The following is a 67,580-nucleotide window of genomic DNA, read 5'->3' on the forward strand; positions in this document are numbered from 1 at the left end:
TCTTGCGGGTTTCCCCTCTACCTTGTGGCCATTCCCCCTTTCCATGTGTCCTTTTCTTTTGTCGTTTGTTATATAAGGGTGGGGGGTGGCGTTTTTCTTTGGTCCCCGGATCGTCTTGCAACTTGATTCAATTAAGTTGCCTGATTATTTTAGCAACCAACAACAACAACATTAAGAAAGGAGCAAAAAAGGCGGCAGCAAATATCCACCTTTTTGTCGGTTTTTTGTTCCTTTTTTTCCGTTGGTTAGCAATTTTAATTTTTTAATAAAAGGCATGTGTAAAGACTCTACAAGTGTTCCCCCAGCCACCATCGCTATTTTGCGGTTACTTTGCGGGCTTCCCCCTGCTCAGGCTCTTGAGGCCCTGAAAGTCAACAGCTGCTGCTGGTGGGGGGGTTAACAACAAAAAGGTCAAGCAGCTGAGCCTTTCAGGGTTCACCTTTCAACGGAAATACTAGAGAATGAATCGGGGAGAACTCTTACGCTAAAATTGGTTGAACAACAAAGAAATGAGCTAAGAGGAAGTCAAACGGGACTCCTCCGCAGCAGCTAAAGATTATTTTAAAGCTTAATTAACAATGAAATTAAAGTAAAAATAAAGCTTAAAATATCATTTATACTTATAAAATATTTTAATTGAAATAAATGTCCAAATGTTCAAAATTAGCCAAAGGAAAAAGGTCATTTAATAATCATTCTCACCCAAATATTGCTCTGATTAGTGCATTAATTAAAGCAAATAACTGTGTAGCACTAAGAACATTAAATTAAACAAACAAAAAACTTAATTTCCAGAGTGAAAACTCCAACTTATAGCTACAGACTTCTCCACTTTTCTGCGTCATGCTATTAATCAGAGGCTTTGCCTTTATGGTTTATGCTTCATCAGTTGCTGGGAACGCAGCAGCTGCCCCACATTGGACATTGCTGCAAGTGCAAATGCAATTTAGTTGCAACAAGCATTTGTGCCAGAATTGGCAGTGGAGTACACCTGTAAGTCTCTCTCTCTCTGTGTGTGTGTGTGGAACAATTTGCTCTCCCATAAGTAAAAATCATTTTTCATTTGTTTTCATTTCCGTTTTTATGAAGCATTTTCTGATTTCTGCATAGCAGCAGCCCCCAGCCCAACCCACTTTTAACTCTTATCTGGCTATCTCTTTCGGCTATGCACCCTAGTCCGTCTCTCTCGCACTGTGTAGCTTTTGGACATTGGAGAAAAATGTTAAGTGACAGGCGGAGGCAAAGGCAGAAAGTAGCAGGAGGAGCAGGAGCAAGCAGCAGCAGAAGAGTTTGGCCAAATACCTGCAAATCTTTCGTCCAGTACCCCATTCGGATTTCCTTCTCGCTCCCACAAACACACACACATATACCTCTCTCTCTCTCTCACACACATCGAGCTGCAAAGAATGCCAGTCAAAGTTGACAATTGACTTTTATTGCTGTTGACAGGAGCAGCAGCAGCAGCAGGAAAAACCAGCAGAAGAGAAAAGAAAATGCTAAAGGGAAATCAGTGTTGGAAAAAAAAGCTGTATAGAAAGTGTGGAAACTCTGAACGCATTGGGGTAACATTGTCAACTCTTTTTGCAGTTATTACGTTTTGCTTAACATTTCAACTGCAAATTACACTGCCATTGTCTAGAGTTCAGATTCAGCTTCAACAGCTTCCAGTGTGCAGTTCTTCTCTCTCTCTTTCTCTCCACTCTGTACTTTTTTCGACAAGTTTTTGACATCATCTTCTCTTTTTTGTCGAAGCACTCTTCCGGTTATGGCAGGGGGTGTGCAATTGCATAAGCACAATTTCCGGTTGAAGCTACTCCTTCTAAGCACAAAAATATCTGCAGCGGCAGCTGGAAAAGTACGTAGGAAGTTTGTGTACTTCTCGCTGGGAAATGAATATATAATAAGCGCACATTTATGGACAAACTAAATGATGATTTTTCTTTTAAAGAAAATCTTTGTTTAAGTTGGAGAGAGGTGAGCAAGGGGGCTTAAGAGCGGGGAGTCTTTAGAGAATGGTCTTCGATGGTGTTGGAGGAACTAAAAGCAGATTGCCGCAAAGAAATTATATAAAATAAACAACGAATTAATTTTTGAATAATTATTGTGACCAGTGACTTAAATGTGCCATAAATCGAAGTAAATCCTTAAGCATTATCATTAGCAAATAATGAAAAATAAATACACATTCAAATCATTTTTTGGTACACCTCTTCATATATTTAATTCCCTCTTGTTGCTAATGGAACAGAACTATCCATCAATTCCACGATTAAAATTGATCATCCTGTAAGCACATTTATTCCTTATTTTTTCTAGGCGTCTTCCTAAGTATTCTATAATCTTCTTGTAGCTTTTTTAAGCCTTAATATATCTCAAAATAGTTGGAAATAAAAGGCTGAATATATTACATGAAATTACGCCTAAAATAATCGACCATTAAAAATAATTCCTCAGAAAATTCCTAGAAACGTAAAGTGTAAAATGTAAAATGTAAAATGTACAAACTTCACGTTAATTAAGTGCGTGTGTTGCATTTGCCACACTCTAGGTGGCAGCCACACAATGGTCTGGTCTCGCCGCTCTGTCGGACAGCCAGACCTTACCCTGCGGGGAGTTCAGAGTTCAACAGATTTTTTTCCTGTTTCCGTTTTACATTTTTCCGCTGGGGGTTTGCTCTTGCGTCAAGTTCATATTGTAATCCATCCGGGGAATAATTATTGTGTACATATTATTATAGGGCGGAGCAGCAAGTAGAAGCCAAGGGACAGAGCAAGGAGCGAGCAAAAAGGGAACCCCAGAGGTTGCATAAAGCAACCCGCGAAATGGAAGCGAAGCAAAAGTAAATGGCGGCACGAATGGATGGATGAATGGAATGGTCTATAAATTCTCGCTGCGTTAAAAAAAAAAAAGAAAAGTTTAAGTAAAAAGCAGAGAAACGAAACGCAGGATTGGGTAAGTAAAGTAAAAAGAAAGGAGCAAAAGATGTCGAAACGCAGGAGGATGGCCATTGGAATTGGATGTTTGAAGTGGGTTTTTCAGGAGGGATATTCACTGATTTATGCACCTGCCAGAGTGCCTTTCCTTATACCAAAAGGAGTTGTTTTTTTGCCGCAACAAATACAACAATTCCTGCACCAAATAGCAAAGTTAAAGCCCACAAGTTTAAGTCTCAAATCGAGCTGCAGGAACGGTCATCCACTGTCCTTCTTGAAACTATTATGAACTCATGGACTCATTAACCAATTCTGGGCTATAAAACAGGACTCAAACTTTATCCATGCCACACACAGAGAGAGAGAGACTGAGAGAGAGGGAGAGCCCCTAAGCTGGCTGCCACTAAATTAAGTCGTTCTAGGGCATAATTTATGCATTAAAAACATTGCATGCACCGCTTCGAGGCTGCAGCAAATTAAATCTAATTATGTGATGTCCCCCCAAACAACACAAAAAGGTGGGTGCGGGGTTGGTCTGGAGTTGCTGGCCTTTCTTTTTGCCAAACTGACCCGCACAAATGCGTCTATTGACTGAAACAATGCGACGGGACAAAAGCGGACGGCAGTAACTGAACTGGGGACCCGCCTGCTGGAGCTGCAAGTGGAGCCAGTAGCTGGACCAGCACCACGACCAGGTGCACTAGTCGTGCCTTAATGGAGAACGTCATCGGCATTGAGCGACGACGACGAGCGCACCGCACCGCACCGCACAGCGCGTGTAGTAAGTGAGAAACAAAAGAGCTTAGGGAAAATATATACATATGTAAGTAAGTATATAAGGGTAAGGGCAAACATACAGAAAAGGAGAGCAGAGGATGGAGAGACGAAGCGGAGAATACACTAAAAGCAGTAAAATTCCAGTACAAAGTTAGAAGTTTATGGGAGCTGTGGCTGTTCTATGGAACTTAGAATTAATTAAAAATTCATCTGGAATAATATTGTATTGAGAAAAAATAATATTGAAATAATAGCGAATTATTATGGAATTCATACAGAATTATTATGCAATTAATTGGAATAAATATAGAAATTATTTGGAACAATACAGAATTAAGACTAAATTAAGAGCGAATTAAAATACAATTAAATATGAAAATTTACACAAAATGAATATTTATTTACAGAATATATTCATCTACATTTTGATGCATTTTTTGTGGCATTTTCCTCATAAAGAAAACAAAGAAAGAGCTGAAATATCTTACAGAAAATAATTTTGCAGTCTGATTTTGACTTCTATCAAAGTAATTCCCCTTGCAGTTCGACTTTCAGATGGAATTTTGTATCCAAAAAAATGACTTCTGTATAAAGAGATATTTTACCTACACCAACACCTTTGCCCTATCAGTATACCCTTCCCAAAAAGAGTATTTATGTACTCGCCATTGCGAAATGTGCAAGCCCTGAGCTCGACTCCAAGTCTTGCGCCTGAATTGAGCTCATGAATGGTTGGTCCACAAGTGCGCGGGGTGCTGGCGCTCAAGAGGAGACGAAAGAGGGCCTAGTGGCTGGCACTGCTGGGGGGAAGTAGTGCAGAAGAGAGAGGGAGTTAGGGAGCGCGGAAACAGGGCTAAAGAGCGGTCAACTTATGGCTTAGACGCACGGCAAAAATCCATATTTATACATACATATGTATGTACCGGGGCACTGAAATGTACGAGTGGAACTGGTGACTGCAACAGGGCTCGGTGGGGGTACTGCAAACGGCGGCAGGGGACTGGGCAGCCCACCGGGAAACGGTGGTCCCAGCTCTGTCGACAGTTCTGTCCCCTGTCCCAGGGGGTGCGGGGTGGCGCTGGTTACTTATGCTTCAATGGGCGCCGCGCTGAAGCTCCCACTCTCCGGCCCCGACCGCCCGTTATATGTGCCGCAATTGCGGTAAAATATGTTTGCACAAAAGGAAAGGAAATCGCCAAAGCCACGTGTGCAGGAAATAGAGAATTTGTCTGCTTGGCGCTTGGCGCTTGGCTAGAAACAAAAGCCCCGGTGGCAACGGCTGCTGTCCCCGGCTCTCCCCGGTCGTTGCACAAAAAGGTTGTTCCAGGAAACCAATTCGTCAAGAGGTGAAAGGTTATGGCTTTTGTGCATGGAAAGCATTCGAAAAGCAGGGAAAAATATTACAGAATATTGAAATTTTATGCATTTTTCGTTTGTATCAAATTTTCATCGAAATTTAGCTAATTTTTGGCAGAGACAAATAAGAGAATAAATTATAGTCTTAATATTTATTGTCACTTAAGAAAGAATCATTTAAAATCATTCAAATAAATCAATTTCAAATGTATCCCAATTTTCTTGGACATATCTCGCTCTTCTTTCCTACAGATCTCAATTTTTCGTTGATTTTTCCTCTAAAATTAAAGTATTTTTCCCAGCGAAATCTACGCCTGGAACACTGCGCCCAAAAAAAATATATGTACATACATTTTTTTGTCGTATGGGGTATTATTGCAATATTGCTGCTGGTGCGCCAAAAACTATGCTATACTTTTGTTAGACGCCAAACTATGGCGGCACTTCCGCTCGCCACACTGCCACTCGGCAGTGTCTCCTGTCTCCCGAGCCCCGTCTACTGCTTCTTCCTCCAGTCATCGTCGTCTGGCTCTATGCTTCTGCTGCCTGGACTGGACTTTTGGGAATATTATTGAAAAGTTTTACCGCAAGCTGTGCTGAGGCAGAGGCTGAGCGGCCGAGAGGCAAAGGCAGAGCCAACGAGCCGTCCCAGCACACCAAAAACAACGAACGTATTGTTTCCACTTTCCACACACAAAAAAAACTGCTGGGGAATAATAAAAAAAGGAGCAGAAGAGAGTGGAGAGGGAGAAGAAAGCGAGCGAGGATTAAAAATTTTGTGCCAGAGTCCAAAAGTTTCAGTTTTGTTGCAACTTTTTTGGCCACCGACACCACAGCAGCGGCAAAGGCAAAGGCAGCAGCAGCAGCCACACCTACTATTTCCAGTAGGAACTTCGTGCACTCCTTTACTCCCATGCCCACTCCTAGTCCTACTCCTACTCCTACTGCAGTTTCTACATCTGTTTCTGCTCCCTCTTCTACTCCCACTATTCCTTTTACTCCTACTCTCTGTCGATCCCCACTTCCCCTATCTATGGCTCTTCTACATACGGCCATAGTTCGCCTCACACTTTGGCTCTCTCTCCCTCTCTTTGTCCCTCTGCGGGCAGTACATAAATTTTCACAGCAATTTTCGGTGCATGCGCTGCCCAATCAGACAACAAGTCACTAAAGAGCCGCATAAGGAGGCAGCAGCCGAGAAAGTTAGGCGACAAATCGGAACATATTTAGTGAGAAATCTGGGGAACACATTGAGCAAATAATCGTTTTGATATTAGAGTAAAGAGATTAAGGATTAAGATTGAAAAGGTAAATTGAAACTCATATTTACCATTTTAAATGACTTATTAATCACCTTATCCAAGATTTAGGTTTACTTATCTATCGGTTACATTTAATTATTGTTTAAGTAACTAAAAAATATCTACAGAAATAATTGGATGCCTGAAAATTCTCGTTTTCAATGGTTTTCACTTTATTCCAGGAAAAAACTATCAGCAAACTCTCAAAAAATGTTGCTTATGTTGGTGGAAATGTGGAAACTATTTCAGCATTCAAAAAAGGAATCCATTCGGTCTTGCTGCTACCAATTAAGGTTGCTTCGACCTCTTGTCCAGTATTTGTGAGCCCATGAAAATCCCACTAATAATTCTATATTCTTTTATTTGCCCTTGGAACTTCTTTAAAATTGCAAATTTCCATGCATAAAAAAGTAGAAAAAAGCAAATCAAAAGCGATCAAATCTCCTGCTAATTTATTGAAGTGGATTTCTAATAGAACTTCCAGAGACAGCTGCAAATATTTAACATATAAATAAAATTTTCAATTAATTTGATTCGATTTCAGAGATACTTTTGAGACAGTAGGGATAATCCAAGTAAACGCTCGATTTCCACATAGATTCTAGTGTTTTCCCAATCAGGTTTTCCCCTGCCCAAGTAATAGCCAGGTGCTTGGGTGCTTACACTTTTTACACGTAATTCGAATTTGTGCCGCTGGCTGGAGGGAGTCGTTTTGGCTGGCTGTGGCAATAAGTTTTCCATTATTTATGGGAAAAGTTCTATGAGAGTGTGGGGTGGCCAGCGCCAGCAGGAGCTCAGCTAACGCAATAATTTAAGCGCCAAAGCGAATGGCAATCCGATACGGGACTCGAGCTCAAGGCCATGCCATCATGGCTGCAGAAAAACGCAAATATATTTAAGCTAATTGCATTTTTTCCCCACTTTGAGATAGAGATTGGGATGACCCAATCGAGTATTCCAATGGCAAATGACAGCGCACAAAATGTGTGTGTGCCGGTTTTTGGGTGCTGAAATTGGCACAGAACCTTGACATATTCCGGCATCAAATCCATCAATTATAGAGCATCATAATCAACGTTTGCTTATGGCAAGGAAAAATGTGCTAGAGCACTCCATGGGCAAAGTGTGGGAAAAGTTGTGTGTGGTTTTACTGGGGCACCGCCGCCCCAAGTAGTTGCCAATCAATTTTCGGCCTCCAAAGAGCACAGCAGATCACAGAGATAGCAAGAGGGAGGGTGGGGAAGAGACCAACTGCCATCAACCATCGGCCATCAGCAGAGCCCCTGGTACGGGATGGTTGCATCGTCAATGGCATTGTGGCAAACAGGCACGTCGATTTCAATTGAATGTGGTGTGCGGCGGGCCAACTACCGTTTGGTGCCATGTCCGTTTGTCCATTGTCCTGTCCAGCATTGTTCTGTGTGGGGTGGGGTTGCCTGCACATGCAGCACCTCATCTTCAGCCTCAACGCTGGTATATCGTCGTCCATTATGACACGCTGCCAGCGCTGGCAAACACAATCACAGGATGCAGGGTAGTCCTTTTCGCCTTTTGCCTCACTTGCAGCAGTTGACACTTTTGTAGCCGCTGCACCAACGCACACCCCCTCCATCCTGCGAAGTGAACGACGCGTTGTCCTTCTGTTTGTCACTTGCCCAGTTTGCTGCTAGTCCGTCAGGTTGGCCGTTGGCCTATGCCCATCGATGGCTCCACCAGGTCTCGGTCTCTGATTCAGTTGCAACATCAATTCCGTTGACATGTCTCTGTGTGTGTGTGGCTGCCATGAACCCTGCTAACACTGCAACTCACTCACTCCCTCTCTCAAATACTCATGGCAAGCAGCATGTCCTGGCCAAAAGGATTTGAGGTTATTCCAATTAATGGCATAGATTAAGGCTGTAATGGCAGGGGAAGTGTTACAAGTAAATGTATCTCAATGCAATTATTGGCAGCTACTCCTAACACTCTCACTTTAATTTAGTGCCGTTTGCTGTAGGTTAAGATGCAGCGAGAAATGGCCTAGATATTGGTAGGAATGTACATCCGTGTGTGTGGGAATAGATATAAAAAAAATAGTAGTAGTAGTAAATAAAAAAGTAGAGGAAAAATTGATTGCTAATACATATTTAACCCAGAAAATTTATGAGAAAAAGATGAATTAGTGAACCAATTAGAATTACCCAATACAAATTCTGGAAATATTCGCAATTATCTGAATTTATATAATAATATAATAATATAATAATATAATATAATAATAATGAATAAATTACATTATTAGTTGCTTAGTTCATCATACAAATGTTTGGTCTTATGAAAATGCATTTCTTTAAATAAATAATAAATAAGCTCCACAGCAAAGCAAAGTAAAGTTCCGTTATGCGTTCACTTTCAACTGAGAGCGCGAGGCTTGAGAGCGAGTGTCAGCTCTGCACATGCAAAGCTTGTTGTTGTTGTTGCTGCTGAGCGCGAGGGTAATTTCGGCACAGCTAACGCTTGTTGTTGCTGCTGAGAGAGTTAGAGAGTGACCAATGCAAGAGTGCATGTGAGTGCAGTGCAATGCGTGTGCTTTGAAATGACGACACGCTCGATCATGTCCATCGGTAGATAGAAAACAACAACAAGAAGTCGGTCGCGAAGCGCTTACATGCGCTTACATTGTGGTTGCTGTTGCTGCTGAGAGAGCGCAGCAGCACTTGCAGTAAATTAAGAGAGAGAGAGTGAGGGAGCAAGAGCTTGGAATTCAATGGGAGAGATGAAGGCGAAATACGACAACGGCACTGCAAAGCGGAAGAACGGGAAAGAAAGGGAATAATTATTATTTATTCCACATAACAAAAAGACTTTAATTCAAATGAACTTCTGATTATGTTTTTGCATGATTTGTATTTCAAAATGTGAATCTAGTTTGCATTTCTTCTCCACGCCTTTCCCTTCAACCAACATTCCATTCATTCAATCGACAAAGTTCCCTTAGTATTTACCACTAGTTTTCCAGCAAGGCTTACAATGCCCTAAAATTCAGTTATTCCAAAGCCACAAGCACACAAACAGTAATACACTTCCAACAGCTCCAAATACTTTCCAACAAAATTGTGAAAAATGATGAAAAGACCGCAACTATGCCGCCAACTGGTGGCCAGGCGATTCCATTTGACCAGAAATCCCCTTTGGCAGAAGGTGCCCATGTCCAATTTCGAGAAGAATGACTTTTTGCCCTACCAGAAGCTGACGGAGACTTTGCGGTGTGTCAAGTCACGACTCAAGCGACCGCTGACGCTGTCCGAGAAGGTCCTCTACTCCCACTTGGATGAGCCAGAGACGCAGGACATTAAGCGCGGTGAGTCATATCTGCGGCTGCGTCCCGATCGTGTGGCCATGCAGGATGCCACCGCACAGATGGCCCTGCTGCAGTTCATATCCTCGGGCCTGAAGAAGGTGGCCGTGCCCTCAACGGTGCACTGCGATCACTTGATTGAGGCACAGGTCTGCGGCACGGAGGATCTGGCACGCGCCAAGGATATGCACAAGGAGGTGTACGACTTTCTGGGCAGCGCTTGCGCCAAGTATGGCCTGGGCTTCTGGAAGCCCGGCAGCGGCATTATCCATCAAATCATCTTGGAGAACTATGCCTTCCCGGGTCTGCTGATGATCGGAACCGACTCGCACACACCCAATGGCGGGGGCTTGGGTGGCCTGTGCATTGGCGTGGGCGGTGCCGATGCCGTCGATGTGATGGCCAACATTCCGTGGGAGCTGAAGTGCCCCAAGGTCATTGGCTGCCATCTCACGGGCAAAATCAGTGGCTGGACATCGCCCAAGGATGTCATCCTGAAGATGGCTGAAATTCTGACAGTCAAGGGCGGCACTGGGGCCATCATCGAGTACCATGGCAGTGGCGTGGAGTCCATTTCCTGCACAGGCATGGCCACCATATGCAACATGGGCGCTGAGATTGGCGCCACCACATCGCTGTTTCCCTTCAATCAGCGAATGATCAAATATCTGTGTGCCACGGGCCGCGGCGAGATGGCGGGCTTGGCACAAAAGTTCCAAAAGGAACTGCTGACAGCAGACAAGAACTGCAAGTACGATCAGCTGATTGAAATCAATTTGGATACGCTGGAGCCGCTGATCAATGGCCCCTTTACGCCGGATCTGGCACATCCCATAAGCAAGTTTGGGGAGAACTCCAAAAAGAATGGCTACCCGATGGACATTAAGGTGGGGATTAGATATTTTCAGTAATTTTTTATAACATTTCCCATACCCAAAGGTTGGTTTAATTGGCTCCTGCACCAACTCCTCGTACGAGGACATGGGCCGCTGTGCCAACATCGCCAAGGATGCGCTCAGTCATGGCCTCAAATCGAATATACCCTTCAATGTGACGCCAGGATCCGAGCAGATTCGTGCCACCATCGAACGGGATGGCATGTTTGAGGTTTTCGAACAATTCGGCGGCACTGTGCTGGCCAATGCCTGTGGCCCGTGCATCGGGCAGTGGGATCGCAAGGATGTGAAGATGGGCGAGAAGAACACCATTGTCACGTCGTACAATCGCAACTTTACGGGCCGCAACGATGCGAATCCTGCCACCCATTGCTTTGTGACCAGCCCCGAGATGGTCACCGCTCTGTCCATTTGCGGACGCCTCGACTTTAATCCACTCAAAGACGAACTGGAAGGCGCTGATGGCAAGAAATTCAAGCTGAAGCCACCACACGGTGAGGAGCTGCCTGCCAATGGCTTTGATCCCGGACAGAACACATATACGGCGCCCCCGGCCAGCGGCGATGATGTCAAGGTTGCCGTCGATCCCAAGTCTGAGCGTTTGCAGGTGCTCGCACCCTTCGAGAAGTGGGATGGCAAGGACTATGTGGATCTGACGGTACTCATTAAAATCAAGGGGAAATGCACCACCGATCACATTTCGGCAGCGGGGCCGTGGCTCAAGTATCGCGGGCACTTGGACAACATTTCCAATAATCTGTTCATTGGCGCCGTCAATGCGGAGAACAATGAGATGAACAAGCTCAAGAATCAACGCTCGGGCGCGTATGCCGCCGTTCCTGATGTGGCACGCGACTACAAGGCCAACAAATTGAAGTGGGTGGCGGTGGGCGAGGAGAACTACGGCGAGGGCTCGTCGCGGGAGCATGCCGCATTGGAGCCACGCCATCTGGGCGGAGTGGCCATCATTGTCAAGTCGTTTGCACGCATCCACGAGACGAATCTCAAGAAGCAGGGCATGCTGGCCCTGACCTTTGCCAATGCCAGCGACTACGACAAGGTGAAGCCCGACAGCAAGATTTCGCTGCTGAATCTCAAGGAACTGGCCGCCGGCAAGCCCGTCGACTGTGAGATCAAGAATGGTGGCAGCTCCGACAAGATTCAGTTGAATCATTCGTTCAACGAATTGCAGATCAGGTGGTTCCAGGCTGGCAGCGCTTTGAATATGATGAAGGAGCTGGCCTCCGGTGGTGGTGGTGGCCAGGGCGCTGCTAAGCCCAAGCACACCAAGAAGTAATTTTACCAAATCGTTTTGTTAGTTATTTTATCAATAGACCAGTTTTAATAAACAGACATTGTTCCAAAAAACAAACGAAAAATGTTCATAAACAAAAGAAAAACCGAGCTCAAATGGTAAAAAAAAGAGTACATCATATATGTACATATAAATATAAATCACTAGTTTTTGCACATTTTAAATATTTTAGCACATCACCACACAACAACACCAATAAACAGTCATTCAATGCTCTCTTCACGCTGCTTGCTTGCACTTGTTGCGCTCTCTTTTGCTGATCGCTCCGAATTGCTTGCTCTTCTGCTCATCCACCTGCTCGCTCTTTGCAATTGCTCGCTTTGCTCCTCTTCATCTCCCGCTCTTACAGCATAACGAAATCGAAACTGTGTGGTTTTGTCAGCTGTAGTTGCTTGGTGCGTGTTAGTGCGGGGGTGGAAGTGACTCACTTATTAAAGGCTCTCTCCTCTCTCTTTTCTGGGCCTCTCTGGTAGTAACTCGCGCTGTTGCTCTCCTGTTCTTATTGCTCTGTTAGTTCAAAATAAATGCGAAAGTTGCGGTACCTAATGAGACGTGATCTTACTTGAAATGAAAGTACGAAAGTGCGTGGCTGTGGGAGTGAGATGGAGATTGTTAAAGTCCAATGTTACGGCAGCCAAGTAACCAGAACATGCAATGGAACTCTAAATTCAGGAAAAAGGAAATACAAATTCTTTTCCATTGCTATCTGTGAAAGCTTAACCAACTCCGATCCAATAAGATTAATTACGTTCCCCATCCAAGCCTCAAATTTAAGTCATTTTGATATATGTACATATGTGAAAGTTAAACCAACTATCCCCGAAATATACCATTGCTTTTCCACGCATAAAAACCAACTACAACAACTACAGCAAAAACATTTAAATGGGGGTAAAAACTTTAATGCCAGAATGGGGAAAACGAAATGCCGAAAAACTAAAACCGAAATAATTCAAAACTAATTAAAATCCATTTAAAATGGCACACAGCCTGCAATGCAGAAAAATAATAATAAATTTTCCGACTTAAGCCAACTTTACCCTGGCAATGGTAGAGGGGAGAGGCACAGAACCAGGGAGAGGGTGAGAGAGAGACAATAAGCGACGCTTATCAACGGTGCCAACCGAAAACTGTCACATGCATTGTCATTGTCACTGGGAGCAGCAGCGTGGAGCAGGGCGCAGGGATTTCTGAAGAGGCAGAGGCTTGTGCCAAATTTGCATCTCTCTCTCTCTCTCTCTCTCTCTGTTTCTCTTTTCTGCTATCTCTTTCCAGCTGCATATGTGGAGGCGTATGTGAGTTGGTATAGAAAATTATTTGCTACTTTTAATTAGTGCCAAAAAGTCATTCACAAAATCCAGAGAGAGCACAAGAGAGATTCAGAGAGGGCATGCCAACACCGTAGGAGAAAGAAAGAGAGTGTGTGCAAGAGGGAGAGAGTGTGAGAGAGACAGATAGGTGGAGCCGGCAGAGGCACAAGTTCAACGAGCAAATACAAAAATTTCCATATGTCTCCCTCTATCTCTCTCTCTGGCTCTGTTTCGGTTTGTGCCACTGCTTTTTGCGGTCATGTTTGCACAGAGCCTCCGAAAATCAACTACAGTGCGTTTCAGCGCTATAAGGTGGGTAACAATCAGTGGAGACAGGAAAGTGTTTGTGAATTTTAAACTTTTGTGATGGCATTAAGAAATGAGATTAAAGAATGTTGGGAATTCTGAATGGTACCCTTTACTTGGACGTTGACGTATTTTAAAGATTCAAATTATGAAGAGAAAACACTTATAATGTAAGTTAAAATAAACGGAAATAACCCCTAAGGATAATTATTTGTGAAAGACTGCCACAAATGAGAGCTCTTTCTGTCTCTAAATAAATATTTAATAAGTCTTCTATCCAAAAAAGGGGGTATTAAATATCTATAGAGGCATTTCTACACAATATATGCTCCATAGCTATAAAATGTTTAAAGTTTACCATTTGGCGTCATGCAGCAGCGCACCTCGGTCATTACCTACTTTCGTCGTGGGTTGAGCGCATAAACAGCTTTACGTAAAATACAGTTTGCTTTCCTTGCACATATCTGATATTGTATTTATTCCTAATTAATTTTCAGCACAATCCTTACACGAATAAGCCGCACTATAACTAGAGCCACAGCCACAGCCCCAATCAAAAGAGGCATAGCAAAAAAATTATAGCAATTTTGCTCTGACTAAAACCGAAAATGTTCAATTATTAACTCGTAATGGTAGGATGTAGCAGAATGTAGGCTGTCGGCTGTCGGCTGTCGGTTGTCGGTTGTCTGTGTGCCCAAGACCAAGAAGATGTTGCACAAGGGGCAGGACACCATAGAAGCATAGAAGCCATTGGGTAGGTCCAAAAGTCAGGCCTAAGCCTTTCGTTGCTGGAAATTATAGACTATGATTTTTGTCAAATTGCATTCAATTTTGTCAGAGCCAAGCAGCAGAGTCTTGGCTCCCTATGCCAAAAGCATTTGTATCTGTATCTGCTGGATCTCTATTCAATTCCTTCCTCTCTCTCGCTCTCTATCCATGTGTCACACATGCATTTCAATTTGAATTTACAATATTTCTCTGGCTTCGGCATAGGATGGAGAGCCGAGTCCTGTAGCATGCCAGGCACTTCATATATGTCTTTGGGTCCTGGCCCTGCTTCACTCGACTCCTCCTTGCCACAGTTTGTCATTTGCATACTTTGCACTTAAGTGAATTTAATCTTTTCTCCATGCTTTTTCCCTCTTCGATATTTGTCAGGCTTTTCCCCTCCGTCTGCATGTGTGTGTGTGTGTGTGAGTATCTGTGTGTTTGCATTGCCCTTAGCAAGCAGAAAAATGTGTGTTTATCTTTTGTATGGATTTTTAATGTCATCTATTGTGTAGCAGATACCAAACGCTACCGCCCCCAAAGACCTTTTTGTCAGCTACTCCACCTCTCTTTTTCTTAGTTTATTTTATTAAAATTTTAATTGCTTTTTGGGTGAAATATTTTGTCAATGCGTCGACGTAGACATTACATCATTTTCATTGATGGCCAAGATGGGAAAAACATTCATCTTTTGCTTCGTTGGATAACAATGGAATTTTTGCATTGAAATTGTAGGGGAAATATTTTGCAAAAGATAATTGCAGGCAGCAGGCGAAAGCCTAACATTTGCTTGATTGCTTTTATTAGTTTGCATTAAAATTGTTTTTACATTAAAGTTTTTCCATTAAATAAAGGAACATTCTGTAGTTATTCTGTTGCTACTTTAATTCCAATTGAAAGTTGAATTTGCTGCCACACACAGAAAGCTAATCTGCAGCCAATAAGAAAATTACACGCTCGAATCGAAACGATAAACGTAAATCACACACCAAAATGACAACTGCCAATAACCCAAGCACGATGAACCGCAACAGAAAAATTGGGAAAAAATAAAATGAAAGAAAAATCGAAAGAAGAATCAAGAGAAAAATAAAGAGAAAAAATCGAAGCAAAACGAAACGAAATGAAACTCTGTTTCAACACATAAATTGCATTTTGGCCGCTGGCGGAGGTAAACAGCAAACCCGCAAAATAGTCGAAGGAAGCAAGAGGGAAAATCCACACAAAAATCAACCAAAAACTTGACAATAATCGAAAAATTATTTCCACACACAGTCGTGTGTGTGTGTGTGTGTGTGTGTGTGGGGGAGCGAGTGGACTGAGGGGCGTGTCAAATCAAAGAAACAAATAAAATGAGGCAAAACAAAAACAAGCTTTAAGGGGGAGAAAGAGAAAACTCTACGCAGCGCAGAGTAGAAATTATGTTTAAGCACTTTTATTTATTATTAAAAAAGTTTTGAGCGCAGCAGGGGGCGGCTGCAGGGGCTACACTTCTGCACATAATGCAAAAGAAAATACCAAATTTATGGCAAACACTTGGATGGGTGTGTCTGTTGCCCCTTCTCTTCAAAGAGGTTAAAATGCGCATAATGAACATGTCGCATCCCGTCTGTGTGTCTCTCTGTGCTTGTGTTTGTGCATTGATAATATAACTGTTGATTATTGCGCCAACACGCACTCAGCGTAAGTGAAGCAGCAGCAGCAGCAGCAGCAACAGCTCGCAATATTATTAGATATTGAAAGCAGCCATCGATGGAGATGATGATGATGATGGCTAACACAGCACTGAGCTGCGCTCCTCTGCTGCCTGCCTGCCTGCCTGCCTGCCTGCCACCAATAGCAATTGAAAGCAGCCACACAGCAGACAGACATATGAATTTTCCTTCTTTTTTCTCTTACTTTTCCTTTGCCGCTCACTCTTCAGATAAACCTCCTTTAGTCCTAACCTTATTCCCATACTCCCATGCCCCATACCCCATGCTGATGCCCATTCTGCACATCTTCAGTGCACAGCATAAACATCTATAAGAGGGAGAGGAAGCAGCGACTTTCAGAGTCGAAGTTTTGAATACACTTTCTTGAATAAAATAAATTTAACTTTAAATTTGGAATTTTAAGCCGCTCTTTTGCTACTTTTGTTGCTCGATTTTTGACACTAATTTTGCATCAATTTGAACCCATTTTTGCCTCACTTTTGTATACTCTTGAACCCATTTTTGTTTTAATTTTTCTACATTTTCGATCAGCTTTTGGCTGCCGTTTTTCCACACTTTCGATCAGCATTTGGACTCCCGTTTCGAAGCACTTTTGGACCACTTTTGGCTCCACTTTTCTCTCCACTTTAGGCTGCATTTATGCTTATTTTTCTGTCCTGGTTCCAACTCCAACTCCTTTCACTTATACCCTCCCGCCGTAAGGGCATACGAAAATTACATGTCCTGTATAAATGGGATTGTGGAATCGTGGCCAGGGCGAGGATTTTTGCGATTTGCTTTTGGATTTCGCAAGTGTGGTTTGAGGCGTGGCGGTATGGGCGTGTCTTTAGCCCAGTATCCTGCGAAATCTGTGGCAGATCTGGCAGAATCCTTGCATTAAATCGATGGCAATGTGCTAAATTTTGTGGCAGATTATGTATTAGTGTAATGGCTTTAAATTTGCCAACGCAGATGCTTTCATTCAGTTCTGGTGATTTGTGTTTGGCTATTTAAATATTACATGCACAAAGCGTATGGCAAGAATGGATGGATGGAAAAGGGAATAGAGAAATCGAATGGAGAAATGATTTAGTTGTGATTTGAGAGCTGTTTTGTGTGAGTGGTTCTAAGAGTGGAATCTATAAGAAAATAATAAGAAAATATGAGTTCCAAATAAAGGTTTTTTATACGTTCGAGCTGTGAAGTCGTTTTCTTTTCTTTATTTAAGTTGTTTACAATTTAATTTGCATGTTTGCTTCACTTCTAGATCCCTTTTTCTATTTTTTTTTATGGCGCATTGCTGAAACCTTTTCCCTGGCCATTCTACGATTTCAGTTAAACCTTTAGCCCACCAAAATTTGTATGTCCAATTCCCCCCACGAAAGTCATTGCTCCCGCCATCCATTCAATGTCGACGACTTATCTGTCCTGCTGCATCTGCAAAAGTGGAATACCCTGGAGTGGCACTGCCACTGCCACTGCTGCAACTTCTAATCTTTGTAACCATTTTAGCAGCTACAATTCCAGCTCCCATTTTTAACCCGTTCACTCGCTCTTTTTATCTGGCCAATTTCAAAATCAAATCTTACAAATTCACAACTGACAAAACAGACGCACAAAAAAAACACCCCGAGAAAGAAGTGCAAGGGAAAAGCAAGCAACATGAGAAAATCTAATAAAAGAATAGCTCAAAATCGTTGTGTAAAAATCAAATAAACGTTGCTGCAACTGCAACTGCAACGCGCGGTGGCAACACACACACAGCGAGCAGCGGCAGATACGATTCCGAGCTGTTTTTTTTTTCGCACGCTGCGAAAGTTTGTTTTTCGCCTTAGCCGTCGAGTTTTGTGCGTTTTTAAATGGCCAGAGAGAGCGAGCACAAAATGAAGGCGAAATGTTAGCAAGAAAAGCGAGAAAAAGCTAACGAAAAAAAGCACAAGAAATGGCACAAGAAAAACCATTGGAAACACATGTCCAGCAAGCAGCAGACGAGCCATGGGGGAGCGCTTCGCTCTTCGCTCTTTCTCTCTCTCTCTCTCTCTCTCTCTCTCTCTCTCTCTGCACTGTGTAAATGTTTGTGTGCTTGGATTTCTTTTTGGTCATTACATTAAGTTTGCTATCTGTGGAGATTCGTTTCTGCTTTGCGGCACACACACATCGGCATTAAGTGGTATTTGTGTTTGTGTTTGTGGAGCTGCAGCTTCGACGGCTCCTACTTCTGGCTCTCTGCAACGGCTGCTTCTAATGGCCAACGATTCGTAATATTTTTAATATTTGCTCAATAAAATGTCAGACAATTTCAGTGTCTCTCTGTGTATGTGTGTCCCCCGCTCTCACTCTCTCTCTCTCTCTGCCACTTAGAGTCATTACATTTATTTGTACGATATTTGCTTTTGCCATTGTGCGCCCCTTAACGTGTTCTCACTTCGCAGAGCTATTCTTTTGGCTGTGTCTACGGACTAGAAAATGCGCTAACTTAGGGCAGAAGAAAAGGTGCTGGAAAAGGGGGGTTTATGGGGGATTTATGGAAGAGCTTTAGGGTTTAAGAATGTTTTGAGTTCATGGCTTAAAAATTACTTAGAATATTTTTTCTTGCCAATTTTTATGCATTTTTATGCTTACTTTAAGCCGCTTCGTTTTGACATATTTTTAGGTAATAAATTCGTCTATTTATTAATAATTTTCCCTGACAACTGCAGCAATTATTACCCTCAAAAATCGCTCATAAATCCACGATCTGAGCTTCCATGATCCGCAGCTGCTCCACTCCTTCGTCACATCTCCGCCCATTCAATCCTTATACCCTTCTGCCTCAAGTGCAGCGTATTTATCCGCTTAAAACAAAGCCAAAAACATTATTCTTCATATGCGTTTGCGCATCAGGGATTCGCTCTCTTTTGCTGTTGATTCCTTGTAATCCTTTTTGTAGTTGACGCAAATCCTGTTGCTCTCCCCGTTTCGCTGTTGCTGCTGTTCCTCCAGCTGCCAAGTCATAAAGTTTAATTTAGTTTTAAGCCTTTGAACTGGAAAATTGCATGGCCACCGCGAGACACAGAGCCAGCGAGGAGTGCCATTCACTTTAGTTGTTGGCTGGGCAGGGCAGGGCAGGGCGCTGGTTATGCGTGGCCTTTAGAGATCTCCGGATTGAGGTTCTTTGTGTGCTGGAGGTACTTCAGTGACTGCTTCATCTCTTCTCGTTTTGCTGTAGGAAGAACTTATGATATGATGTGCAAGGAGCACATCTTCTCCTCCATATCACAGAGTCTGCTCCTGCTGCTGCTCCTGTAACAAAAGCAAACGGCGTTGACCGCAGCCTGTCAGTCTGCTGAGGACATTGGCCATCGCTGGCACCGCTCCGCTCACCTCCTGCCTCGCACTGCTCTAAAATTAACACACGTTTAATATGCAAGTCGTGCATAAATATCCCTTTCCCTTGCCCCTTACTCCACATGCAGTTTTGCCGTGCTTGTGCATGGGCTTTATGCTTTTTAATTTACCATCAGACGTCACGAGCAAAGACAGCAGCAGCAGCGGTGGCAGCAAGAACAATAAGAGGCACGGCCCAAGCCAATGACCACGACATTGCGGCCAACATGTCAGCACCAAACAGCAAAACGTTCAGCCAAGAGTAACGGACGGGCGAGAGAGAGAGAGAAAGGAGAAGAGTAACGGACGGGCGAGAGAGCGAGGAGAAAGTAACGGACAGGCGAGAGAGCGAGCAGCGCAGAGCGAAAAAGAGTCAGAGACAATCATGGTCATTGCCTGCCGTTTTTTCTCCGCTCTCCCGTGCCCCTTCCCGTGCCATTGTTGTGCCAAGGCAATACGTGCAATGGCCGACAGCGTCTCGTTATCATCATCATTATCGTCATGAAGGCGGCGCAGAGCCATTGCCATAGCCCCATAGCCAGTGGCAATGGACTGCAGCATTAATGTTGATGCTCTTTAATTGCCAATTGAGTTGATGCAAGACATCGTCAAGCGGCCATCGTTGCCCCGCACACAATCCAATCAGAGCTGCCACTTGCGGCTCGGCCATGGACAAGTGCTCATTGTCGCCATTCGCCACCTGGCCTTGGGCCTGGGGCCCTGGCTTGCTCTCTGACCTGGCCCTGGTTGCTGCTGCATTTTATAATTTCATTATGCATTACCTGCGGGGGTGGAGGTGTGGGCGAGGCCAGGCAATTGTTGCATTTATTATTCAACTTTGCGCACTTTTCAAGGGAATTTTTTACTGCTTTTTGATTATTTATTGGGTGAAATTTAATTTTTTAACACTCTCTCCTATGTGTCTGCTGCAATCTGTAGAAGCCCTAGAAGGTCGAGGATCGTGTGCTGCAAAAGCAAATATTTGAACTGATTTGTAGGCAAATCTTTGGGTGATATTTGGGGAATTTCTTGTTACTTATTGGGGCATACATTTGAGCCAGAAATAATTATAATTATATTCCAAAATAATCTGTTTAATGGAACTTAACTTTCCATAAAGTGTCTCTAGGTTTTTCAATGAAAAATATTTCATGCTCTAAACAAAAATGTATCCAAAAATAATTCCTTTGCAAACAAATCCAAAATGTCATTTTGCCCCATCCTTCACGCGTCATGCGGCAGCGTCTCTCGGTTGGAAGGGCGGTAGAAGCGCAAATTTGTAAGCTCTAAAAATGTCCCAAACTTTCATCACCCTTTTCTGCTTTTTCCCTGCATTTCTATAAATATTTATTCGCCTGTTTTCTGGCTTCTAAAAATTCAATTACTTAACCGCTGGTAAAAACAACTTTTAATATTTCCCCCATTGCTGACCATCTATCAGCAATAATTTATGTATTTTTGCAGCAATTATGCAGCGAGACGCAAGGCGAAAAACAAAGACGATAAAAACTATTTGCCATTTGGCTGGCCAAAAGGAAAATCCCGGACAGATTTTGCTGCCTTCCTTGCAGACAATTTTTCAAAGGCTGTGCCAAATTTCTTGGCACTCGCATTAACGACAACTGTTGCCAAGTAAATTGGCATAAAACAAATCGGCATCGTCATCGTTGTTGGCTCTAATTAGATTGTTCTGGCAGTGAGGCATGCCTCCTCGGCTTCAGAGTCTGTTACAGTCTTCGAATTGCTTGCCAGGAGCCACACGCGCCGCACGCGCAAATGGCAGTCAAAAATTGTTAAATAATTTAAAAAGAAATTAGCGTTCACTTTGTGTGTGTGTGTGTGTGTGTGTGTGTGTGTCTGTGTGCAGCATAGAAATAAAAATTGTAACCAATTCCATGCATAACAGTTAAATAAAATTTAATTTAGCAGAAAAGCGAGACACAGCGAGGGAGATGGAGAGAGAGAGCGCCACAGGAGAGCACAGAAACTGCACAGTAATTGCCAAAGGAAATAAAAATCACAGGCAGCCGAAAGGAGATGGCAACAGGATCAAAAGGGAGCGGGATGGCAGGCTGTCCGCAACTGAGTGAACGAGATGGCAGGTTTGCTGTAGCAGCAGCTAGAGGCGGACTGGGGGAGCTCGAGCTATAAGTGTCAGTGGGGAAGACAGTGTCTGCCAGAAAATAGACAACGTAAAATGCGTTTGGCCATAACGAAGACTTCATATTTGTGTAGCGGCAGTCAGCAGGCAGCAGCAGCAGCAGGAGGCAGCCGGCAACAAATGAATGCCGTCAACATTTATTATTAATTTTAATATTTCAAAGAGCGCAGCCAACCAACAAACAGCAGGAAAAAAAACGTACAAACAACAACTAAAGCGGCAACAAAAATGGGAGAAAATGTGTAAGTAAAATATTAGAGCAGGAAGATACCCTGTAGAGAAAGTGATTTATGTTTTAAGGGGTTTAAAATAGCAACAGACGGAGGACTATCTTCACCTTTCTTGACTTGATTCTTGGAGTTGCAAATATTTTAAGCTCATCTTAAGACCATTCCGCAGAAGGTTATTCTTAAGACATTTTCTAAAATCATTTTGGAGCTACGCAATTTTTTTTAGCACCGAGTTTTTACAGAGTTTTAGAGCTAAAAATATTTGAATGCCCTTTCTAGCTGATAGTTCCTCTTTCTTCAGCCTACAACACGCATTTTTTGTGCCCAATATACCCTCTTTAAATACACAACTAATGCATGAACAAACGGCAAAAAAAAGTACTAAAAAAAGGCACAGAAGATGGTAAAAAATGGGGCAAAACGGCGCTACACAGAAAAAAACGCAACTTGGCACGCGCTTGCCTTGGCTTTGGCTTGGGCTTGGGAGTTGCTGCTGTTGTTGTTGTTGCGGATGAATGTCCACCCAACTGCTGCTTGGGGGTAAAAATCCGCAGAAGAACTCCCTCCCTAGCAAAACACAGCTTCAAAAACTTTTTGGCAAAGAGCCGACACACTAATTTGATGGCTTTTTGTTGCCACTGTGGCCAGAGAAGGCGGCAGGCAAAACGCTTGGAATTTGTGTAAGTTTGTGCTTGCAATTGAAATATAAGTATGGTGCATCCTCCTTCTTCCACCCCCGAATGGACAGTGCACTGACCGCATTTAATTCTCGCTTTACGAAGCGCACAAACTGCATCAACAGCCGTGGGGGCGAACAATTAACTTTTAAACAAATGCCGAAGGCAGACAAAATTTAATCAATTTCAATTTATTTCATACGCTCAAAAAAACAACACGAGAATCCAGCAAATTGCGATAAACATTGCAGGGGCAACAAATTTTACGGATTTGTTATTGGAGTTTTCTCTGTTTTGCTGCCTTTTTTTTGCCAGAGTTTTTGTCAAACGGAAAATATTTATTACCCGCTCGAGGGCGCCCCACGCCCAAAGATACGAAGGTAACTTTCTGTTTGTTTGATGAAATTAAAATGTGATACACGTTAAAATATTAATAATAAATCATTTAGCAAAGGTAAAAGGAGGTGGCAATAAAGAGGTGAGGGAAAGAGCTGATTGGAAGTATTTTCTGCACATATTAAGAATATTTGAAATCATTTTATTGCCAATTTTAGCAGCTTTATTGTGTAAATATGAAAAACATCCACCAATTGTTTGTCTTGCCTAAAATATTTTCCCTATTTTGCCCACTTTAATCATATTATTATTTAAAATTGAAACTGCTTCAGAAAATGCTGCCACATTATTTTAGTTTATTTTTGGTCTGAAATGTTGCAACATCTTTTGTTTAGCCATCTTCCAATCAAAACAGACATTCTGTTAGGTATCGCCCTGCAGCTGAAATTCAAAACAAAGACACAGATCCAACACACACACACACACACACAAACACACAGCTTTGTCTTTGTTCTTAGAGTTGCAGTAAACTATCTGTCATCTTGTAAATTGCGCGTGTTAAAAATTCATCAAACAAAAAGTAAAACAGAAGTAGAAGCAGACGAAGAAGGTTCTCTGGGAAAAGAAGAGCAACCAAAAGACAAAACGAACTTAATTTAAACGACAACCAAAAATAAATGGGTGCAAAAAGAGAAGGAAGAAAGGTTTAACAAGCAAAAGGAAGGGAGATAAATATAGGGGAAGCCAGAGCAAGGGCAGGTTTTTAGATACTCTGCCAGGGGGTTAACAAACTAAAATATTGTGAATATAATAAATAAAAGTATAGATAAATAGATATAGATTTAATATAAAATATAGCAGCATACATATATGAATATTTTAATCAGATTAAGCAGGGAAATATGTAAGAATAATTTCCAATTCTGGCTCCACTAAACAAAAAACGAAGCGCGACCGAGGTGCGCTTCCGCATGGAGCGCAAGCCAGTCGCAGTCTTATTTTGCATCAAATAGGAGAATCTTATGCCATCTTAAATCTACTTAAAATAGTACTCCTAAGCAAGATATCTCTGATTTGGATAGATCAATTGTATGTAAGTTTCTGATATATTTTTCTGTACTTTTTTCAGGCAAACTGATAAACCATGGCCATAAATATTTGTCTCTCTTCAACATTCCCTTCCCTCTGACTCTCCCTCCCTGTCCGAAAGGGTATTAAAAAAGCAGCGGGTTGCAAAAAAAACGCCAACAATGGAAACCACAAAGCGGCGCTTTTGTTTGCCCGTGACGCATGCAGTCAATCTATCCATCTATGTGTGTGTGTGTCTGTGTCTGTGTCTGTGTGTGTCTGTCTGCGAGAGTGCGAGAAGGTGTGTGTGCATGTTTCGCCTGCCAATCAACTCAACAATCGCAATCAATTTGCTCCGCTGCAGAAGCCCCTTCTTCCTCCATGCATCACCCGTTCCATTCCATTTGGGGCGCATTGTCATGGTGCAAGTGCAACTGTCATTTCAAGCGCAATCTCTGCATATGTATGTGTCTGTGTGATGGAGAGTCGCCATGTGCCAGAGGGTGGATAAATGTGTGATATATCAGCGCAAGCCAAAAATAAAAACAAAGCAAAAAGACAAAAAAAAATAAAAAGATGTCTGGGCTACGCCGCAATGCATTTTTTAATTACGATACTGCGACATTAAGGATCCGCAGTCATGCCCATATATCACATGAATGAATCATAGACTTAAGATGCGAAAATTGATTGGGGTATGCAGATGTACATACATATGTATGTAGGTGTGGGAGCAAGTCGTTTTGAGATATGTACATTTACGCCATATTTTAGTGTATATTTTCAACCCCGTTCATAATTAGATCAAGTGTACAAGGTCAGGCCGCAGTCGAGAGCAGCCGTGCGGATCGTGAGAGCGCTAACAGTGAGAGCGTTTACAGTGTGCTGTAACTGATCGGCGGCCACAGGCTGTTAAAGCTGCGCAGCCCACAGGCTGTTAAAGCAACGCAGCCCACAGGCTGTTAAAGCAGCGCAGCCCACAGGCTGTTAAAGCAGTGCAGCCCACAGGCTGTTAAAGCAGCGCAGGCCACAGGCTGTTAACCTCTGGTACTAACAGTGCTGTTACCCTGCCAGAGCACCAGCTACCATTTGTGAACAGACACAAATGGGGACAGATGGAAAAGTGTGGTATGATAAAGAAAAAATCTCTAAATTCTTGTGGCTTTCCTAAGTCTGTTTTACCTTTACTGTTTTTTTTAGTGATTAAAACCCTTTACAAAGTTTCGATTAAAACCCAAAGATACCTTATCTACCTCTTAGCCACAAGAAAACTTTAATCTTTCCAAGAAAACCTAAGCAAAAACTGGCTACCCATGCCACCCTCCCACGCTGTTCCCTTTCACAGGTAGCGGCCTTAAAGTTGTCAAAATTTATGAGCATTATATTTGCATCATAATCATCAGCATAATACGCATACGCGTAGAAATTTGCAAAGTATTGTTATGCTAAATTTATTTGCCCTGCTCCCATGGCCACTGCCATCTGTTGTCCTTTGTTGTTTTTGTTGTTAACTTCGTCAGAAGTGCGATTGAAACGCAACTTCCGTTTCCGCAAAATGGCTGCCAATGTGTGTGTGTGTGTGTGTGTCAGCCTCACTTCACTTTGCCGGCAAACAAATCAACTTGAACTTCCGTTTTCCATTTCATATTCTTTTGCAAGTCCTTACAGCAGCCCCCCATCCCCCACTCTGCCTTCCCTGCCCACCCAACTCTCAATTTTTATTTTCTCTTTGCTGTGCATTTCGGCGACTTTAGCGTAAATTTACTTTTCACTTTCAGCGCCATCAAAAAAAAGTTCTGTGCATAGCTAACTTTTTGGCTCACATTACGTATATTTTCCATATTTTCCCGGTTCTCTTTTTTGTTTTTGCTTCCTTCCTCTTGGGGCGTTGGCTTTTCAATGTCATTGCACACTCGCGAAAAATCTCTCGCATGTGTGGGCGTGTGTGGGGTAAAACTTTGTCTCTTTTTTGGCATTTCATTTCCTTCATTTCAGCCGTTTTGCACCTTGAAGCGGTTTTACTCCTCCTTTGTTTGTGTTTATTTGGTGTGTGGCTGCTGGACGTGGGCGGATGTTACAGTTCCTTCAGTGGCGCTGCTTTATGCTGCTCCCTTTTTCTGTCATACTTTTTGCTTAATTTAATGCTCGGCTGCCTATTTAAATTTTCCCATTTCGTTTTGTCATTTACATTTCGTTGGTTGGTTGTTTTCCCATCGAAATCAATCAGCGAACGGGTCCGGGACAGGGCACACGTGTGTGCATTGATATCACGAGGGGTTGGGTTGGGTTGGGCCAATAATAGGCAAAATGTTTATTTCTGCCAGGAGAATTATTATCAATTTTGTTTGCTTGCGAAAGATTTGAGCGCTGCATACTCTGAGGCAGCGTTTTGATTGGCATGTAAATGGAACATTGGGAATGGCCATGGAAGAGGGTTTTGCTGTGTGGCATGACTTTAGGCGTGTGGATAAAACAATCGGAAGGTGATTTATATATAAACAAAACAAAGAAACAAAGGAAGAATAAATGTAGGAATTTAGCAGAAAAAAAATAACAGAAATTAAGGTAGATTAGGAATTAAAAGAAGCAACTGCAGAAAGATCTAAATAAGTGGGAAGTAAAGCAAAATCAAGGCAAGAATCCAAAGGTAATATTCCCTCCTTTAGAGGGAGAACACATAAATTATGCTAATAATATTAAAAAACATGTAGAGATGTAAGAAATATTTAATAAATAAATTGAAAAGCCACAGTAGAGACGGAGTCACACTTTAAGGTGTCAGAAGAGCGAATAAGATTCTGCTTGAAACTGTGCAAAATATTTAAGACGGAAGAAAAAATTGTACGGAACTTAATTCTAGAGTTTTAGTGTAAATTAAAAGGTGTGACCAAAAGTAGTGGAATATACGATGAGCAAAGGGCTAATATTTCAGATCTTCATGGGCGTTTAATTGAATTTTCCTCAAAAACTAAATCAAAACTTGCTGCCGAAAGACTCTAAAAATATTTTCATAGAAAAAAACTGAATTAAAAAATAAATAAAAAAAAGATTTATCATAATAAAATTCTACTTTTTATTTAAACTTACAAATCAGACCCAAATTCAGTTGCGTTTTCTCTTTGCCCCTTGTGGCTGTTGTCTCTGGCCAGCAGCAAGCGCCGCTCTGAGCAGTCTCCATACAGCAAATGGCAGGCCAACCAGCAGCAGGAGCAGCACCCCAAAGATGATCAACAGGACATCCACATTGTGGTACTGCCACCAGTTCAGTCTTTGGGCGGCACTCTGCAGATAGGCGGCGCCTTGGTGGCGGGTCACATGCTCCACCCAGTAGACGGCATTCTGCAGCGGCGTCTGCTGCTGATCGCGATAACGGAAGGACATGCCGCGTACAACCTCCGTGTAGGAGGGCGCACTGGTGATCCGCTCAATGGCTGCTTTGAGGTCTGCAGCGTTCAGTGACTTAAAGTCCAGCATAATGCCATAGCCAGTCTGTTCGGCATGGGCCATATTGAAGAACTGGTCGCTGAAGATGGGCAGCCCAATGACGGGTTTGCCGTGGTAGATGGACTCCGTGGTGCTCAGCATGCCGCCGTGGGTGACAAATGCCAGCACCTTGGGATGCGCCAGTATATCCGTTTGGGGAAACCAATCCGAGATGAGGAGATTGTCCGGCTTGTTGGGCAGCTCCGTGTCCTCGAATTTCCACAGCACACGCTGCTTGAGGCCCCTGAAGGCACGCAGAATCTCTTGGACTTTCTCTGCTGGCAAATCCTTGCTCTTGAGATTCGAACCCATTGAAAAGTAGATGGCTCCGTGTTCGCTTTCATTGAGGAAACGCTCGATCTTGGCGGGCAGTGGACTCAGCTTGCCATCGATGTGCATGCCACCAACTTCGATCATGTTGGGCGCATAGGGACGTGGAAAGCTCAGCGAGACATGCTGATTGATCAGCACCAGCGAGGCATTGCGACGCATCTCATAGAAGCAGCGTTTATTGTGAGGGAAGAACTCCTTGTAGAGCGCCTGCTGCCCGGGCAGATAGTAGTAGTCCAGCAGCAGACGCTCATAGGCCAAAAAAGCGACATTGAGGAGTCGCTCATACAGCGACATGTGATCGTTGAAGGGCAGCATGATGTGTGGCACAAACGAAGCTGGTGCAGGGGAGCCCACCTAAGGGAGAGATTCGAGAAAAAGTTAGTTGAGGTCTTGAGGAAGTCTTTCCTGAAACTCTCACCATATCCGTGATGAAAGTCAATCCTCCGCCCGTGCTCAAGCCAATGAGTGGGGCATTGAAATGTTCCGCCAAGCCATAATGTGCATCGTTGTAGAACGTCTCACAAATGACAGCGTCGAAGGTGCGATTGCTCTGCAGCAGCTCCCGAAAGTTGGGATCCACGAAGAGGCCGCGTGTGAGGCGAAAGCCCATGTCATAGTGATCGATTAGCATTTGGGTGAGAGGCTTCTGTATGGATTGCCAGAGGGCAGCCAAGTCGCCTGGAAATGCAAAAGTTTAGCATTAATATTTACTATAAATGTTGCATCATTTATTAACTTAACTTACCTTTCATGGCTGATATTATATTTGGCACATTTATGTCATGATATCCAGGCAGTGGTTTTTTTTGCGGAAACACCGAGACGACTGTAATTTCGTGACCCGCCTGCACCAGGCCCTTGGCCAGTGCGTGACCCACATTGAAGTGCGATCGTCCGGGAGAGTTCAGGACCATCAGGAACTGGTAAGCAGCGCAGCAACACAAACTGCAGAGCAGCGCCACACACAAAGAGAGAAAACGCATGCTGATGAAATTGAAGAGCGCGCGTGGAGTGAGCTTCTAGCGACCGCACGGAGCACGCTGCTGCCTCGAGACTGAACGAATTTCTTGTGGCTACCGGCGCTTATATGTAAAGCTATATATCTACACTCAATTGTTGTGAAATTCTTATGCTCTGCAAGGGGACTGGACACAAGCGGACTGATAAACAGCAAAACATATTCATTTGCTTAAAAACTCGTACTTTAAGTCGCTTTTTGTATGGGCTACACTTTTATATTAAGGCAAAACAGTTACGCGAACTGATATACCCCCATGCAAGCACTCCTTTCTAATATCTTATCTATTCGATTTGTTTATATTATGAAATGTTTAGCTGTTGCTGTCTGTGCCATCACGTAGTGTAGGTAACTCAAAGGCTTAATGCAAAGTGCTGATCAATCAAGAACTTTAAAGAGGCACACCAACAAAACGTGTTTGCTTGCGAAATAAGAGAGCTTTGAATCAGAGAGCAAAAGAGAAGAGAGCGGTAAGAGACACGAAGAATGAAAAGTGATGCCTGCTCTGCCAGCGTTCTAAGAGAGTCTTAACAGTGAGCAGTAACAGCGAGCAATAACAGCGAGCAATAACAGCAAGCAATAACAGCGAGTGGATACAACAAGCAGTAACAGCCAGCGCTCACAACGATCGGCTACAGCCAGTTAACAGTGAGAGGTACTTGGGAACAGTAACAGGCGGTTAACGAGGGGTATTAACAGTGCTCTGTTCCTCTGCTGGAGTTGCTGCCTGGAACAGTACACATTTAAGAGAGAGAATTATGTGCTTCAGCTGTAAAACGCATGGACGGTTTGGTGTTGGAAGGGTTTGTTTTGAAACTGATTAAAGACTATATTCAAGATTATTTTCAGACGCAAATAAAAAGGTATTTTTGTACACTAAAAATATGAATGCAAACAAAATTAAACAGCAAATAGATAAAAGACAAAACAAGATCTAAAGAGGTGCAAGGCATAAAGATTCGGAAGATCTAAAAATAAACGAACAGTTATAGGCCCCAAAAAACAGTCCCTCCATAAATCTTAAGTCCCAAAGTCTCTCTCTATCTACTCTCCATTTCATAGACAGCTTTGGGTATAACTTTCAGTGAAAGGCATTTAAACTCTTCAGTTCGTAGCGAGAGTTTTTCCAAAGTATTACCAAAATGTGTGGCCTTTTGGGTTTTGTGCTGCTGCTGCTGGCACCACAGGCCCATGGCTACTCCTACCTGATGGTGCTCCACACCGCCTCCAAGTCTCACCACACGGTGGGTGCTGCTCTGGCCAAGGGTCTGCTGGCGGCTGGCCATGGGGTCACACTGATTTCGGCATTTCCCCAAACAAAACCACTCGACAAACTGATCCATGTGAACACGCCGAATACAATCGACGCAATGGCCAGTGAGTACGGCGAACCATTGTTGTTTTAAGCAAACTTTTAGCCACACACAGGCAGCTGATTGTCTCTGGGCTCTGACACACATTTGGCCGGGGTTCTAACACACAGCTGATTGCCAGGGATCTGTCACGTAGTGGCTTATCGCTGTGGGGGAATTCGAGGCACGACAAAGTGATAACAGCAAAAGAAATGCTCAAGTTCAGGCACCTCCCAGTGGATGCCCTTTAAGCCGTATCAAAAAATCAATAAAAAAACTTCAATTGTTTTTCTCTTAACCACAGAACACAAAACTCGCATCCTAGATAATGCACAACTGTCTGTGGTTCAAAGATATCCACGAATACATCGCATGGGACTGGACCTCGCCGAAGCCCTGCTGGCGGCGTCCACAGTGCAGGAGCTGCTGAAGGAGCAGCGCTCCTACGACGCGGTCATCGTGGAGGCGTTCATGAACGATGCTCATTATGGTTTTGCCGAGCACTTTGGCGGCGCACCACTAATCGCACTGAGCACCCTGGGCGCCACTGGCTGGACATCGGATCTGGTGGGCACGCCCTCACCGCCCTCGTATGTGCCACACAGCTTGCTGCAGTTCAGTGACCGCATGGACTTCGGGCAGCGCGCACAGAACTTGGGCTTCCACATCTTTGAGTATTTCTACCAGCGTTGGTTCCATCTGCCACGACAGGAGGCGCTCTACCGGCAGTACTTTCCGAATAACACGCAGGACTTTCATGAGATGCGACGCAGCACGTCCTTGGTGCTGCTGAACAATCACGTGTCCATCAGCGCAGCGCGTCCGTACGCCCCAAACATGATTGAAGTGGGTGGCATGCACATCGATCGTACGAACAGGCAACCCCTGCCGCAGGACATTGAGGAGTTCATTCAGGCATCGCAGCACGGTGTCATCTACTTCTCCTTGGGCTCCAGTCTGAACAGCAAAGATCTGCCACGGGGCAAGCGCCGGGCAATTGTGGAGACACTGCGTGGCCTCAAGCAGCGCGTTTTGTGGAAGTTCGAGGATGAACATTTGCCCGACAAGCCCGCCAATGTTTTCATCTCGAGTTGGTTTCCACAGGCTGATATCCTCGCCCACGACAAGGTGATTGCTTTCATCACTCACGGCGGACTGCTGAGCACCACGGAGTCCATCTACCATGGCAAGCCCGTGCTGGGAATTCCCTTCTTTGGCGATCAGTTCATGAATATGGCCAATGCGGAGTCAGCCGGCTTTGGCCTCACTTTGGCTTACCACCAACTCACGGCGAACCGCTTCCGCGCGGCCATTGAGCGAATTACAAGCGATTCCAGCTACACGGAACAGGCACTTGCCATGTCCAGCCGCTTTCGGGATCAGTTGGTGGCGCCCCTGGAGCGTGCCGTCTTTTGGGTGGAGCATGTGACACGCCACAAGGGCGCCAGGTATCTGAGAAGTGCCTGCCAGGATCTAAGCCTAGTCGAATATCACAATTTAGATGTTTTGGGTACGCTCTTTGCTGGTTTGGGTGTGGTTATGGGATTGTGCTTTGTGCTGTTACGATTTTTGGTTGTTAAAGTGTGGGATGGCAGAAGGAAGGACAAAATGCATTAGAAGATAGATCTTGGGTGGGAAAGAGGAGGGTTCTTAAGCGGATATTTGCATAGCCATTTGATGCAAGAGGGAGATCTACTTAGGTAAGATTTATTGCTACAAAGGAAGATCAAAAGTAAATCATAAAGAGAATAAAATATCTGCAAAAAAACCTCAAAATTCTCTACCTAAAAGTAATTTCTACAACGCCCGAAATAAAATCTTTTCAAGCCAATGGTCAAGTTCCTTTCCGAATGAAATTATATTTTCGCTCAAACCAACACTAAAAAGAGTTTTTGAATAGCACAACAAACAATAGCGAACCATAAATATAAATCATAATTATAAGAATACGTGAGGCACACATGGCCATGAAGCAACTATAAAGGAGGTCTCGTCGGCAAAAACTAGGGAAACTTGCGAGTGAAAAGTGCGAATGAAAGGGCTCTCGCTGTAACCTTCCGCATTGCCAAGCACACGAGCACTGAAAATTGGGGAAAGTAGCGAGTATCTCTGCCACCGACGAGATCTCCTTTATAGTTGCTTCATGCACATGGAATACAAATATTATGCCAATAAGCAGCAAAACGAACGGCAGAGAGAGAGCAATTGCAAAAGAGAGGCAACTGTGGAGAGAGAGAAAGTAATCGAAATTAATCTGCTGGACAGCTAAACACTTGAGAGATGCACAGAGAGAGTAAAACTGTGAAAGTGTGAGAGAGCAAAAGCAAAGCCTTATCATCTAATAGTCATGCAGCTGCTTATAATTACCACACAGCCGGCTAGAATTTCCTCAGTTTGTTTTGCCACGCCAATGCGTTAGCAGTGATATTTTCTATAAAAAATTGTCATAGCAAAATACAATAATTAATCGCGAATTAATTGCAAATAAATACCAGAATTTGCCATGAAGTCACTTGGCCACAAAACGAGTTTCGCGGCTCTGCTGCTGCTCTGTTCGCTGAGCTGCGTCTCGGCCTACAATTATCTGGTGGTGCTGCACACGGCAGCCCGTTCCCACTACCACGTGGGATCGGCACTGGCCAAAGGTCTGGCTGCAGCGGGTCATCAGGTGACGATCGTATCGCCCTTTGAGCTGAAGAAACCAATTCCGAACATTAAGGATGTGCTTGTGCCCAGTGTTATGGAGGTCATGAAAGGTAAGACAATCATTTTGCAGTGCACTTCACTCTCATTATCTTTCCACTGGCTTTAGTGTAATCTTATCTCTGGGATTCTCCAATTTTCAGGCCACATTGGCAACCTGTTGAATAAATCGAAAGAGCCGATGCTCACGCGTACCATTGGCTTCTATCATATGGGCCTGTCCATAACCGATGCCCTGCTCAGCGATCCCAATGTGGTGGCGCTCATGAAATCGAATCAAACCTACGATGCCGTCGTCTCTGAGGTCTTCCTCAACGAGGCGCTTTTCGGACTGGCGGAACATTTCAAGGCGCCGCTCATTGGATTGGCCACTTTTGGGGCCATCAGCTGGAACACAGATCTGGTGAGATTTACCCAATAAATCCTAAAACGAAAGCTTTACAACGTTTTGCTTCCGCCCTTAGGTTGGCACTCCATCACCGCCCTCCTACGTGCCGCATGCCATGATGCGCTTCTCCGATCACATGACGCTGCTGCAGCGCGTGGCCAATCTGGCCTTTCTCTCTTACGAGTATCTCTTCCAGAACTTCTACTACCTGCCCCTCCAGGCGGACATCTACAGGAAGTACTTCCCCAATAACAAGCAGGACCTCTACGAGACACGGAAAAACACAGCGCTGGTCTTGCTCAACCAGCACGTCTCCCTGAGCTTCCCACGGCCCTACTCGCCCAACATGATCGAGGTGGGAGGTATGCACATCAACCGCAAGCGCCAGCCACTGCCCAAGGACATTGAAGAGTTTATCGAAGGAGCCAAACATGGAGTAATCTACTTCTCCATGGGTTCCAATCTGAAAAGCAAGACTCTGCCCCTGGAGAAGCGTCAAGCCCTGTTGGACACCTTCTCTCAGTTGAAGCAGCGTGTTCTGTGGAAGTTCGAGGACACTGACTTGCCCGGCAAGCCGAAGAATGTCTTCATCTCGGACTGGTTCCCTCAGGACGACATCCTTGCCCACAACAATGTGATTGCGTTCATCACCCACGGTGGCCTGCTGAGCACCACGGAGTCGATCTACCATCGCAAGCCCTTCGTCGGGATTCCCATCTTTGGCGATCAGTTCCTCAACATGGCGAGGGCCGAGCAGAATGGCTACGGGGTGACAGTGAACTATGAAGAGCTCACAGCGCCCAAGCTGTTGGCAGCCATCGAACGGCTCATCAATGATCCCGAGGCCTCCAAGAAGGTGCAGGACATGTCGGATCGTTATCGCGATCAGCCGGAGACACCACTGGAACGCGCAGTCTTCTGGGTGGAGCACGTAACCCGCCACAAGGGCGCCAAGTACCTGCGAAGTGCCTCCCAAGATCTCAGCTTCATTCAGTACCACAATCTGGATGCCATTCTGCTGCTATACGGAGGCATTATCTTTGTTCTGTACTGTTTGGGTCTGCTGATTCGTCGTTTGTGGCGTTTTCTGCAGGAATTGTTTATTGGCAGAGCAAATGACAAGTCAAAGTCGAAGGCGAAGCTTAGTTAGAGTTCAGTTTGGAGCTCTAATTAAGTCTTTTCATAGCAATAAATGTGTAGGTTTACAGGATACCTTTAGCTACTGCTCTGTGTTTGAAATTAAACAAAACATTTATCAAAATTTAACACAAATACCAAAAAGAATCATTCGAATCACCGTAGAAGTGGTTCCCCTAGAATAAATGTCGAGTCAGCCCATAACCTGTTTAATAACCATAGCCCCAGCGGGCAGCGCCTAAAACATTTGAGTTCCCATAACATTTGTTCTCTTCTTTGTTTAAATATGTTTTGAATTAGTTACGCAGCAGAAAGCAACGTCAGAAGACCAGCCAACAGGTAGAATAAAGCTTATCTGATCGTCACCAAAACCCAAACGAAAGCCGGTAATCAAAACAAAATGAGCCATAAACGCAAAGCCTAAAAGAAAGAGAGAGCACAAACCCAAACCAACGAACTGATGAAGAGAGAACGCGAGGGGAACGAACATGCTTGAACATTATGAAACTATAAAAGGTGTTGCATCGCTCTCTTGCGGGACCACACACGCGGGCACAACGAAGTTTGTTGTTGCATTTGCCAGCAGTTCAGCAGCAGGTAGAAGAAACTTTTTTGAGCGACGCGCCGAAAAGAGAGCGCGTTGCGTCAGCACAACACCCTTAACAATTTCATCATGCGCTGGCGAGCGTCGATAATGCCAGTAGAGCACCACGCTAGAGACCAAACGAGCGTGGAAAGAGAGAGAGAGAGAGAGGTAGAACAATAAAAAGAGTTGCGCATACAATGAAGCTCGCAATCATATCGACACGCACGATACGTATGCATGTAGATTATTCATCTAGGAGTTTAAATGCTAGGCAAAGGTTTTAGGCTGCGTAATGCTGATGCAGCGACAGCAGTGAACCAGGTAGTCGGTCATGTATGTGCGGTCAAACAAAACACTTGAGTTTGGGGGCCGTCATACACACACAAATCCAGCATATTATCGCAGGGTACTACTCCAGCCATAGAGACTTGGCCAGCTGGTTGGCTGTCTGTCTATAATTACCCCACAGCCGGCGTGAATTTCCTCAGTTTGTTTCGGGGCGCCGACGCGTAAATATCGATAGAATATCAGCTGAGTTCGGTCGAAAGCTACAGCCTAGAATACATACATACATACATATACACTATTTCACAACTGGCAGTGATTAGGCCACCAATTAATCGTATTTAATTCTCACACCAGCCATGAAGTCACTTGGCCTCAAAACTAGTTTCGCGGCTCTGCTGCTGCTCTGTTTGCTGAGCTGCGTCTCGGCCTACAATTATCTGGTGGTGCTGCCCACGGCAGCCCGTTCCCACTACCACGTGGGATCGGCATTGGCCAAAGGTCTGGCTGCAGCGGGTCATCAGGTGACCATTGTCTCGCCATTTCCACTGAAGAAACCCATCAAGAATATCAAGGATGTGGGTGTGCCCGGTATGCTGACCGCCATGCAGGGTGAGTACATACATACATATTTTCGGGGGGTCTGGGGGGAGTGTCCAGACAATTGCATAATCAAGTGCAGCACAGCCTGTTGCTAGACGATCGATTGATTTGTGCTAATACCCTGGCAGAGAGGGGAGTATCAGTTGGTGCCAAAGAGAGCAAATTCTAACCCAGAGAGCATGGAATATTTTCGGGAGAAAGAGCAGAGGAAAGAGAGAGAAAAAAGCAAAAGTATGACACCATCATGAATACATACACCATGCATACATTGGTGTTTAATATTTATTTATAATAATTTCTCTATTATTGCCTTTCAATTGTGATTGGCAAATAAAACCAACAGAAGAGATTGTTCAGTCACACCTTGAAATACATATAAACGCATTCAAGCCACTGGCTTATCGTATTACACAATCTAATCAGCACTTGCATGTTCCGTCACCATTTGCAGGCAATATGAAGAACCTGTTAACCTCTTCAAAGGATCCGATTATACAACAAATTGTCAATTTCCATCACATGGGCCTGAACATAACCGAGTATCTGCTGAGCGATCCTGCGGTGGTTGAACTCATCAACTCGAAGCAGAACTTTGATGCCGTCATCACGGAGGTGTTCCTCAACGAGGCACACTTCGGACTGGCCGAGCACTTTAATGCGCCGCTCATCGGAATGGGCACTTTCGGAGCCATCAGCTGGAACACAGATCTGGTAAGACTATCCCAGAGCTAACCCAAGGAATGGACACATTTTACGCTTCCTCTTTGTAGGTTGGAACACCTTCACCACCTTCGTATGTGCCGCATGCCCTGCTCAAGTTCTCCGATCACATGTCGCTGGTGGAGCGCGTGGCCAATCTTGCCTTTGTGACGTACGAGCATCTCTTCCTGAACTTCTACTACCTGCCCCTCCAGGAGGCCATCTACCGGAAACACTTCCCCAACAACAAGCAGGACTTTTACGAGATGCGCAAGAACACGGCGCTGGTGCTCTTGAATCAACACGTCTCCCTGAGCTTCCCACGGCCCTACTCGCCCAACATGATCGAAGTGGGAGGCATGCACATCAACCGCAAGCGCCAGCCACTGCCCAAGGACATCGAAGAGTTCATCGAAGGAGCCAAACATGGAGTCATTTACTTCTCAATGGGCTCCAACCTGAAAAGCAAAGATCTGCCCCTGGAGAAGCGTCAAGCCCTGTTGGACACCTTCTCTCAGTTGAAGCAGCGTGTTCTGTGGAAGTTCGAGGACACCGACTTGCCCGGCAAGCCGAAGAATGTCTTCATCTCGGACTGGTTCCCTCAGGATGACATCCTTGCCCACAACAATGTGATTGCGTTCATCACCCACGGCGGCCTGCTGAGCACCACGGAGTCGATCTACCATCGCAAGCCCTTCGTCGGGATTCCCATCTTTGGCGATCAGTTCCTCAACATGGCGAGGGCCGAACAGAATGGCTATGGAGTGACAGTGAACTATGAAGAGCTCACAGCGCCCAAGCTGCTGGCAGCCATCGAGCGGCTCATCAATGATCCCGAGGCCTCCAAGAAGGTGCAGGACATGTCGGATCGTTATATCGATCAGCAGCAAACACCGCTGGAGCGTGCCATCTTCTGGGTGGAGCATGTGACCCGTCACAAGGGCGCCAAGTACCTGCGAAGTGCCTCCCAAGACCTGAACTTCATTCAGTACCACAGTCTGGATGCCATTGTGATACTCTATGGCGGCATCCTCTTCGCTTTTTACTGTCTGTTTGCGCTGATTCGCCTGCTGGTGCGCTCGCTGCAGGAATGCTGTGCCGGCAAGGCAGAAGACAAGTCAAAGTCAAAGCCAAAGGTCAAAAGAAATTAGAGTCCGTCCCCAGCTGTAACATAAACCAGTTCAGGGTCAATAATTTGTCTATCACTGTTCTTGAATATTTCATGTGATTTTAAATATTTCCTTTGTGTAAGCCGCTTGGAGATGCTAATGAATCGAAATATTAGGCTCAATAAATGGTGCTAAGAACTTGCAGTTTTGTTTTTACTGGAAATTATTTTATATCCTTTAAGTGCACACAAATTGCGTTCAATTTCTGGCTGTCTTTTGGCACCCAAAGATAGATCCGTTTGGAGTTTATCTATGTACAATATAGATCTTAGTTATTTTTTGCTGTGCTCTTGAAGAGCTCATGAAAATTTCATTTGATTTTTTTGGCTGTGTGCGGTTGCTGTCCGGGAGACCCGCGGGCTGCTGCGAAACTTGTAAACTAAAATGGGAAAATATTGTGAAATTCTATCGAAACGAGAAGGGACGTGTGAGACGCTTCTTACGCGTCACAACTTTTATACCCGGCACTCAGTACTACATCTGCACTTTAGCGGTTATTTGTCCAATTTTACATTTTTTCTTCATCTGTCATCTACATCAACAACACTACTCACGCCAACACGCTCCTTTAGCTCGCCACCCTCCCCTATAGACACACACTGCAGAGTCAGCGGCAGAGGAAGCGGCAGAGGCAGCGGCAGAGGCAGAGGCAGTGACGTGTCAGGGGCCAGGCCATAAACAGCGCGAAGCAGAGTGTGAATGCTGCGGGACGGGGTGGGTTTGGCTACTGCAAATTAATTTCTTCATTGTGGCTATAATAATGATCCAATCGGATTCCAATTTGGTGATCTGATAGATAAGGTCATTCCCTACGGAATGGCGTTTTTAGTTTTCTGTTATCTTCAAAATTGTAGATTTGGGAGGTTTTTTGCCCTTTGCGGGGGCGGGGGGGCGGGGCTCATTTTTGAAATACACTGGTTTCAGTGTGAGCATACAGCAGTCTGGTGCCAAAATTTGGTGGCTCTAGCTCTTATAGTCTCTGAGAACTAGCCGACAAACAAGACGGACGGACGGACAGACGGACAGACGGACAGACGGACAGACAGACATGGCTCAATCGACTCGGCTATTGATGCTGATCAAGAATATATATACTTTATGGGGTCGGAAACGTTTCCTTCTGTGCGTTACATACAACCGTTATGTGCACAAATACAATATACCCTATTTACTCTTCGAGTACCGGGTATAAAAATGCCATAGTTTTGCCGCTGCACAGTGTCTCTCTCTCTCTCACACACTGCTGATTTCTTTCCCTGTCTCTCTCTCTCTCTCGCCTTTTTCCTCTTCTTATTCGCTTTTTCTTTTCCTTTCTGCCTTTCTGTGTGATGCTGCTGCTGCTGCTGCTGCAAGTTGCACATAGTTAACGCTTCAGTTGTAAAAATGCCCATCAGCGCGTTCAAATTTTTAACAGCAAACCAACTGGAGTGCCACGCCTCCCCACCCACAGCCACACTGCCACAAAACGCCCCTCGGCCGAATGCTTTTATTTTCTTTGCCGCCGCTCCCCCATACTTTCCACCGCGCCGCACCGCACTCAGCTCTGCTCTGCTCTCTCCTTGGACGGGCCAAAAGGCGTGTAAAAGTTTTAGCACAACTTATTGAAACTGTTTTGGGCCATGGCCATGCTGCTGGAAAATCAACGTCCGTCGCGGAAATGTCGGCGGCTTTAATGCCAGCCACGCAGGACCCGCCTTAAAATTACAGCCATCAAGTGATTGTTCTTCTTGTGGCAGCAGCAGCAGCAGCTCAAAAGGGAGGCTTCAACAGTGGGTTCTTTCCTCTAATAGAAAGCTTATTTTGACTGACATCTGAATGTCACGATTAGCTCTCATATTTATTACCTGTTATATTACAAATTACGTAAATGTATTGGAAAATTGACCTTCATTATATCACATTCTTTATAGACAAATGCATAACGGCGAGCACATTTTTAGACACTCAATTAAGATGAGGAGCTGGCAAATTAATCAATTAATTTCAGATTCCACTTAAAAAGTCTTTATTTAGATTGATTCATATTAGATCAACATCAGAATTCATTGAACTGGAGCTTATCAAGAACTGAATGCACAACAAGTTTCCTTTCATTTGAGTCACAGTCCTCCCTAGATGATGCTTTGCTGTTCTTATTTATCGAACGTGACTATTCAGCTGAGCAGCAACGTCTGCCTTTAAGTCTACAATACACATGTGTACACTGAGAGAATAAAGGCACATTAAAAAAAGGACACAAGTATTTCATTTTATTTAATATTAACTAATAAAAAGGACATTTTAAATTCAGTTACAAAAAATGTATAAAACACTTTAAAATACGTAAATCAAATATTTAAAAAAACGGAGTACCATTTTGAATTTTAAAATAGAATTTATTTTCTTGTATGCTCTTAATGTTTCAATAAAAATAAATTCAATTTAAAATAAATTTAAAACACACAGAAAACATTTAAGAATCTGTAGGAAATATGCACATTTTATTAATTTAAATTTAAGTATTTGAAATACATTTTTAAATATGATTTAAATTTAAATTTAAATGTTTCCTTTAGAAATTACATTTCTTTTATTCAAATATTTTTATATAATGTAAATACAATTTTTATATTAATTAACAGCTTAAAAGTCTTAATTTTCTTAAATTTTCACTTCCTGTAAAAATACATTTCTACTGTTGGTACAATTTTTGTAGTCTAAGTGTAACTAAAACCATGAGCAGTGCATATTTTCTCTCGGTGTTCATATACTAACATTTTTGCTGCCCTGCATTCGACTTTTTGTATAGGCTTTAATCGTCTGTGGGTAAATCCCCACGAGACTTTTTTGTATAAAAACCCCAAACTAAATCGGGAAACTTTCAGTTGACGTCGAACCGCAGCAAGATGAACCAGATCTTGGTGGTGATTCTGCTGGCAATTAGCTGCTGCTCATCCTCCGTGTGTTGCATTGAGGTGCAGACCGACTTGGGACGCGTGCGGGGTGCCACACTCACCTCCAGATTGGGTTTGCCCTTCCACGCCTTCCGTGGCATACGCTATGCAGAGCCGCCGTTGGGTGCGCTGCGTTTCCTCAACCCCAAGCCCGTGAAGCCTTGGTCGCCGAGTGTCCTTGATGCGACGGAGGATGGACCGATGTGTCCCCAGCCGAGGGATAATCTGACAGACGTCTCCGAGGACTGTCTACGCCTTAATGTGTACACAAAGTGTGTGCAGAGTCGCAAGCCAGTGATTGTGTTCCTTCATCCCGGCGGCTTCTATGCGTTCTCGGGTCAGAGCAAGTATCTGGCCGGCCCGGAGCCCCTGATGGACCGAGATTGCGTGCTGGTGACGCTTAACTATCGACTGGGCAGCCTGGGCTTCCTGGCCACCGGCACTGCCGACGCACCCGGCAATGCCGGACTCAAGGATCAAGTGCTGGCCCTGCGCTGGATCCAACAGCACATCCATCGCTTCGGCGGCGATCCCCAGCAGGTGACTCTGCTGGGCTACAGTGTGGGCAGCATCAGCATTGGCCTGCACATGCTGTCGCCCATGTCGCGCGGTCTCTTCCATCGTGGCATCTGCATGAGTGGCTCGCCCTATGGCCACTTAAAGTACCAGCGCACTGACCTGCAGCTGGCGCAGCGGCAGGCGCGGCTATTGAAGTGTCCGCAGGAGCCGGCAAGGCAGCTGGTGGACTGCCTGAGGCGGAAGCCCGCCCTGGATTATGTGAGCACGTCCAAAGGCATGTTTGAGTACGGCGGGACACCTGTGCTCAACTGGCAAGTGGTGATCGAGGAGGACTTTGGGCAGGAGCGCTTCCTCGTGGAGGATCCCTACACGACCGCCCTGAGGGGGGACTTCTACAAGGTGCCCCTCATCACGGGCATCACCGAGTTTGAGTTTCTATTCGCGGCATTCTGTGAGTGCGGCTTCAAGCGTTCTTCCCTTTGCTGCTCTCTTCACCTGCTCTCCTCTCTTTTTGCAGTTGACTTGAATGACGCGAGCATCGTTGGCAACTACAACAGAGACTGGGAGCACTATGCACCGATTCCACTGGTCTACGAGCGGGACACGGACCACTCACGTGTCGCCAGTCGCGTGCTGCGTGAGAAGTATTTGGGCAATGTCCAGAAACTGGAGTATCCACAGTCCCTCAAGGGCTGGGGCGAACTCTACAGCGATGCTCTGATTGGTGTGGCCTTCAATCGGTTTGTGCGCCTGATGGCGCCACACACACCCGTCTATGTGTACTTGTTTCGCTATAGGGGCAGATACAGCTTCTTCACGAATCACGAAGCAATGGGTAGGAGACAGTAAGTAAGTGAGAGATTGACAGTATGTTATATTTTATACCCCCTTTCAGGGCCTGTGCATCATGATGAGCTCATTTATCTGTTCCATTTCTCGCTGGTGGGTCCTCTGCTCAAGCGCGAGGATCCCGAGAATCAAACGATTGAGCGACTCACACGCATGTGGACGCAGTTTGCCGCCAAGGGGTAAGCATTTCTTTTTTATTGAATGCACATCTGATAATTCTGCGCTTTTTAGGGATCCCCACAACAAGACCGATGAGTACCTGAAAGATCTGCACTGGCCACGGTATAATTGTAAGGATAAAAACTACCTGGAAATCGATACACAGCTGACGGCCAAAACGGGAGGCTTTCATTTGGAGAGATATCAGGTCTGGGACGAGCTGTTTCCTCTGCCAACTTCGTAGGCAAACAGAATGGCATATAAAATGTATATAAAGGGTATATAAAGGGTATATAAAGGGTATAAAACACATGTTATAGGTGCATAAAGGGTTATAAATCAATTGAGGAATTCTTAATCCTCCAATTAAATATGCTGCACGCTTATATTTTCAAGACACTAATTGATTATAGGCAAAGGTAGATGAGGATAATCGCCAACTGCATATTTTTATAATTTTTTTTTATATTTTCACTGCATTATTGAATTTTACCTATCTGCTCCAGAGCCGTGTGGATCGTGAGATCGCTAACAGTGCGCTGTTACCGCGAGCGGCTGTTAACATACTGTTAAGCTGAGACGGTCAACAGCGCCCCTGCCCTGCTTGCACTGCTTACCTAAACACTAAAATTTTCTTACTGCAAGAACCAAAAAGAAAACCAACTTTTGGCTAGAAATTTAATTTCAAACTGCTGCAAACTGTGAAGAAATCATTGCACTTCCAATCTGAGCAAACAAACAAACAATCCAAAAATCCAATGCAAAAAATGTAGTGCCAAAAAAAATCTACTTTTGCTTCGACTAGAGCAAAAATTTGATGAAAAATGCTTGGGAAAAGGTAACCGGAACATTGAGTTCATGTTGTAGCATATTTTTGAACCAATTTGCAATGCCAGTTGCAGGCGAAAATGCTTGTAAAAACAACAGAAAGAATGAGAGAGAGACGGGTAGAGGGGGAAGTAAAATAGAAAAAAGGAAAAGTGCTGTGAAGCGATTCGATTTGCTTGGACAAGTAACAGATTCAGATGCCCGTCCAGCATGCAGATCACACATTTGGACAAACATTTCTGTGACTGCAAATTGGATTTTGCTGACATTGCGTGAATAATTCGTTGGCTTGAGACAAAAGCAACAAAAAAGACGATGCAATGCACTGCGCTGCGCTGTGTCCATGTGTCCGTGGCAATTAAACTGTGAATGAAAAATACTTTTAATGCGAATATTGAAGAGGATATCGTATTGGGCAGGATGGGTGGGATAATCAAGAGCTCATTAAAAACGCGTCAGACCACAAAACAGGACATCATTAAATTGTTTCTGCCTGTTCGCGGAACAGCCATGGAGGCCATTTAATGGGGGATCAATCGCTGGGTTTGGGCTGATCCACCAACCCTAAATCGCATGAAATTATCTACATTTGCATAGCAACATACCCATGGGCAGGGGGAGCGGGGGGTTCAATGGCAATGGCAATGGCAAGGGCTAATGGCTATTGGTAGCCACACCACACCACATTTATATAGCTCATGAATTTTTGATTACGCATTTGGCAATGCGGCCAAAAACAGCCACGGCACGAGAGCCCAAACCAATCCAACGGAAGTGACTCCATGCAATTTAATATTACGCATACGCAGCGCATGCAACTGATTGGCAGCGGTTAATAAATACACAGACACATACAGAGAGAGATAGTTACAGACAGTCACACACTCATGCACGCTGCCGCAACACGTACACGGATACACCCAAAATATTTGTATGCATATTCCATAATTCACTGCACACGGGCAATTCGGGCAATCGGCAATCGAGCAGCTTTTGTGTGTGACCAGAAAAGCATCGTTATATAATAAATACAGCGAGCGATATTCACAATATCCCCATCATTTTGGTTGCAAATAAAATGCCTGCGTTGTGTGGGAATCTCATGGGTGCACTCGATATTCTACAGAGCGGCCAATCAAGAGGCAGGAAATCATTTAGAATTACATGAAAATATGCGTATGAGGTATTTATGTATACCAAATAAAATTGAGCGTATATTTTTAAATTATTTTTGGAATTTAAGTTTAATTTTTTGAACACTTCTTTAAAATACAGGAATATCCCACAGATGCTTAGCAGACTTTGTGCATTGCAGCAGCTCTAACAGGGAGCTGTTAACTCTCCAACGCTGTTAACCGCATGTTACCGCACTCCATTAACAGCCTTCTCGGTTACAGCCCACTGTTGTTGGGTGTACATATTTTATTTCTTAAAGATAACACGCATGCTACGCGTATCTAAAAGTGGCAGATAGACTTATCAGCTGCAGACAAACACAATAAAATGTTAATCTACAGACGGAAGGCATTTTCCATGGCGACAAACAAATGTTTAAAACTGAAGATAATCTAATCAAATGTCACTTGTTGTAGGCGAGAAAAATAGGCTAGATATTTACAATAAACTTCAATATACTATTTACTATTTAACGCGCCTATTTAAAAATTTGTTTATTTATTTTTGTATTCATTAATTATTTATTCTGCACTAAAAGACAAATTGAAATCGGAAAGATGTTCATTTTCAAGAGATATTCTTATGAATATGTTCTTAAATTGCATGTTCCTTATAAATTTATAAAACTTAATCCTTATTTTCTACAGATTCTTTTGCTTTTTCTGCTTAGATTGTCCAAGTCCAGCCAAGCGTGCCAGCTGCCACAGCAGAGCCACAATGAGCACAAGGCACACCAGAGCACCACCCAGTAGCGTGCCAATAACATCCAGACTGTGATAGGTGAAAAAATCCAGCTCCCTGCCAGCCACACGCATGTGAGCTGCACCCTTGTGCCGCAGGATGTACTCCGTCCACCAGTTGGCCTTCGCCAGCGCCGTCATGGGCTGATCTCGATAGCGTTTGGAAGTTTCCTTTGCATTGATGGCAAAACTCTCCTCGGTGAGCAAACGTAGAAGCGCAGACTTGAAGTCCGCAGCGGTCATTTCTTGATGGCTCAGCACGAGGCCGAGTCCCATGCGCTGTACGTGATCCATGTTCCGGAATTGATCGAAGAAGCAGGGCAGTCCCAGCATGGGTTTACCAAAGTGGAGACTCTCGACGGTGCTGAGCATGCCTCCGTGTGTGATGAATAGTTTGACCTTTGGGTGGGCCAGCACAGCCTGCTGCGGGAAGAATTTGCTGATGAAAACATTCTGTGGCCTGCCCGGCAGTCGCTCATCCTCGAATTTCCACAGCACACGCTGCGGCAGGCTGGCAAAGGTCTGCAGCAGCATTTGCAGCCGTTCGTTGGACAAACTTTTGCTCTCAAAAATTGTGCCAAGAGAGAAGTAAATTACACCCGCCTCGCCAGAGCCCTGGATAAAGTCCTCCATGTCCTTGGGCAGCTTCTTTGGCTGCTGATCATCAATGTGCAGTCCAACGACTTCAATCATATTCGGCACATAGGGACGTGGGGGCGCCAAGGTGAAATGCTGATTGACCAAGATCAAAGCAAAGTTGCTGGCGATCTTCGATAAAGAAACTTTATCCGCCACGCGACCAAAGTATTTGCCATAAATTTGTTCGTGTTTGGGCAGGAACTTCCAGCGCCAGTTGACCCAGGATACAGCACGCTCCACAAAGTGATTTAAGCGTCCAGAGTATGTGTCACGATCTGGAAATGCATGCGTCGTGGTGGGCAAATGGAGGTAGGAACTGGGTGAAGTATTGCCCACCAATTCATCGATCTTCCAGTCGGTGCCGTAGGGTGCCAGGCCAATGATCGGTGCATCGAAGTAGCCAGCCAGTCCGTAGAGTGCATCCAGCCGCCAAAGATCCATAACAATGAGATCGAATTGAGCCGCGCCTGGTTTGAGGATCTCGCGACGCACCTGATCATTGTTCAGCACCGCCTTGGTGAGATTCACACAGTACTCGTTGCCAATATTATTGGAGGCCCACAGTGAGGTGGTTTGTATGGCTCTAGAAAGAAACTCTGAAATGATAAGAAAACAGATTACAGGTTACAAATTTGAAATGAAGCTGGAGCTGTGGTCCAATTACCTTCCAAATTGTCAAACACTTCGGGTATGGGAATATCTCGAAAGTTCTCAATCGGCTGCTTTTGCGGATACGGATTAATCGATGTCACTTGATGGCCCTTCAACGCCAATGACTTGAGGTAGGGCAGCGCATAGTAATAATGCGAAGGGCTGGGTATGGGAAACAATGCGAGAATGCGTGCCGCCTGCAGGTAGCTGGGCAGCAACAAAAACAACAACAACGGGCAAGTTCGAAGAGCGAACATGATCGATCAGGCAAGGCACCGTCGAACGTCAAACTCCCTGCAGAAACTAAACTGGTGAGAGCGGGAGAGTGGAAATTTAAGGGTTTTGCTGCTGCACAGAGCAGACCCACAATGACACTTCTTTTATTTTGTTCTTGATAAGAACTAAAGCATTCAGCCTGCCATAAATTAAAGAAAGGTTGAGCAGCGGGGAGATTCTTCGGCTGCAGCAACAAATAATCACTTGTAGATAATTATTATTTGTTGTATTTGCATTTGCATTTGTTTGCTGAAACAAGAAAGAGTATTAATGCGTTCATCTCAGTAGCCGAAATGCTGTCGCCTTCTCTAACGGTTCTTATTTGTGCTCACATGCATACCGAGCACAACGAAATTATGAGTAAAAGAGAGCGCGCTGCTCGCTTAATTTCATCATCTCAATGCAGTTATCTTATCTGCTTCACACTTTATTTGCATTGTAAATCAATAATGAAAATAAACAAAATCATAGCCAAATACATCATTTTTAAACGTTAGATTAATTTTATTCTAAGCTTCCTACTGTTTCTTGTGCTTTTTCGTCTTTGAGTGCCCGAAACCTGCCAGCTTGGCCAACTTGCTGAGAACAAATACGAAGAGTAAAGCGATAAAGAGAGCACCAGCCAGTAGGGTGCCTATGACATCGATGCTGTGATATGCCCAAAAGTTCAAGTCCTGTCCGGCCACTCGCATATGCGGCGCACCCTTGTGCCGCAGCACGTACTCTGTCCACCAGACGGCCGTCTCCTGCGGGCTCATCGGTTGATCGCGATACCGGGCGGACATCTGTTGTGCCTTCTCCGCAAATTGTGGCTCCTTCAGCAGCCGCTGGATGGTCTGTTGGAAGTCCTGCTGCGTCATCGACTTGTGATCGAGGCCCAGGCCAAAGCCCGCCTGCCGGGCACGCTCCACATTCAGGAACTGATCGTAGAAGAAGGGCAGCCCCAGCACCGGCTTGCCGTGATGAATGCTCTCGATGGTGCTGAGCAAACCGCCGTGGGTGATGAACAGCTTGACCTTGGGATGGGCCAGGATGTCCGGCTGTGGGAACCACTTGCTGATGAACACATTCGATGGCTTGCCCGGCAGCTGATCATCCTCGAATTTCCACAGCACACGCTGCGGCAGGCTGGCAAATGTTTTCAGCATCTTTTCCCGCGTCTCCACGGGCAGATCCTTGCTCTTCACATTGGAGCCGAGAGAGAAATAAATGACACCCGCCTCGCCCGAGCCCTGAACGAACTCATCGATGTCCTTGGGCAGCGGCGCTGGGGTGTGGGATATGTGCAGTCCGCCCACCTCGATCATGTTGGGCACATACGGACGCGAAAAGCTCAGCGAAAAGTGCTGATTGAGCAGCACCAAGGAGAAGTTTCGATTGAGTTCCGTGAGCGGCACACGGGCTGCAGCCGCAGGCAGATATTTCCGGTAGAGCTCCTCCTGGCTGGGCATGTGCACGAGGTTATAGTTGAGCCAGGCAATCGATGTGTCCACGAAGTTTGTGAGGCGTTGCCGGTAGGTCATGCGATCCGTAAAGCCCGTCGTCGGCAGTGGAATATACGACAAGGGTGAGGCATTGCCCACCAACTCATCAATGTTCCAGTCAGTCCCAAAGGTGGACACACCAATGATGGGCGCATCAAAGTGTGCCGCGAAACCATAGTAAGCATCCGTGCGAGCGGCCTCCACAATAATCAAATCAAAGTGATCCTTGCCGGGCGGCAGAAGCGTCTCCTGCACCTCTTTATTCAGGAACACCGCGCGCGTTATGCCCACAAAGAATTCGTTGATGAAATTGTTCTCTTCCCAGATGTTCATGGGTCCACTGACCTGAGTGATGATATCTAAAATAAACACAGATTGTAAATGGAACTTCTAAATGATAAAGAAAAAACGGAGCTACCATCATAATTCTCAAACACTTCCAGCACTGGAATGTCACGAAAGTTCTTCAGAGGTTTCTTCTGCGGAAAGGCATTAACGGAGGTCACTTCGTGCCCACGGGCAGCCAATGCCTTCAGATAGGGCACCACATTGATGTACTGCGAGGGACCCGGAAAGGGGAATATTGCCAGTATGCGAGCTGCCTCCAGGCTGCACAGCGGCCAGAGCAACAGGAGACCCAATAGAGACTGCAGCACCAACATCGCTCCGTAGCTAATGGAGACCAGAAATACACTGAATCGGGTGTACGAGATTCCGTATAGTCGAGGCCCCACATTAAAAAAACATATCTCCCACACCCCCCAATAGGCCCCGCGATGCGATAACAATTTTTTAGCCTAAGGCAATTGTAAATTGTGGGCACAATCTACACACACCCCCAGCCCCCAGCGTCATGCATTCCCTTAGTCTTTCCATACAGCCTCCTCCACTACTATAATTTATGGATGGGTTGATTAAAATTGCTCCGACAATTGCCTCAGTGTGTTTATTTTCCTCTGACAGCATGACACTGTCAAGTTCAAAGACGGAACGCGAATGCCATCATGATGTACGAGTTTTGTCTGGATTGTGCGTGCATTGTCAGCATGATAATGCCATTAAATGTTGGAGATAGATTAGGTAAGATTAGGTCTGGGGGTAGCTGATTACATGCAAATTATAAAGCTCATTCATAGCTGTTGTGTACTTTGGAGAATCGAAGTATTATCTGGGACTATTAAATACGTATGGCAAGATAAAGTATCGGAAAAGTATGGAATGCAATTGCAAATGACTTCGATTCGCGTTTGGGCTAGCTTTTGTGACTGAAACTAAGACTCAGGTATATTTTTTTAATTTTTTAAAAATTTAAAAACCAAATACTTGCTCTTTGCATGCCCATAATTATTCCCGTAAACGTCATAGACAGTCGTAAGTCTCTCCATTGCATCCAATTTATGTGTCTTAATGTCAGTTTTATTAGAATCTTTTGCAATGTTAGATACATTTTCTGTGAATACATGCCGTAAATGCAGCGTTAAATGCTTCTTAATGGAAGGATTAATAGAGTTTTAGTCATAAAAGTCGATTGGCTACGTTTAACAATTATTATCGTGCCATTTCCATGATTGATTTTAGTAGAAAATAATTCAAATATTTTAAAATACATTCAGTAATATTATATTTAACCATTATTATGACTTTCACTAAGGTATTTTGTCAAAATTAAATCTAAACTTTGCTTCAACCACAATAAGTACTCGCTTGCCTCCTAAAATATGGCTTAACAAATGCCAAACTTTAGTTAATCTCCTTCACATGACACAAAGTAACACAGCTAATAGTAGTTATTATTAATAGAAATAAACAAAACAAAGTACAAACGCAATTGACGGCCTGAACCTACTCGACCTCTCGGCACCCACAATTTCTAATGTTTCTTGAATTTGTTGTCTATCCGCCGACGTTTGGCTATGACATAGCTCAAAGCTTGCACGAAAAGCTTAAATGCAAGCACAATGACGAGCAGTGAGAGAACAGCGACAGCTCCGATCACACCCCAAGTATCCAGGCCGTGAAGCTGCACGAAGTTCAGCTGCCGCGAGGCGCATCTCAAGTGGGTGGCACCCTCGTGGCGCAGCACGTACTCCGTCCACCAGATGGCACGCTCCAGGGCAGTCTCCTTTTGATCGGCAAACAGCTTGGACTTGAGCGCCGCTGCCTGCGCATACTTGGGATTGTCGAGCAGCTCGTGGATCAGCGATTGCAGCTCCGTGCTGTTGCTGCCCCACAGATCGGCGGACAGGCCGTAGCCCGCCTGCTTGGCACGCTGCACATTCAAATGTTGATCGTAGAACACGGGCAGCCCCAGCACGGGCTTGCCAAAGTAAATGCTCTCAATGGTGCTGAGCAAACCGCCGTGGGTGATGAACAACTTCACATTGGGATGGGCCAGGATGTCCGGCTGTGGGAACCATTTGCTAATGAACACATTCGATGGCTTGTCCTCCAGCTCATCCGCCTCGAACTTCCACAGCACACGCTGCGGCAGGCTGCCCAAAGTTTCCATCAGCACTTTGCGTGTTGAGGGCGGCAGATCGGCGCTCTTGATGTTCGAGCCCATGGAGAAGTAGATGACACCGTGGGGCGATTGCTCCACAAATGCAGCAATATCCGCGGGCAGTGGCTGCACCTTGCGCTGCTGCTGTAGGTGGAGTCCACCCACCTCGATCATGTTGGGCAGATAGGGCCGGGGATAACTCAAACTGAAGTGCTGTCCCAGCAGCATCAGCGAGAAGCCATCCATGACCTGCTCCAACGACTGCCGAGCCTCTGGGAAGTACTTCCCGTAGAGCTGCCTCTGGCTGGGCAAATGAATCAAACGCTTGTGCAGCCACACGACACCAGCCTCCCAGACATTCCACAGCCGCTCCTCGTAGTTCATTTGCTCCGTGCGCGAGGACAGCAGCATGGGATTGTAGGACAGTGGCGATATGTTGCCCATCAGCTCGTCGATGTGCCGATCGGTGCCGTACGAGGAGATGCCAATGGTGAGGGCTCCAAAATGCTGAGCCAGACCAAACAGCGCCTCATTCTGCACCGTTTCCATGATGACCAAATCGAAGGACTCACGACTGGTTAGCAGCTCCTGCACTGCGGGATCCTCCAGCACATTGGCGGTGAGCATGTTGAGGAATTGTGTAGTCATGGACAGCATTTTCCACTGACCCGCAGACTGACTGAAATCAGCAGCAGCAAAGGCTGGAGAAAAGCAAATTCTACATCAAATATCCTGGCACTTATTTGGGGATTTCTTTCGGTCTCACCTGCCATCAGTTCGTGTATCTTTGTGGCGCCAATCACCCGAAAGTTGGGCTCATTCTTATCGCTGCCAAAAGTGTTGATTACCGTCACATTGTGGCCGCGACGCGACAACTCCTTCAGATATTGCTCCGCGAATATGTACTGCGATCGCCCGGTAAATGGAAACACAGCCAAAATGTTTGAGCTTTGAACCCGCTGCTCAGCCGCTGTCACACTCAGCAGTGGCCACAGGCACAGGGCCAGCAAAAAGCAGCAAACTCTCATCGTCCAAAGCGTTCCGCCAGCCAACGACAACTAATCGGCGCAGGCAAACACAGAACTTTGCCATATAATTATCGGGCACACAAAAAGAAACAAACAACCAAAAAATGATATGCTCATCGAAGTTCAGTGGAGCGCGACACGAAAAGTTTTTTTTTGTTTTTATGTACAAAATGTAGAATATATGTACAAAAGTATGTACATATGTATGTATAGACTGTAGCTACATCTATGCACACATATATTTAAGCGTTTATCGAAGGCGTCCACCGGCTTTGTGCTCTTGACAACATTGTTGTTTGTTTATACACAACAATTTAGTTGTTATGCAATCGCTTGAGAGCAACGCGCGCTCTCTGCCTCTCTCTCCCTGTTCAGCGCTTACTCTCTTGGCGTAGCTTTTGGCTCTCTCTCTCTCTCTCTTTGTTTATTGCTCGCTGATTTTAGTCTCTCTGTGTGTGGTTCTTTTTGTACATTTGTATTTAAACAAAGGCGTGTTTGTTCTCCGAGAACTACAAGTAGTTTGCCCTACACATGATTGATTGTTGATCATTTTGGTTCTGCCATGGAATAAGTTTATGGAAATAAAAAAAATACAAAAATGTAATAAGATTTTTATAAGCATAAGAAAAAGCACAAAGAGTACATTAAGTAAAAAAATAAAACAGAAAACCTTTCAAGCATTAATTGCATAATCTATGAAAAATCTTTAATTTTTACTTTTATTATTTAACAATTTATTTTCACGCATATTAAAGATTGCAAATGGGAAAATTGCTTAGTTAAGTAATTTAATTTGCGTTTTTATAGGGCAAAATTTAACTCGATAAAAAAACTTTGTAAAAATACAGTTTACATATATTTTGCACATATTTACATATGTATGTACATATTTATGTATGTAAAAGAAATATAATTCCTAATTATTTGTTATATTAAATTGCATTATTTGTATGTTATTTAATTATTTGCATTCTTTAAGTGCATTTAAACTGAATATTTAATTTATGTAAATCAGTAGTTGATTTTTTTCCCCTAACTCCATTAAGCATTCATATCAGCATTTGTACGAGTAGATTACGCGTCGGTGTATATGCATAATGTTTCCATCTCTTTAAAACCAGTTTAAGTCTTATAGATAATTAACAACAAGCTGCTGTCAGCCAGCAGCATTTTTTAATAATTCATAAAGAATTCAATTAGCCATGACTCTATTTTGTACATACATACTTATTTTTACAATTTACTCATCAAACATATTCCCCCACTGCTTAAATGCAGATTAAAACGAGAAGGGACGTGTGAGACGCTTCTTACGCGTCACAACTTTTATACCCGGCACTCAGTACTACATCTGCAACTTAGTGGTTATTTGTCAAATTTTACATTTTTTCTTCATCTGTCATCTACATCAACAACACTACTCAAGCCAACACGCTCCTTTAGCTCGCCACCCTCCCCTATAGACACACACTGCAGAGTCGCGGCAGAGGCAGTGGCAGAGACGTGTCAGGGGGAGAGGCCATAAACAGCGCGAAGCAGAGTGTGCTGCTATAAGCTGCGGAACGTGGTGGGTCTCTCCATTGTGGCTATAATAATGATCCAATCGTATCCCAATTTGGTGATCTGATAGATATGGTCATTCCCTACGGAATGGGGTTTTTAGTTTTCGGCTATCTTCAAAATTGTAGATTTGGCAGGTTTTCGCCCTTTTGCGGAGGCGGAAGGAGGCGTGGCTCTTTTTTGAAATACACTTGTAACAGTGTGAGCACACAAAAGTATGGATGCAAAATTTGGTGGCTCTAGCTTTTATGGTCTCTGAGATCCAGGCGCTCAACAAGACGGACGGACAGACGGACAGACAGACAGACAGACATAGACTCGGCTATTGATGCTGATCAAGAATATATATACTTTATGGGGTCGGAAACGTTTCCTTCTGTGCGTTACATACAACCGTTATCAGCACAAATACAATATACCCTATTTACTCTTCGAGTACCGGGTATAATAACCAACAATACAAAATGCATCAAATTCCACTGTCTATCTGTCAGTCTGCCAACACTCTATTGTAGCTAAAATAACACATGGAAACACTTTTAAATCGGCCGTAAACGAAATGGTAATTGAGATTAGATAGCGCCGTATCACTTATCATTCGATTGTTCCAGCTGTAATCTGCGCCAAGGGTACAATAAAATAATTACAAACTAAAGCGAAAAATAAAACAAACAAAAATAAAACTACGCCGCGCGTTGCAGGCGCATTGCCATTTTGGCCAACCAATTCAGGCCGTGGGTCCATTTGGACAGCACCACAAAGACCAAAGACACGACAAATGAGAGACGCAGAAAGATCATCAGCAGTTTGTCCAGACAGTAGTAATCGATGAGCTTTATGTGCGATGGGGAGATGCGCATATGCCGCGCTCCTTTGTACCGCAGGACATACTCCGTCCAGTAGATGGCCGTCTGCAGGGGTGGCATTGGCTGATCGCGAAATCTTTGGGATATGGCCAAGGCATTTTGCTGGTACTCTGGTTGGTTGATAATTCTTTGGATGGTTTGCTGCAGCTCTTGTCTGTCCAATGCATCGATTTTTAGCATGTGAGCGGCACCCTCGACGACGAGTCTATCCACATTCCGGTACTGATCGTAGAAGAGCGGAAAACCCAGCACGGGCTTGGCATAGTACGCCGCTTCGATGATGCTCAACATGCCGCCGTGGCAGATGAACAGCCGGACATTGGGATGCGCCAGTATGGCCTGTTGTGGCAGCATGACATCCATGTAGATATTATCACTGAGATTGGCAGGAGGCTGCCGCTCAAACTTCCAAATCACGCGCTGTGGCAGGGCCGCAAAGATGTCCTGCAGCATTCGGAGCGTCTCAGCCGGCAAGTCCTTGCTCTGCATCTCGCAACCAAGTGAAAAATAGATGACACCCTGCGGCGCCTCATCGATGAAGAGTTGAAGATCCTCCGGCAGCTGTGGATCCTCTGCGGGTATGTGCATGCCCGCCACCTCGATCATGCCCGGCACACTCGACCGAGCAGCAAATAAACTGAAATGTTGATTCAGCAAGATCAGCGCAAAGTTGTGCCGCGTCCGGCTGAAGCTCTGCTCGAGGTGGCCAAAGAAATGATCGTGTATCTGGCGCTGTTTGGGCAGAAAGACCAGCTGCATGAGCAGCCACTCCTCGGAGATGTAATACCAATTGTAGATGCGACTCCACAGGCTGTCCACAGCACTCAGTCCGAGTGGCAGTAGCGGCTCCAGCAGCGGTGAGGATACATGACCCATTAGATTATTCAAGTTCCAATCGGCACCGCAGGTGGCCAGACCCACCAGCGAAGCATTGAAGCGGGTGGCCAGACCAAAGGTGACATCCGTAAAAGCCGGCTCCACGACAACCAAATCAAAGGTGGCATTCGAATCGAGCAGCGAACGCACCTCCTGATTGTGGAGAATGTTGAGCGAGCCCTTGATCATGTAGGTGCCAATGGACACCATTTCACGCCACTTGCTGTTGACTGAGGCGAAGAGGAATTCCGAAAAGTCTGCACAAAGGGAAAATAAACATTTTTCAAACAATTTTTCATTGTTAAACAAAACACTCACACGTATTAGCATTATGCTCATCCAACACGCGTATAAATCGCACATTTTCTATGGGCTTGCACACTTCGTAGGCGTGAACCACCGTCAATTGGTGACCCCGATGCGCCAGGCCCTCTATTAGCGGTGTCATTAGCAGGCATTGCGAAAGAAATTCAAACGGATTGATGAAGAGTATTTGTGCGGAATCCAGGGGAGCCACCAGCAGGCAGACTATTATCGGTACCACAGATCGCCATCGATATTGCCGCTGTCTGTACATATCGATCGAGGGCTCCCAGCACGACTGACAAGCGTCTGACCCACCGCTCACCAATTTGCGCTCACAGCGAACAGCTGATAAGATTCTGGCCCAGTACACACACTAATAATTTAGCAGTTCATGTCTGAAAATCAGTTTAACTTCGAGCTGCGACATGTGCGGTTTGCCAGTTGCAAGATGGTAGTGGGGCGTCTGGGCTTTGCTGGTCTGCTGGTCGTGGTGCTGCTCGGCCAGCACACTGCCCAGACAGCCAATATATTGGCAGTGTTTACATACGCATGGGGTTCATCGTATGTGCTGGTTAGACCCTACATACAGCAGCTGGTGGCGCGTGGACATCGAGTGACAATGATATCGGCGCCCGTGTCGTACATGCCGGACATTGAGGGTGTGCAACACATACGTGTGGCGAAGCTCAAGGAGCTAACTGAAGGTAGTAATCGAGAGACTGTTTAAAAGTGCTTAAACTCTATTGACACCCTGCATTTTTCAGACCTGGAATTCAACGACTATGAAGCAGCGATACCCACCAAGTGGTACGAGGCCTCCTTTGTCGCTGATTACTTTTACAATTGCTCCAAGGTGATACTCGAGGATCCTGCAGTTCGTTCGCTGCTGCACAATGCCAGTGCCCAGTTCTCGATGGTGGTGCTGGGTGTGCCACACACGGATGCTCTGTATGGCTTTGCCAAGCACTACAATGCCTCACTGGTGGGCCTTGCAGCATTTGGTGGCGCTTGGAATATTGATTTTCTGGCTGGTAATTCCGCGCCCAGTGTCTACGAGCCCATGTCCGCGATGGGCTTTACAGCCGGCTTGAGTCTCTTCGAAAAGTGGATCAATTTGATCTTCATCAGCGAGGAGCGTTTGGTGGAGAGATTTATCTACCTGCCACGTCAGCTGGAGCTCTACAAGCGACACTTTGCCGCAGATTCGAGCAGTCTGCATGAGATGCGCCGCAAATTCTCGCTAATTCTGCTCAATCAGCACTTTAGCCTGGGGCGAGTGCGCTCCAATGTGCCCAATCTGGTGGAGGTTGGTGGCATGCATTTGGCCCAACAGCCCGATCCTTTGAGCGCGGAACTGCAAAGTTTCTTGGACGGTGCCACCGATGGAGCCATCTACTTCTCCATGGCTTCGGATATGCTGGAGAAGTGGTATCCGCACGACTTTCATGAAACAATGCTGACGGCCTTCGGGCAGCTGAAGCAACGCGTTGTCTGGACCACCAAGCGGCGAGAGTCGGAGATTAAATCGAATAATGTGTACATGAGACGGAGGCAGCCACAGCGCGAGATTCTCCATCATCCGAATGTGAAACTATTCATCACCCAGGGCGGACTTTTGTCCATCATTGAGGCGTCCTACTATGCCGTGCCCATGCTCATGATGCCCGTCTACTTTGATCAGCACAAGAATGCCGAGCGGATGGAACGTTTGGGCATTGCCAGGAGTCTGAATTTGCATGAACTCACACCCGAGGTGGTGCTCGAGGGGATACAGGAGATGCTGCACAATGCCAGCTATGCGTCGAATGCCAAGGAGCTTGCCTTGAGGTTCAGCGATCAACCCATGAAGCCCATGGAGACGGCCATCTGGTGGACGGAGTATGTCCTCCGGCACAAGGGTGCCTATCATATGCGCATCAACGAACAGGACATGTCCCTCATGCAGTACTACAGCGTGGATCTGTTCTCAGTGCTCTTCGGGCGCATTGGACTCACCGCTCTAATTGTGGGCTTCCTCGCGTACACCGTGGTCACCATAGCACTGCGGAGCGCTCACTATCAATTCAAACTGAGTATTCCCGTGGTGTCCTGATGGGAAAACTAGTTTTCTGTCTGTGCTTGTCTATAATTAATGGCCCTTTCTGATTGTTCCAGTTAGGTTTACATATGTATATGTAGCACTGTTAGCAAAACAGTTGACACAAATCGGTTGTTGGCTCTTGATAAATAGCAAAATTTCCATGAATTGTTTGTGGAAAAGAATGATAATGAAAAAATATCTTATCGGCCAAGCGACTAATGCCAGGGCCGCTCGCATGTATTTAGAATACAATAATTTTTACTACATTTATAGGTATTTTATATGCTGGTTTCTTAAACTAAATATTAAGCTATAATAAAACGCTGTTGACTGTGCTGCAAAGCAATTTAAAAGAGCAAAAGGCCTTGATGCCATATTTAATTACAATTATAATAATTTCCTAATTTTAATAATGAGCAAATTTAATAGAGTTTTTTCCATTATTTTTTATACTTCTATGGTTTTTTAACTCTGCGCTCATAAGCCGCATGGAATGTATCGAGCACGCTCTCAGAGAGCACTGACAGTGAGCTGTTAACGGCAGGCGCCCACAGACTGTTAACGAAGATCGGTACCTAATAGCAGAGCGGCCCAAGCTTTGAAAGCAGAGCGGCCACATACTGTTAAAGCAGAGCGGCCACAGGCTGTTAACATTGATCGGGCAAGGGCTGTTAACGAAGAGCTGTTAAAGCAAAGCGGCCACATGATGTTAAGGCAGAGAGACCATGTGCTGTTAAAGCAGAGCGGCCGCAGGCTGTTAAAGCAGTTCGGCCGCAGGCTGTTAAATGTAAGCGACAAGTAGCAGTTAACCGCGTTTCAATGTTAACATCGCTGTAGCCCTGTTAGATATTGCTGCACTGAAAATCATCTCATCGAAAATTGCCTTTAATAAGGTAAAAAAACATTCCAAACTTTAAAACGAATATCGCAAATCACAAATATCCAAACTCCTGACAGACGTACATGCCTTATCGATGTCCTTTGGTCTTAAGTGTCCCTGCCTTTTTTTATTAACACCCACACAAATCATAGCCCAAACGCCCCACAGCGATTATTTTTTAGAATAGCCGTTTTACCTCGAACTTGAACAAAGAAATTAAATCTAAAGAAAGGAAAGAAATGTCTGAGCCACCCACCCATCGACCCACTCGGCTAACCGCCATGTATATTATAATTAGAAAACTTTACCACCGACAGTCGTTATCTATCCGAAAGACCTTTTTATTTCTTCGCTCATTTCTTTCCCACTTTTTCTCTATCCTTTGGTTTTCTTTTCTTTTTCCTTTGGCCCATAAACATAACCGCGCTCATTACGCATTTTGCATCAATCAGCACGTGCCCAGCATGTTTTCAACTCTTTTTCAGCAATATTTATCACAAAAAAAAAGGGAGGAGAAAAAGGGGAAAAGCACATTAAAATGCGCAGGACAAGCTGCTTGGAAAAAAGTGCGCACAATTGCGCTCACAATTGCTTTGGAAAATATACGCCCCAAGGCACGTGAACTAGAAGAGGTTCTTGAGGTGCTCTTGAGGTGGCAGGACGCGTCCTGCTCTGTCCTGAAAGCCACTCAAGCGTGACAGACCGGACCCAATGATAGCCCAGCGAAAGCGTAGTCTACAGTGATCTATGACTAAAAAGCAATGCATTTTTGCTTTGTTGGTTGACTGATTGAATATTGATTAGATATGATAATTGTACCAAAGTCAAATCGATGTTAATATGCACTCAAAGCCATAGCAGAAATTGCAATATAACTTTCAATATTACACAGTTTTTAATTAATTCAATGCCGCACTGTACTTCCAGTTCATCAAATTTGTGTTCGCTCGTTTCGGTAATTGAAAACAAAAATCTATAAAACGCCAAAATCTGACCACAAAAATGTGCAAAAGCCAAAATGAAAAATATATTTTGATATTAAATGGAAATTGTTGTGTGCCCGAAAAGTTGTCATGCTAATAAGTGGGAGGAGCCCGGCAATATTGCACTCAACGTGTTTGTCAATTTGATGTTTATTGCAGATTTTTATTTGATTTTATTATGTGTTTTGTTTTTTGTCTTTGGTTTTTTTTGGCAGCATTTGAATTTATGTGCTGGGCCATAAACTGCCAGCGCAGGGCTAATCCAAAAATTCTTGTAAAATTGCCAAAGGACCTAGGCCCTAAGTCAGGACATTTTTATTGGCCATTTGGCAACGACGCTGAGGGGAGACTTTTTCCCTTTTTTTTTGTGGTTGGGGGGTGTAGCTGTTGCCACAGCGACTGCCGCTGCCCCAGCCACCGCCGCGACTCCTGGCCAATACTCAAGTGGGCGGCTTTCATTGGCGCTTAACTAACTGAAATTAAGTAAACTTTTCTTTTGACTTTCATAAGCCTTTTAATAAGCCATAATCCCCAGCGGCATTATCTGGCCCAAACCCCCACCGACACCAGCCCCTACTGCCTGTCATAAGCGCTCAAAGGACAAACTCCCCCACATGCCCAGGCCCTGGCCCTGGCCCATAATAAAATCTAATTAACATCCCGCGCCTAGGCTCGGCAACAAAACCTCTCGCAATAAAAATCATCAATAGTACGAAAGAAGTTTATTAAAAGTGATTTTCTCCCTCACAGCGAGTCGCCCCCCAGGGCTAACAGGGATGCCAAAGAACTAACATTTTAAGGGCTGATTAAGTTTGCAACATACACACGTAAATACACACATACACATGCGTACGTACATGATGTAGGGGGATAAGTGGAGCTTAGAAGCGCAGAGGCTACACTTGGGGAAAAATAAATGAACAATAATCTGGGAGCAAAGACTTTGGCTTGATAAAAATATATAAAATTGAAATCTAATAATACAAAAAAATATAATTACACAAATGTAAATATAAATAAATATTATGGTGGCATTTTGAATCGATTTAAAATCAATTCATTAATTATTATACATACAAAAATCCATCAAATATTTCTTAACATCATTTGCATCGCTGCTTAATTGGTATATTTAATTGCCACTTTCTTTTCTTTCTGTGTAATCTGGCATTATAGTTTGCTGATTCTTTTCTTAGACAATGTCGCTCACTGACTGTCTTTCGACTTCTTATAGGAATACACTCTCCATAAAAGGTATGAGAAGACTTTGAAGCGCTGAATGTAACATCTGAAGGTTCTCGTTTTATTGGTTACAACAATCGAAATGAAATTATATTTATAAATCCTTTCAAATCCCATGAATTAAATACGAAAAATATAAACAAAGCATAAACAAAAATGCATAATAAATAAATGATAAATAAAGATATAAATAAAATTGATAGATACTTCATAAAGATGTAAATAAAATAGCTTTAAAGTGGCAGAAGTAGACAACAATTTCTTTAAAATATTAGAGCTTATATTTATGCTTTGAATTGTTTACTTTGCACAAATCTCAACCCTTACAAAATATTCAATCACAGAGCATTATCTGCTTCGTCTTTGCGATTGATAAAGTCCATAATTTTTATTTTCCTATGAGTTTTGCCTTCTTTATTTTATTTTTTTGTCGCCCCCCCTGTGCTCTGTTAGAAAAGTTATGCGGCAAGCTTTTAATTAGCGCCTGCCAGTCGTCAGCTACGAATCCCTGAGCGCATTACGCATACGCAGCGTTGACGCTGAGGCAGTGGCTGTGTCCTGGCTGCTGGCTGACACTGGCACTGGGATTGCCGCTGGCTGGTCCGGGCACGATTTTAATTAATTAGACTTTTATGAGGCGTGCATGCAGCAGCGGCAATGCCAGGCGTTGGGTTAAAGCCCAGTTATTGTTTTTTCCACACCATCCCCCACGTCCCTCCCCCCGCACTCCATCGACCATTTTTCGTTGGTTTTTGGTGCCTGGCCTAATAAGCGTTGCTTGTCGTGGATACGTTTTCAGGGCTTAACACCGCCAGGGGGGGGGCAGGAACAAAATGTGTATCAAAATTTAGCATTTGTTTTGGGCAGGAGCTGCTGTGTGTGTCCATTGGCCATGTCGTGTGTGGTAATGAAAATTGCGGTGGCATTATGCTCCACATTTGGCATAATTGCAGTGTCCAGGATATGCGTTTATGCTCAGAGATTACTTTTTGTGGCCAAACAGGCAGCAGCCAACAGCCGAATGACCAGCGTAATAAAAGCCAGACGATGTCGCCCTTTGTATAAAGAAATAAAAATAATTCCACAGCGTACAGCCACCAACCCGCGCGCCCCTCCTCCACGGAGTCTTTGTTTGTGCTTTTGTGTGCTTCAGCTTCAACTCCGTCTATTGGGTATCTCGCTTTGCCTCCGTCTCTACCCCTTGCCCATTTGGTGCTCCCTTTAGTCGCGACTCCCCTTTTTTTCTATGCTTCTTTTTTGCTGCTGTGTTTGTCAGGCAAATTAATTTCCACTTGTTTCTTGTCGCCACAAATTTTGGGCGCTGCTTTCATTGTCCAGACTTTATGATAGAGAAAGAAGCTGTGGCAATGCGACAATAAATTATAAAAAAATAGAAAGGAATAAAGGAATATTTGCTCAATCTTTTGCTTGAAGTGGACTACAAAATAATATTTTTTAAGGTACTAAAAGCAGCTGGAAAAAGGAGGAAATATTAAGGATCTAGGTGGCAGACTTTGTATTTTGTGGCTGGTATTTGCTCTGCTCTGTTCAGACAAATTCCCTGCCTCATGCCTCAGCCCTGCCAACTGGCAGTAAATGCTCATTAAGCGACATAAATTACTTGGGATATGTGAAAAGCAAAGGGCGGGCTACCAAACAACAAGTATGTGAACGCCAAAAAAACATTAAAAAACATGTACAAAAAAAAAACAGTTGCAAAACAATAATTAAAATGCACGCGCAAGCATTTTGCAGCTAGACAAATACCAACGGGTATGTGCATTAAAAAAGGGAATAAAACCTAAAGAATAAACCAAATTATGTTTATTATTATGCATTGAGAAGTGAGAGAGAGAGAGAGAGCCAGAGCCGGAGTAAGAGCACAACAAAGAGCCAGGACCCACTCGTGCTCCCCGTGCAGCCACTCGCTCAGTAATCCTCTTGTTAAAAATAAACGAAAATAAAAGCAATGGCTGGGCCAAGAGGAGTTTAGGAGCAAGAAAGAAGCGCACACAAAACATAATCATCATAAACCGGAAATATCCCGACGGCAAAACATCCGCACATAAATTTTTTAAATAGTCTACAATATTTTCGTTTTGCCGTTCGGCGTTTGCCATTTGCCATCCGCCCCCGTCTCAGGATACTCTAGCAGTGGGTCTAAGGGACTTGGATTACACAGTTTATTTATAAGAAATAAATGCTGCAAGCAAGTTAAATGTGCCAGCAGTGCCTCCTTTTGTTGCAGTTCGATTTCTCATAGTTGAAAGAGCATTTCCAGCTTCGCCTTTTGCCTTCTGTTTGCTTTTCTGTTGGCATATCGCGTGTAAATACATTTAAGTGTCTGTTCGCTCCCCAAAGATGGGAGCGAACGTAACGGAACCCAACACAAAACTTGGCCAACTGCAATAAACACACAAATTAACCCGTAATACCAAGGCCAAGCGCCCCAGCCCCTGTCCCAGCCCCTGTCCCAGACCAGAGCCACAGCCACAGCCAGCACCAAAAGGACAACGTGCCACAATTTCAGTTTGGTATTCCAGGGCTGCCCCTGCTGGCTGGCTGGCTGACTGGCTGGCTGACTGCTGTTGCTGCCACTGTGGTTATTCCTGCTGTCCTAAGCAGTGGCTGCTGCTGCTGCTGCTGCTGGTGGCACATAAATAAAATATTACAATTTTAATTTGTCTCTAATCCCGTTGGACATTGAATGGCTTGTGGCTGGCTGCCTGCCTGCCTGCCTGCCGGCCCCGAGTAGGGCAGGGATTTGCTGCCAACCAAAGTCCCGAGTCCGGCTTTCATAAATTGCTTGAATGAATACACCGCAGCCCCGACTAGGGGCAATGTTTATCTGTATATAGATTTGTAGCCACGCAACAATGCATACATAAATCAAATGAAACGCGGCTGGCGGCTAGCGCTGACAGAGCTTATACGCTGTCTCTGATGATGATGATGATGCCAAGACAGAAGGTGGAAGGCTTTGCTCTGCCCCTGAGTGGAGCTTTGTGCGCCAGTTCGCTCGTTGATTGAATGCCCTGTTTAGTTGTTGACCCTGTCTCAGAGTGGCTGCACAAATAAGTCACACAGTTGAGCTGGTTGTCTATTTGTTAAGGCTTAAAATGACTTGAGGGCAGATTTTGGAGGAGTAAATGCAGCGCCAGTGGGAGACCAAAGAGCATGTAAATGGTGAGAAGAATAACGGCCCCAACGACTCAGACTAGTTGTGAGCCGTTGGTTGCTCCTTCTCTTGTTCTAACAAGCTGCATTACTGCCGTTCGCTTTTTCAGCTTCTTTGTTAGATCAAAGCACAATTGAATAGCAAGAAGAATAACGGCCCCACGACTCAAAATCGTGAACTGTGGACTAAGCATTCTCTCACTCTACTAGTGCGCACCTGATTGACTCTTCACCAGCTTTCGCTTTCATCAAATTAATGCATAAAATGCATGGCTGACTTGGCCTGTGCTCTCTCAATGCCATCTGCTATCAGTGCACACTGAGCACCGAGTCAGCACTGAGTCAGCGCATACCCAATCTACGCATACACTTAATTCAGTTGACTAAAATCGCAAACGTTTCGTGACTCACACACACAGAGGCACACCCACTAAAAATCGCGATTTGAGTCCCAAGCACTCTCGACAATAGCCTGCAGCACTAACGGCACTAACAGTAACGGCAAAACAGCAGCAGAAAAGGAGAGTAGAAAGTGTAGTGGGAGAAGCAAAACCAGAAACAACTAAATTCAACAAGCTTTGGGGCATTCGTTGGGCCACTGCCTCTTACCACTTGGCAGTGTTTTTGTTGCCATTGCGATTGCTTTCTGCTCTCTGCCGCCCTGCCTCCTCCCCGAGATCTGTGAGCCTCGCCTGGCTATTGCTTTCACGTCTCTTTTATTATTTCACGCCATTTCAACAGCCGTGAGCAACAAGATTATTTATGCGTTTTTCTCGCCCAGTCCCAGGCACGCTTTAAAATCGTCGAGTCGAGTCGAGTCGAGTCGAGTCCGCCAAACCATTGCGGAGGGGGTGTGGTGGTGTATGGAACGCATTTTGTAGACGCGCGTGTTTGGACACAAGTTAGCTGCTGGGTTTGGCAGTCTGCAGGAGGGGACGGAGAGCCAGAGCAGGAGTCGTTTCCACTGACACTGCCATTGCCAGTGCCTACTTCGCGGCACTGTTACAATGTGGTGTGGGGAGAAGCAGAAGGAGGCTGCGAAATAACTGGGGGAGAAGTACCAACAGACAGGGAGTGCGAGCAGGAGTAGCGGAAAAATCTGTGGGCACTCTAGGAGGTGGAGGAGGAGGTGGGAATGGCATACGAAAATTGGAGTGCCATAAAGAGGCAAACGTCGGAGTCATCGTCGTCGTCGTCGTCTGCCACTGTTATTGTGATTTTTGGCAATGAATACGAAATGGTTGAACATCTCCGTTCTCGTTTTCATTTTCATTCACGTTTCGTTCTCCCCTCCCGCTTTGCCTTTCTGTTTGCACTCATGTCTGCCCGCTACTCTGTTGTCTCTTTTACACTCATGTCTGCCCGTTCTCCTTGCTGTCGCTTCCCGTTGTTCTGCCGCCACGTCCCGTTCTTCTGCTGCCGCTTCCCCTTCTTCGCTACTCTCTTGCTGCCCCCGTCCGGCTCGCCTTGTTACTGCTTGTTCTCACTCTCTTGCTGTTGCTTGTTCCCACTCTCCTGCTGCCGCTGCCGCTGCCGCTGCCCGCTCGCCTTGCTTGTGCTTGCTCCCGCTCTCTTATTGTCTCTGCCCACTTGCTTGCTGCGCTGCCCCATCGCTCATCACTTTAGTCTCTCTCTTTGGTCTTTTGACAAATGGCTTCGATGATGTTTTTTATTGCCCAGACCTATGCCAATGCCACTGCTGTCTATCTATGGTGCTGAGTGACATCGCTATATGGAGTACACATATAACTGTGCAGATATGTACATATGTATACAGCTGTGTGTATATCGCATTGCGCATACATAAAACTTTAACTTGCACTTGGAGCATATTTTGTTCATTACAGACTCCCTCCCCCTGTCTTCACTGCTCTCACGCCTCCCTTGACGGCTGGTTGTATTTTTAGGTCTAGTCAAATATTTGTGCTTTCCTACCTACCCCACCCACGCTGTAACTTTCGTTTGTTCTATCTGCCACTATGTATGAGTGTTATTTGTTGTACTGTAAATACTCTATAGGAAAGGTAAGCCAGAACTGACCCAAAACTTGTGCTCTACAGCAAAGAAAGTGAAATGCAAGGGAATATTTCAGGTACGTTTAGCAGAGGTTCAAATCCTGCTACAGATTAGTCTTCGCAATTCCAATTACAAATTTTTTGTAACTTTTCCCCAATTTCCAACTAATTTCAATATTCCACTACCCAAAAATAATTACTTTAAGTGTATGCGGCAATTCGCTTTTTGTATTTCCTTTTTTAGCCTGATTTTTCTGCCCGCTTTTTTCTTTCGCTTTCTTTTGGTTCATTTTTGTTTTGTTTTTATTGTTGTCATGTTGCCTTGGCCGTAATGGCAGCTCGTAAAAATGTTTCATTTATGCTAAATTCATTTTTGTGCCTTCGAAATCTGTTGCCGCGCGGCAAAGTAATAAAAGGATTCTTTCCATTTTGTTGCCATTCCATCAAGGCTCAGAAGGAACTCATACCAGAAGACCCATGCCCATCATTCCCATGCCCATCATCCATTTCCATTCATTCGTTTCCTTGTCTAGGCTGGCGCTTGCTTCTTCTTTGCCTTCTTTGTGTGTGTTTTGTGGCTTCCGCATGCCAGGGGGTGGCAAGCGGCAAGTGGCAGGAGGCATGTGGCACAGTTTATTGGTCTACAAATTATATTTGCTTTGTTCGGGCAGTTAATGAGTCCGTTAATGCTGTGTGTTAGCGCTTTTGAGTGTTCATAAAATAAGCAGAGTGCACAGCCGGTAGATACACCCACCCCAAAAAAAACCGACACCAAATCATGGCCACTCGTCAGCTATTCATGGACTTCGCTCTACAGCCTCACTCATCTGAGTGTCTCTTGGTTATGTGCTTACCCCTTTTGGCTGCCACATAATTACCCAATAATGTGCATTCAAATCGTAAAAATCCTTGAGCCTCCTAAAACAAGAGGTGTAAAATCCCTCAATCTGCTTTTGCCGCTTTATGTTGGCCATGAAAAGTGGGGAATATATTTCTGTGATGCAGAAATAGTTCAATGGAGTCCTGCAGCACGTTGCAAGTCTTTCGGCTAATTGCTGAATTCACTTAGCCACAACGGGTGCCAGAAATCCAAGTAAAAACTTTTCATGGCACACTCAGATATGCGGTTAAAAATATCCATGCAATCTTTTTTGGTAGTTTATTTTGTACATAAAAACCAGTTCCACCCACAAAATCTCACCCACGACAAATCAGAAACCCAACAAGCTGTGCAGCCATTCCAACCCAATCCAATCCCCAAATGGACACCAGCAGCAGGCCAGGATACAGGATCAACGACCCCCTCGCACCAGCAGTGGAGTCGCCGGGCAGAAGCCAGCGAAGCGTTGAGCAAGTGACAAGCATTAAAACTGGCAGGCGAGAGGGTAAAGTGGGGGAGAAGGAACACTGTGAGCCACCGCCAGTGTCATTAAGTGCGAGGAGAATCCATTAAAAGCCGAAAATCAAACCAACTTTATTGAATATCAAATTAACATGTTCATAAAAATGCGCACATTAAATTAAAAGCCAGCGCCTCGGATGATGGCAGGAGACTGGAGACCAAAGAGCGAAAGAGAAACATAGTCAGGGAGATGGAGAAAGAAACATAGTCAAGGAAGGAGCATGGAACCAACGCCAAAGAGCAAGAGAAAGAGAAGTGAACTCACAGAGATGGAGACAGATTTCACAGCCAAGAACCAATAACAATTTCAGTGGCTTTTGGTGGCGTTGCGAAGAGGAAATAATAAAAATTAACCAGCAAGCACACACACACAAAGCACGGAAAAACTACGTTTATGTGTTCCGCAGCATTTAAGATCGGATGAAGAAGTGAAGTTAAATGATAAATTGATTGCGGGATTTGGGGAATATTGCCAAAGAGTTGTAAACTGAGAAAAGAAGAGCTGACTGAGTCGCTTTAAATGGCTTTTTTGAGTGGAGTTCAGGAGCAACTTGCAGTTGTGGGTGGCCTTCGATTTGTTAACTTTCTTTGGTGTCAGTTAATGGGCTCTCAGTCCGTCTGTTATTTGCCTTTCAATATTGTTAGCTGACTCTTCAGCACTATATTTCAGCTAAAAATACTTGGCAAATTCGCACTTTTTTTATTGATTTCTGTGCCTGAAAAAACGTAAACTGATGGTCAAAATTTGAGTTGCAAATCAACATAAATAAAAGCTTAGAAGACTTGCATAAAAATATCAAAAATAGCATTTACCATTTATAATC

The 67,580-nt window shown here is 44.6% G+C and overlaps 11 protein-coding genes across 11 annotated transcripts; 6 read left to right on the forward strand and 5 right to left on the reverse strand.

The window, feature by feature from the left end:
* Window positions 1-9,376: 9,376 nt before the first annotated feature.
* On the forward strand, window positions 9,377-11,942 carry LOC117898001 (probable aconitate hydratase, mitochondrial). The gene is made up of 2 exons (XM_034807129.1): window positions 9,377-10,591; window positions 10,644-11,942. Exons 1-2 carry the CDS (start codon window positions 9,470-9,472, stop codon window positions 11,895-11,897), a joined length of 2,376 nt encoding a protein of 791 aa, XP_034663020.1. The 5' UTR covers window positions 9,377-9,469; the 3' UTR covers window positions 11,898-11,942.
* A 14,963-nt stretch (window positions 11,943-26,905) lies between these two features.
* On the reverse strand, window positions 26,906-28,759 carry LOC117898000 (UDP-glucuronosyltransferase 2B15). Its single transcript, XM_034807128.1, has 3 exons — window positions 28,393-28,759; window positions 28,066-28,325; window positions 26,906-28,001 (listed from the first exon to the last, which is right to left on the reverse strand). Exons 1-3 carry the CDS (start codon window positions 28,628-28,630, stop codon window positions 26,934-26,936), a joined length of 1,566 nt encoding a protein of 521 aa, XP_034663019.1. The 5' UTR covers window positions 28,631-28,759; the 3' UTR covers window positions 26,906-26,933.
* A 1,048-nt stretch (window positions 28,760-29,807) lies between these two features.
* LOC117898866 (UDP-glucuronosyltransferase 2A3) lies at window positions 29,808-31,634 on the forward strand. The gene is made up of 2 exons (XM_034808544.1): window positions 29,808-30,042; window positions 30,322-31,634. The coding sequence occupies exons 1-2, from the start codon at window positions 29,808-29,810 to the stop codon at window positions 31,632-31,634; spliced, it is 1,548 nt and encodes a 515-aa protein (XP_034664435.1).
* An 866-nt stretch (window positions 31,635-32,500) lies between these two features.
* LOC117897983 (UDP-glucuronosyltransferase 2A1-like) lies at window positions 32,501-34,318 on the forward strand. Its single transcript, XM_034807095.1, has 3 exons — window positions 32,501-32,773; window positions 32,864-33,123; window positions 33,185-34,318. The coding sequence occupies exons 1-3, from the start codon at window positions 32,521-32,523 to the stop codon at window positions 34,256-34,258; spliced, it is 1,587 nt and encodes a 528-aa protein (XP_034662986.1). The 5' UTR covers window positions 32,501-32,520; the 3' UTR covers window positions 34,259-34,318.
* A 1,010-nt stretch (window positions 34,319-35,328) lies between these two features.
* LOC117897815 (UDP-glucuronosyltransferase-like) lies at window positions 35,329-37,731 on the forward strand. The gene is made up of 3 exons (XM_034806866.1): window positions 35,329-35,728; window positions 36,171-36,430; window positions 36,490-37,731. Exons 1-3 carry the CDS (start codon window positions 35,476-35,478, stop codon window positions 37,567-37,569), a joined length of 1,593 nt encoding a protein of 530 aa, XP_034662757.1. The 5' UTR covers window positions 35,329-35,475; the 3' UTR covers window positions 37,570-37,731.
* A 2,730-nt stretch (window positions 37,732-40,461) lies between these two features.
* On the forward strand, window positions 40,462-42,442 carry LOC117897880 (venom carboxylesterase-6). Its single transcript, XM_034806955.1, has 4 exons — window positions 40,462-41,490; window positions 41,557-41,874; window positions 41,935-42,067; window positions 42,120-42,442. Exons 1-4 carry the CDS (start codon window positions 40,473-40,475, stop codon window positions 42,289-42,291), a joined length of 1,641 nt encoding a protein of 546 aa, XP_034662846.1. The 5' UTR covers window positions 40,462-40,472; the 3' UTR covers window positions 42,292-42,442.
* Window positions 42,443-44,692: 2,250 nt separating this feature from the next.
* LOC117898867 (UDP-glucuronosyltransferase 2B14-like) lies at window positions 44,693-46,403 on the reverse strand. Its single transcript, XM_034808546.1, has 2 exons — window positions 46,095-46,403; window positions 44,693-46,026 (listed from the first exon to the last, which is right to left on the reverse strand). The coding sequence occupies exons 1-2, from the start codon at window positions 46,336-46,338 to the stop codon at window positions 44,693-44,695; spliced, it is 1,578 nt and encodes a 525-aa protein (XP_034664437.1). The 5' UTR covers window positions 46,339-46,403.
* A 357-nt stretch (window positions 46,404-46,760) lies between these two features.
* LOC117897193 (UDP-glucuronosyltransferase 2A3-like) lies at window positions 46,761-48,518 on the reverse strand. Its single transcript, XM_034805894.1, has 2 exons — window positions 48,260-48,518; window positions 46,761-48,200 (listed from the first exon to the last, which is right to left on the reverse strand). Exons 1-2 carry the CDS (start codon window positions 48,501-48,503, stop codon window positions 46,876-46,878), a joined length of 1,569 nt encoding a protein of 522 aa, XP_034661785.1. The 5' UTR covers window positions 48,504-48,518; the 3' UTR covers window positions 46,761-46,875.
* A 1,164-nt stretch (window positions 48,519-49,682) lies between these two features.
* Window positions 49,683-51,515, reverse strand: LOC117897192 (UDP-glucuronosyltransferase 2A2). The gene is made up of 2 exons (XM_034805892.1): window positions 51,108-51,515; window positions 49,683-51,042 (listed from the first exon to the last, which is right to left on the reverse strand). The coding sequence occupies exons 1-2, from the start codon at window positions 51,367-51,369 to the stop codon at window positions 49,712-49,714; spliced, it is 1,593 nt and encodes a 530-aa protein (XP_034661783.1). The 5' UTR covers window positions 51,370-51,515; the 3' UTR covers window positions 49,683-49,711.
* A 1,958-nt stretch (window positions 51,516-53,473) lies between these two features.
* Window positions 53,474-55,261, reverse strand: LOC117898108 (UDP-glucuronosyltransferase). Its single transcript, XM_034807292.1, has 2 exons — window positions 54,990-55,261; window positions 53,474-54,928 (listed from the first exon to the last, which is right to left on the reverse strand). Exons 1-2 carry the CDS (start codon window positions 55,246-55,248, stop codon window positions 53,613-53,615), a joined length of 1,575 nt encoding a protein of 524 aa, XP_034663183.1. The 5' UTR covers window positions 55,249-55,261; the 3' UTR covers window positions 53,474-53,612.
* A 136-nt stretch (window positions 55,262-55,397) lies between these two features.
* On the forward strand, window positions 55,398-57,364 carry LOC117898107 (UDP-glucuronosyltransferase). Its single transcript, XM_034807291.1, has 2 exons — window positions 55,398-55,681; window positions 55,742-57,364. The coding sequence occupies exons 1-2, from the start codon at window positions 55,426-55,428 to the stop codon at window positions 57,067-57,069; spliced, it is 1,584 nt and encodes a 527-aa protein (XP_034663182.1). The 5' UTR covers window positions 55,398-55,425; the 3' UTR covers window positions 57,070-57,364.
* The last annotated feature ends 10,216 nt before the right edge of the window (window positions 57,365-67,580 follow it).

The sequence above is a fragment of the Drosophila subobscura genome, chromosome O (genome assembly GCF_008121235.1).
Source record: "Drosophila subobscura isolate 14011-0131.10 chromosome O, UCBerk_Dsub_1.0, whole genome shotgun sequence".
NCBI classification, from domain to species: Eukaryota; Metazoa; Arthropoda; class Insecta; order Diptera; family Drosophilidae; genus Drosophila; species Drosophila subobscura.

Excerpts from the sequence above, each read along its gene's own strand:
- LOC117898001 (XM_034807129.1), top strand. The coding sequence starts at position 9,470 with ATGATGAAAAGACCGCAACTATGCCGCCAACTGGTGGCCAGGCGATTC. Across the intron at positions 10,592-10,643 it reads GCTACCCGATGGACATTAAG|GTTGGTTTAATTGGCTCCTG; the intron begins GTGGGGATTAGA and ends CCATACCCAAAG.
- LOC117898000 (XM_034807128.1), bottom strand. The coding sequence starts at position 28,630 with ATGCGTTTTCTCTCTTTGTGTGTGGCGCTGCTCTGCAGTTTGTGTTGC. Across the intron at positions 28,326-28,392 it reads TATAATATCAGCCATGAAAG|GCGACTTGGCTGCCCTCTGG; the intron begins GTAAGTTAAGTT and ends TTGCATTTCCAG. Across the intron at positions 28,002-28,065 it reads TGACTTTCATCACGGATATG|GTGGGCTCCCCTGCACCAGC; the intron begins GTGAGAGTTTCA and ends TCTCTCCCTTAG.
- LOC117898866 (XM_034808544.1), top strand. The coding sequence starts at position 29,808 with ATGTGTGGCCTTTTGGGTTTTGTGCTGCTGCTGCTGGCACCACAGGCC. Across the intron at positions 30,043-30,321 it reads TACAATCGACGCAATGGCCA|AACACAAAACTCGCATCCTA; the intron begins GTGAGTACGGCG and ends TCTTAACCACAG.
- LOC117897983 (XM_034807095.1), top strand. The coding sequence starts at position 32,521 with ATGAAGTCACTTGGCCACAAAACGAGTTTCGCGGCTCTGCTGCTGCTC. Across the intron at positions 32,774-32,863 it reads TGTTATGGAGGTCATGAAAG|GCCACATTGGCAACCTGTTG; the intron begins GTAAGACAATCA and ends TCCAATTTTCAG. Across the intron at positions 33,124-33,184 it reads TCAGCTGGAACACAGATCTG|GTTGGCACTCCATCACCGCC; the intron begins GTGAGATTTACC and ends TTCCGCCCTTAG.
- LOC117897815 (XM_034806866.1), top strand. The coding sequence starts at position 35,476 with ATGAAGTCACTTGGCCTCAAAACTAGTTTCGCGGCTCTGCTGCTGCTC. Across the intron at positions 35,729-36,170 it reads TATGCTGACCGCCATGCAGG|GCAATATGAAGAACCTGTTA; the intron begins GTGAGTACATAC and ends CACCATTTGCAG. Across the intron at positions 36,431-36,489 it reads TCAGCTGGAACACAGATCTG|GTTGGAACACCTTCACCACC; the intron begins GTAAGACTATCC and ends TCCTCTTTGTAG.
- LOC117897880 (XM_034806955.1), top strand. The coding sequence starts at position 40,473 with ATGAACCAGATCTTGGTGGTGATTCTGCTGGCAATTAGCTGCTGCTCA. Across the intron at positions 41,491-41,556 it reads GTTTCTATTCGCGGCATTCT|TTGACTTGAATGACGCGAGC; the intron begins GTGAGTGCGGCT and ends CTCTTTTTGCAG. Across the intron at positions 41,875-41,934 it reads CACGAATCACGAAGCAATGG|GGCCTGTGCATCATGATGAG; the intron begins GTAGGAGACAGT and ends ACCCCCTTTCAG.
- LOC117898867 (XM_034808546.1), bottom strand. The coding sequence starts at position 46,338 with ATGTTCGCTCTTCGAACTTGCCCGTTGTTGTTGTTTTTGTTGCTGCCC. Across the intron at positions 46,027-46,094 it reads AGTGTTTGACAATTTGGAAG|AGTTTCTTTCTAGAGCCATA; the intron begins GTAATTGGACCA and ends TTATCATTTCAG.
- LOC117897193 (XM_034805894.1), bottom strand. The coding sequence starts at position 48,503 with ATGTTGGTGCTGCAGTCTCTATTGGGTCTCCTGTTGCTCTGGCCGCTG. Across the intron at positions 48,201-48,259 it reads AGTGTTTGAGAATTATGATG|ATATCATCACTCAGGTCAGT; the intron begins GTAGCTCCGTTT and ends TGTTTATTTTAG.
- LOC117897192 (XM_034805892.1), bottom strand. The coding sequence starts at position 51,369 with ATGAGAGTTTGCTGCTTTTTGCTGGCCCTGTGCCTGTGGCCACTGCTG. Across the intron at positions 51,043-51,107 it reads GATACACGAACTGATGGCAG|CCTTTGCTGCTGCTGATTTC; the intron begins GTGAGACCGAAA and ends GCTTTTCTCCAG.
- LOC117898108 (XM_034807292.1), bottom strand. The coding sequence starts at position 55,248 with ATGTACAGACAGCGGCAATATCGATGGCGATCTGTGGTACCGATAATA. Across the intron at positions 54,929-54,989 it reads TGAGCATAATGCTAATACGT|ACTTTTCGGAATTCCTCTTC; the intron begins GTGAGTGTTTTG and ends CCCTTTGTGCAG.
- LOC117898107 (XM_034807291.1), top strand. The coding sequence starts at position 55,426 with ATGGTAGTGGGGCGTCTGGGCTTTGCTGGTCTGCTGGTCGTGGTGCTG. Across the intron at positions 55,682-55,741 it reads GCTCAAGGAGCTAACTGAAG|ACCTGGAATTCAACGACTAT; the intron begins GTAGTAATCGAG and ends TGCATTTTTCAG.